The 51,785-nt window shown below is 42.5% G+C and overlaps 1 protein-coding gene and 1 pseudogene across 1 annotated transcript; one reads left to right on the forward strand and one right to left on the reverse strand.

Annotated features, from left to right (window-relative positions):
- Window positions 1-15,901: 15,901 nt before the first annotated feature.
- Window positions 15,902-41,418, forward strand: LOC124148344 (cilia- and flagella-associated protein 91-like). The gene is made up of 18 exons (XM_048380948.1): window positions 15,902-16,074; window positions 17,973-18,049; window positions 19,366-19,523; window positions 20,860-20,949; window positions 22,479-22,535; window positions 23,262-23,446; window positions 24,176-24,353; window positions 25,704-25,799; window positions 26,224-26,285; window positions 27,654-27,836; window positions 28,548-28,687; window positions 29,039-29,155; window positions 29,694-29,765; window positions 31,223-31,369; window positions 38,606-38,827; window positions 39,451-39,599; window positions 40,157-40,248; window positions 40,667-41,418. Exons 1-18 carry the CDS (start codon window positions 16,002-16,004, stop codon window positions 40,888-40,890), a joined length of 2,322 nt encoding a protein of 773 aa, XP_048236905.1. The 5' UTR covers window positions 15,902-16,001; the 3' UTR covers window positions 40,891-41,418.
- A 2,587-nt stretch (window positions 41,419-44,005) lies between these two features.
- Window positions 44,006-46,983, reverse strand: LOC124118129 (annotated as a pseudogene).
- Between the last annotated feature and the right edge of the window lie 4,802 nt (window positions 46,984-51,785).

Consider the following 51,785-nt stretch of genomic DNA (forward strand, 5'->3'; position numbering starts at 1 on the left):
AGTGTGGGTTCGCCGAAATCAAAATGTACACCAAGTTTCAAGATTCGCATTTTTTTTTATCCATACGTAACAGGCATAGTTATGTTCCATTTTAAAATGCACAACAAGCCTGCGTGCTGAAAATTTCCTTGTCAGTTTCATTTTCACGTGATCTTCACGTGCTCTTCACGTGAATCAGTACTTGGCGACAGAAAAAAATATTACACTCTTAAACGTGCAACGTATTCCGATGTTCATGCATTTCAACTTCTCTATGATGTAAGTAACTTTTCAGTGGAAAATATGTAGTTTGTTGCATAAAATTATTTAACTCTGACATTAAAATGTAAATTCTACCAATAATGTTCTATAATTAAACATGGGCGGTCGGGTAGCCCAATGGTTAAAGCGTTCGCTCGTTCGCTCATCACGCCGAAGACCCGGGTTCGATTTCCGACATGGGTACAATGTGTGAAGCCCATTTCTGGTGTCCCCCACCGTGATATTGCTGGAATATTGCTAAACACGGCGTAAAACCATACTCGAACCGGCTGCCATTTTACAAAATAACCTTAGCGCTACGACTGTCGTTGGTCCATGTTAAGGTATCACCTTAGCGCTAAGATCGCCCTGTACAACGGCACTCTGATGTGTAACCCCACCCTCAGCAATATTCCAGTTTTATGAAAGCGGTCTGTAAATAATCGAATCCTGTGATTGGCATCATGAACATTCATCCACGCACTTGTTCACGACGACTGCATCAAACAAGTTACCTGATCCATTAATCGCCCCCACCGACAAGCATACAGGTTGCTGGGCACCTCTGTTCATGACCAGCATCCCAAAGGATTACGCACACGTAGGAACACTTAGCATTTCTAAATGGATGCCAGTATTAATATTGTGATCCTTCAAATCACGCTTTTCATATAATTAGGTCTGCTCGTCCCGTCCCGTCCCGTCCCGTCCCGTCTTAACCCGCCGGTATTAATATTGTGATCCTTCAAGTCACGCTTTTCATATAAATAAGGTCTGCTTCGTAGTTATGAGAAAAACAATAGCTATGGATAGAGAAAGAATCGTGTATTATATCGTCCCCATCCCGTCCCATCCCGTCATAGCATTTCAGGAAATGAGTAAGTTTGGTTTAACCCTCATATATACTGGGGGGCACGGGTGGCCCAGTGGTCTAAGGCGCCGCGGTTCGCTGTTCCCTTGGGCACGCCAGAAACCTATGATTGTGGGTTCGAATCCCGGTTCGCCCCAATTATGTTTCTAGGTTTGTCAGCACCATACCCGTGCTCGTGGGTTTCACCGAAGTGGTAAACGTCTGAGACCTGCATCACTTCGGGCTTTCCTCCCACATTAAGCTGACACGCCGTGATATAACTGGAATAATGTTCAAAGCGGCGTTAAACCCAACTCACTCACTCACTCACTCATATATACTGAACGAACAAAGTCAGGGATAGTGAATATTTTGGAGGATATTTGTGTTGTGAAGATCCGGGGTAGAATAGGTCTTCAGCAATCCATGCTTGCCGAAAAAGGCGACTATGCTTGTCGTAAGAGGCGACTAACGGGATCGGGTGGTCATGCTCTCTGACTTGGTTGATGCATGTCATCGTATCCCAATTGCGCAGATCGATGTTCATGTTGTCAATCACTGGATTGTCTGGTTTAGACTCGATTATTTACAAACCACTGTCATATAGCTGGAATATTGCTGAGTGTTACGTTAAACAACAAACAAACAAACAAAGTGAAGACCGAGCAACCATCTAATAACCCCCCCCTCCCCCCCCCCCAAAAAAAAAACAAAACAAACAACAACAACAAAACAAACCCAAACAAAACAAACAACAACAACAAAACAACAACAACAAAAACATTCATGATCCCTCACTTCTTTTGATCGGCACATATTCCCGTGACAGGTCCTAAGTGATGCAGGCCTTTGAGTGAGTGAGTGAGTGAGTGAGTGAGTGAGTGAGTGAGTGGGTGGGTGGGTGGGTGGGTGAGTGAGTGAGTGAGTGAGTACAGGTTTTACGCCGCTTTTAGCAATATCACGGCTGGCTTCACACATTGTACTACCCATGTCGGGAATCGAACTCGGGTCTTCGGCATGACGAGCGAACGCTTTAACCACTAGGCTAACCGACGCCCGCAGGCCTTAGATGTTTACCACTTTGATGAAGCCCTCGAGCAGCGGCATGGTGCAGACGAACCTAGAAACATGATCAGAACAAATCTGAGACCAACTCGTGTTATTCCGGGACTCGTGCCCCTCTCGTGGCCATTTTTGCGACCGGGTTCCGTCTTAGCGCAAACGGGCATACCTAAAACAATTGTCAACTCGTTGCGTAATGGTTCACATATATTTCCCCATATATTATATATATTTCAGATGCAATTTAAAGCACATCAGGACGTGCGGAATTATACAGTATGATTAAACACATTTAACTGTGTCTTGGGTATAATTTTAGATGCAAGACATATGTAAAATCAAAAATTATTTCTGAGGGATTATTTGACAAAGAACTCGAAATCATACGCGTATTCTGATTGGTTTGTCGTATTTTCGCACATAACATTCATCGATAGGGGGACGAATCTTCTTGCAGGTTACGGAAAGGGGCGAGTGGTGACGAATGGGCCCCCCGTGGACAGACAAAGAGTGAGTGAGTGAGTGAGTGAATGAGTGAGTGAGAGTTTGAGTGAGAGTTTGAGTGAGTGAGTGAGTGACTGAGAGTTTGAGTGAGTGACTGAGTGAGAGTTTGAGTGAGTGACTGAGTGAGTGAGTGAGTGAGTTAACGGCGCCTTGAACAGTTTTTCCGTTACATCAATGTGGCAGCTTCATGAGGGAAAGCCCGAAGTGATAGAGAAAGAATCGTGTCCTGATGCATTGTGTGTTATTTATTCTTAACTTACACACTGTTTGTGGTCTGGAAATGCAATAATTACAATTTATTTCAGTGGGAAATATACCTTGTTATTTATCGGAATGCAGTTATACGCCTGACTATCTTTCAACTATGGGCCATAACAAATTGAACTAGTCAATGTAGTACATTGTTTGAGTATTTGGAAGTGTATTTGGTCTGTTGAGGCCGTTTGTATATTAGTGACAACCAGCTGAACGTGACAGGGGACTCAGAAATGGAAAAGAACGAGTACCGAGCAGTCATCAAGTTTTTGACAGAGAAAAGTACTCCCCAAGAAATTCATGACCGCATGTCACAAGTGTATGGGATAAGTGCTGGGAGAACAAGCCTTGATGATGACCCAAGATCTGGACGTACCTCAACTTCCATCAATGTAGATTCAATCAAGGAGATAGAAAAACTTATACTGTCAGATAGACGTGTTATCATTGCTGAATTTGAGGAATACACAGGTCTAAGCCATGGATCCACTGAGATTGTTACTCATGAACATTTACAGATGAATAAGATGTCTGCTCGTTGATGCCAAAGTTTCTAAATTCTGATCTTAAGGAAAAGAGAACTGACATTGCCAGAGAATATTTAGAGCTAATTGAGGAGGATTTCATCAAATTCCAATTTGATCCCGAGTCAAAACGTCAATCCATGGAATGGCACCATTCCACTTCTCCGGCACCAAAGAAATTCAAGTCTTCAAGATCAATGAAAAGAGTTATGGCCACTGTATTCTGGGATGCAAAGGGTGTGATCCTTGTGGATAACTTAGAAAGTCAAAAGACGGTTACCGGTGCCTACTATGCTGATTTGCTTCATCGCCTGAGAGATTCTACCAAAGAAAAAGCTGAGAAAGAATGCTGACTACTTCATGACAATGCCTCTTCTCACACCCCTCGATACTCGCCAGACCTGGCACTAAGTAATTTCCACCTGATTTCTAAACTGAAAGAACACCTTTGTCGCAAGCACTATGACGACAACGATGACCTCAAAGCTGGGGTGAATGGGTTTTTCAGGGTGGTTTCAGAAAACTTCTTCCTGAGTGGAATTGAAAAGCTTCACTATCGATATGAGAAGTGTATTGAAAAGCAGGGAGATTATGTTGAAAATAAAATAAAAAAACACTGTCACGATTTTTGGTTTTGTTTGTTAGGCTTATAACGTTTTGACCAGCCAAAGTAATTATATATATATGCTACCTGACGTCCATTGGGCGTCCAGCAACTATAATAGGGGGTCCACATAATGGACACCGGTATTTGGCTTCCGTGATATATCTGAACCGGCATGATTGCAAAATGAGAGAAAAGCAACCAAATCGAAGTTTTTCTCATAAATATCGATAAAACGTAATATATGATTTATTCATTAATCACTTCGCCGAATGCACTGACCAAGGAAGACTGCGACGATGTCTCAATACTGAATTGAATCATTGATTTATTAACGAAGGACCAAAGAAGCACTTAAATTAATTGTTGTACGTTTTTATACATAATGTTTTATTTATTTCCACATTATTAATTGGTGTGCTCTGTTTAATGGACTCGAGATGAAACAGTGCTACTTCAGACACAGGTACCTCTCACAACCTTTCATTGGTTGAAGCCCGAGACAGCAATAGTCCAGCTATATTCGGCAGCCGATGGTGCTATCATGTCTGGTCCATCCTATTAAGATAAATAACACGTCCCTATTCGGCATCATGGAGATATTATGGAGACTGAAATATAACGGGGTTTAACGTCTCTCCCTCTCTCTCTCTCTTTCTTTCTCTCTCTCTCTCTCTCTCTCTCTCTCTCTCTCTCTCTCTCTCTCTCTCTCTCTCTCTAACTCTCTCTCTCTCACGGAATACTCACGTGGCAGTATTTGATAAATACATGATTTTACCTGTTTTCCTTATTCTTGTTTGTTTGTTTGTTGTATATATGACGGCGGTCTGTAAATAATCGAGTCTGGACCAGACAATCCAGTGAATGATCTCATGAGCATCGATCCACGCCATTCACCAAATCAGCGAGCCTGACCACCCGATCCCGTTAGTCGCCTCTTACGACAAGCATAGTCGCCCTTTACGGCAAGCATGGGTTGCTGAAGACCTATTCTATCCCGGATCTTCACGGGTCTCCTGATTCTTGAGACTGATTTGGTGGGGTGGGGTGGGGTGAGGTGAGGTGAGGTGAGGTGAGGTGAGGTGAAATGGGGTTTAACGTCGCGTCCAAGATTATTGCACTTATATAGCGACGTGCATGCACGTCTGTTTGTGTGTGTGGCTGCTTGTACTAATCCGGACTGATGCCGATTTATAGTGCTAGCTCACTGAGATACCATGCCGCAGTTTAACATGAATACCCCACTCAGACACAGTATACTGACTCCGAGCCGACCAGTCCTTGTTTTAGCCCGTCAATGCCGAGCGCCAGACGGTAAAAACAATTTCCATCTTTCAACGTATTTTTGTATGACGCGGCCGGAGATCGAACTCATGACCTTCCGCTCTCCGGAAGGACGCTCTACCGTTAGACCACGGAAGCGGTCTGAGACTGATAGATCCATTGTATGACATTTGGATTTTATCAACTTTATGTGAAAGAATTGCTTTAATGCCACTGTCACCAATATTCCAGCTGTATGACGACGGCCTGTAAATAATCGAGTGAGGACCAGACAAACCAGTGATTGAAAGTATGAACAATGATGCACGCCATCGGGGCAAAATGACACTCAATCACCGAGTAACCGATCCTGACCACTCGATCCCTTTTGTCAGCAAGGGGCGTGAGGACCTTTCCCCCGAATCCCACAGCGTCCAGACGAAATTAGTTTTTGTGATCCAAAACTAGCTACCACAGGAGATGGGTGCATATAGAGTTCCAGATCAAGGGAGACAACCGCTTCACCTTCAGCAAATTACCTCCCTTTTGACAGTTGATGAAGGGAATTAATATCAAGTGAGTGAGTGAGTGAGTGGGGTTTTACGCCGCTTTTAGCAATATTCCAGCAATATCACGGCGGGGGACACCAGAAATGGGCTTCACACTTTGTACCCATGTCGGGAATCGAACCCGGGTCTTCGGCGTGACGAGTTAACGCTTTAACCACTAGGCTACCCGACCGCCCCGGTGCATAGATGAGGTTAAGATAATAACAAAGTAGTTTCGAGGAATTGGGGAGTATCTGTCCGAGTGAACGATGTGTGTTTATCCTGTTTAGTTTGCTTGTTTGTTGTTTAACGCCGCACTCAACAATATTCCAGCTATATGATTGGTTTGTTGTTTAACGCCACTCTCAGCAATATTCCAGCTATATGACGGCGGTCTGTAAATAATCGAATCTGGTCCAGACAATCCAGTGATTGACATCATGAGCATCGATCCACGCCATTGGGATCTATGACATGCATCAACCATGTCAGCGAGCCTGACCACCCGATTCCGTTAGTCGCCTTTTACGACAAGCATAGTCTCCTTTTACGACAAGCATAATCGCCTTTTACGGCTGGCATGGGTTGCTGAAGACCGATTCTACTCCGGGTTTTCACAGGTCGTATCGGTCCAGCTATATGACGGCGGTCTGGACCAGACAATCCAGTTATTGACATCATGAGCATCGATCCACGCAATTGGGAAACGATGACATGCATCAGCAAAGTCAGCGAGTCAGACCATTCTACCCTTATGGATAATAGAAAGCGATATCTCCTTAGATATATGGTCGTAATGATGTTGCATCATAATGCTTTGTAAACCATTGCGACGCAAATGGTTACCATGACGTCACAATCAAATTACTTCACTAAACTCTCGGCCAATGAAGCTGGTTAGCTGTATTTTTTTCACCCAAGACACTGGTTATTACTGTATATAAGATAGCTACGCGATAAATCACAACGAACAATGAAGAACGAAGCGTGGTTTATTTCACGATAAAACATTGTTCTATCATGACGTCATTTCTAGAGATTCGAACATACGCTCGCAACTTGATGACGTCGTAAATTATACGACGTTTTATTTGAGAGGGAAGTGTCTATTAAGTTGTTCCCCATAGATGTAGCTGGACAGCGCAGATGAACGCAATGCCGGAACGATAGCACGCAAAAGTGGGAGAGATATATTACAATCGGTATTGGGAGAAAATGTGCAGATAATTGACGTGAAAATAGTGAGAATACAAAACTTAACCCCACCCCCACCCCCACCCCCACCCCCACCCCCACCCCCCTGTACATAAATGGAGTTGCCGAGATCGGATTGAATTCCAGATTTATCATTATTTAAATACGGGTAAATATTTTTAATCTTGTACAATTTATTGACATCCTTATAAAGGCTGTATGAAATTGTGATGTCTCATATAAGAAATAAACAACTCGTAGTCGTTGTTTATCGTATAATAAAAGGCCGTAGTGTACGATAAACAACGACCACGAGTCGTTTATTTTTAATTACAAAGTGAAAAAGTAGGAAGAATGATTTTTGGTGATTGTGTCTTTTGATAGTAAATATATAAAAGTATATTTATCAACTGGTGTTGGTATATTTGATATCAGAAGACACAAGGATTGACATTTTCTTTATTCTGTCATTTTATATATTTCTATGTCATCAAATTAATGGTATTAAAAAATCAAGTTTGAATTTGCTTTGTTTATATCAAACTGAGAAAACATTCACACATCTATATTTCGCAAAACAATATCGCATCGTGACGAATATCATTACATACCTAAGTAGGTATATCCACTAAATCGTATTAAGTGTCCATGGTATATCTAATACGGAGGCCATACGTACCACTCCATTCTTCCTTGATCGTATCTCAAAGTATAAGAAATGTGTACCACAATATAACACCGTGCGATCTCTTTGTAGGACAGACCTTTCTCGTTCAATTAACCGTACGTTTTGTGAAGAAATAGCGTTAGAGGGTGATAGTTTATCAGACCAGTGGACGAATTATTGCAATAATTCATTCAAGTACCAACTCAAAATAGTTTTCTATTTTGTTTAACGCCGCACTTAACAATATCCCCAATATGACACCATAAAAAAAACCAGCCTCGGGTTGAGATAGGAGATTAGGAAGGGTAAACGTTTTCTTAAAATCTCCAAATGTTTTCTTCGAGACACACCTGCATTCGTTTCCTTAAAGTGAGTTTGTAACGCATGAAACTTGAAATCATCAAGCAGGTGGACTAGATGTTTATGGGGTTGATTGGTGCGTCCTTCATTGTATATAGCAATAAGCAAGAGCGCGTGTGTAGCCGGCTTGAAAGCGTTGAGGGTGTTTTTGGACTTGAACGTATATTGGGTGATTATTATTGCACACATGGATGACAGCGATAATAACTATTTACCGCATATTTCAGTTTCATGTTGTCTGGCGAAGTTTTTCTTGTTTGTCGGGAAGCATTTCTTAACGAAAGGAATACCTCGCGCTTGACTGACTTTTGATTCGGGAGCGTGTCTTGGCCATTGAGGCGTTCTGTGGAGTAAGGGAGACAACCCACCACAGATTTTATGACGGACGTGTTAACTGGTGTAACTAAGAATCAGAGTGAGTGAGTGAGTGATGTTTTACAACGCTTTTAGCAATATTCCAGCAATATCACGGCGGGGGACACCAGAAATGGGCGTCATACATTGTCTAAAATAGCCTTTTGACGTATATAAGCCTCAGCTTAACATTGAAGGTTGTTACATGTCTGATAATGTAACTATTGAAAAGAACAAAGTCTTATAATTATTCTCATTCTCATTCAAAGTCACTCTCCTACCCAGAGTTCCATGCGGCCGGCAGCCAGCTAGCATAGTACCTCTGCCACAGGCCAGCGCCATGTGACGATTCGTCACATCTTTCACAGTCCATTCAAGATATTGCATATGCTTTTCATCCGTTTTATGTTTGACAAGTCTACACATTTTCATAAACAAATGTCAAAGAATGGTTAACTTTCATTGAGAAAGTATGCAAATACGTCACTTTGATGCATAAATATATATTGTCATGCAACTCACTGTCGCAGTTGTAGTAGCATATCTATATAGTTATGCAAAACAATATGTAAAGCGCCCCCAAATACTTGCATTAGTCCGTTCTATACTGATTTCTGAAAAAGCGCGTTTGTTTACAAACAAGAGAAAAGTCCGGTCACGTGATATGCAAATTAGACTGTGGCAGTGGTGTTATGCTGAGTCACCACTGCGACGGAGTGTGATTCAAAGTGTCCTCACTTTTGACATCAGAGATGACGTCACAGTAGAGGGGAGCGTCACAAGGAATCACTGTTGACGTCATGTTAACTTCAAAACAAAAGCGCCCTGGCACTGTAGCTGACGCGAGATGTTCAGTGTCCTGACTGCCAATTCTTTATTTGTTTGTTGTTTAACGCCGCACTCAGCTATATTCCAGCTATATGACGGCGGTCTGTAAATAATCGAGAATGGACCAGACAATCCAGTGATTTGTATCATGAGCATCGATCATATGGGATACGATCACATGCATCAACCAAGTCAGCGAGACTGACGACCCGATCCCGTTAGTCGCCTCTTATGATAAGCATGGGTTGCAGAAGACCTTTTCTACCCCGGATCTTCACGGGGGACAAGCATGGGTTGCAGAAGACCTTTTCTATCCCGGATCTTCACGGGGGGAGACAAGCATGGGTTGCAGAAGACCTTTCCTACCCCGGATCTTCACGGGGGACAAGCAGGGGTTGCAGAAGACCTTTTCTACCCCGGATCTTCACGGGGGACAAACATGGGTACCTCTTTCAAAATAGCTGCCGTGGTGGCCATATTGAATCAGATTCAAACCTCTTAAAGGGCAAGTTCACACGGAAATGAACCAATTTTTCTTGTACTTTTTCCACATTAAAAGTGTTAACATAGAAGTGTCATAGACAAAAATATAAAAACATCATATTTAATTAACATATTTTTTGCATTAAAACGATTTATATTTTTCACATTTACTAAGTGTTCTATTTCCATAACAAAAACACCATGGCTTATGCCCCTTGCAATATGACGTCATTGGTGCCAATTGATAAACATTATGACGTCATCATGCTTTGTTAGAGCCGCTTCACGTGGTGTAGGTACAGTTTTGTGATTTTAGCGTCTCAGATGCCAGCCAGAATTGTGTTAAACTGAGTCACCACTGCGCCGGAGTGTGTCGTAGACCATGTTGTTTTACATAAAAACTGGTCCTTGATATCTTTTGCGTTGAGAATAGACAGGGACCCAGTTGAATTAGCACCAATTACGTCATAATCTAAGGGGGATAACTCAGGCCTATTTTGCTCGTAAAACGAAGGCCTCATAACGGCATATCATTTTAACACTATTGTGAGCTTCCTACTTTCACTGTGAGAAAAAATGAGTGTATATTTTCAAACACAGATACTAACTAATTCTAAAATTGCGTTTTGTTTAGAAAAAGAAAGAAAGTGATTTTTGCGTGTACACTTCCCCTTTAAACACTTCCCGATGACATCGTTGATGGGAACAAGAATGTGACGTTTCAGCTTCAGTGGTCAAGTGGCTTCTGGGGAGATGTTTACAGTGCGAGGAAATTCATTTTGAGGAAAATTGTCAGCATGATCAAAGTGCAAAGGTGAAATAACGGTACAAACTGAAAATATTTGTTTTTATATCGCAAATACAGAAACACATGTCTCGAGGACCACTAAACTAACAACACATATATCAAATATCATTACACTTTCAAATATAATGGCTGAGTAATAACATGTCATGGTCATGCGCAGTTTCGTGTTTCAGTATGGTCAAAATGCAAAGTCTAATCAAGGTTAAAATATAAAACATCGCAAACAATGGAACAGATGCCTTTGGTCCCACTTCTAACAAACTACACATCTACTTAATTTTATGACAATTTCAGCAAAAATTACAGAGATATAGCCATAATTAGGTATTTCAACATGGCTGTCGTGTAAAACAGAGCCTAGAACTCAGGTTAATATTATGAGCAACATCTCACGTCTTTGGCGTGCACAGAAACCTATGATTGTGGGTTCGAATCCAGGTTCGCCCCGATTATGTTTCTAGGTTTGTCAGCACCATACCCGTGCTCTTGTTTTTCACCGAAGTGGTAAACGTCTGAGACCTGCATCACTTCGGGCTTTCCTCCTCACATAAAGCTGACACGCCGCGATATAACTGGAATACTGTTAAAAGCGGCGGTAAACCCAACTCACTCACTCACTCACTCTTCGGCGTGCGATGAGACGCAGTCAATCAAGTCAGGGAGCCTGACCACCCGATCCGTGTGTAGCCTCGTCCGACAAACTCTGGTTGCTGAGGACCTATTCTAACCCGGAATCCCCAGGCATTGTTGACAGATAAACATTGTGACGTGTTTTGTGAGGCGCTCGTGCAGCTCGTGCAGCTCGTTGGAAGAATGAGTATCTCAGCACAGTGTCATTACCATCACCTCGAGTCCATTCATAGTGTCGCTCAGTGATGTAATGGTTGATGCAGTTTACGACAAGATAATGTTTGTTTGTTTGTTGTTTAACGCCACACTCAGCAATATTCCTGCTATATGACGGTGGTCTGTAAATAATCGAGTCTGGACCAGACAATCCGGTGATTGACATCATTAGCATCGATCCACGCAATTGGGATCGATGACATGCATCAACCAAGTCAGCGAGCCTGACCAACCGATCCCGTTAGTCGCCTCTTACGACAAGCATAGTCACCTTTTACAGCAAGCATGGGTTGCTGAAGATCTATTCTACCCCGGATCTTCACGGGTCGACAAGATAATGATTAATGCAGTTTTCGACATGGGATTCACCCAGGTCACATGGAGGCACACAATCTGAAATCCTAAATCACGGCGCACCTCCATATACCTTAGTTAACACCTTGAGGAGGTAATTGGGGACGTAGTTGATGCATGTCATCGGATCCAAATTGCATGGATCGATGCTCATGATGTCAATCACTGTATTATCTAGTCGGCACTCAATATTCACAGACCGCCCTCATGTAGCTGGAATATTGCTGAGTGCGGCGTTAAACGACAAACAAACAAACAAAAACAACAACAACAGATTCCTGACCACTCATCCGTCTCCAACCCGTTTCATGACGTGCTGATGCAAGTGTAAAAGGAGACACATTTATTGTATCCAAGTGATGCACTTTGGTGGTAATTAGCGATGTATCCAATCTTTGCTTTATACCCGGTTTTGCTGTTGACACGACCCCTGCTATATCGATGTGGTAATTAGCGATGTATCCAATCTTTGCTTTATACCCGGTTTTGCTGTTGACACGACCCCTGCTATGTCGATGTGTTAATTAGCGATGTATCCAATCTTTGCTTTATACCCGGTTTTGCTGTTGACACGACCCCTGCTATGTCGATGTGTTAATTAGCGATGTATCCAATCTTTGCTTTATATCCGGTTTTGCTGTTGACACGACCCCTGCTATGTCGATGTGTTAATTAGCGATGTATCCAATCTTTGCTTTATACCCGGTTTTGCTGTTGACACGACCCCTGCTATGTCGATGTGTTAATTAGCGATGTATCCAATCTTTGCTTTATATCCGGTTTTGCTGTTGACACGACCCCTGCTATGTCGATGTGTTAATTAGCGATGTATCCAATCTTTGCTTTATACCCGGTTTTGCTGTTGACACGACCCCTGCTATGTCGATGTGTTAATTAGCGATGTATCCAATCTTTGCTTTATACCCGGTTTTGCTGTTGATACGACCCCTGCTGTGTCGATGTGGTAATTAGCGATGTATCCAATCTCTGCTTTATACCCGGTTTTGCTGTTGATACGACCCCTGCTGTGTCCGATGTGTTTTCCACTGTTTAAACTTGACAATAAGAAACTCGAAAACTTTTCATGTTTGTTTATATGCCTTGCAGTTACTAATACAAAATGGAATTTTGTTGTTTAATGCCGCACGCAACACTATTGTAGCTATATGACGGCGGTTTGAAAATGACTCAGGCTCGACCAATGGTTGACATTGGGAGCAAAACCCAAAGTCGGCTGAGAGAGATGACACAGAATGTACCAATGCTCGCATGAACGTCAATTTGATTTGGTATCAAATATCATTAAACACACGAAGTTTGTCACTGAAGACTGCAGCAAATACAATGATAGTCATATTTTATAAAAATATCGAGAGGTTGTCTGAATAATTATAGATTGTTAACTTCTGTTTGACAGAAAATATTAAAACACTTCAAAAGTCTCGTACTTTTCTCATGTAAAATACCCATTCAAACACCCATCTTCCCAGTTCCTTCAAGTTGTAAGTAAGTTTTCTCTGCCTGATGTGGGGGGCACGGGTGGCCCAGTCGTCTAAGGCGCCGTGATTCACTGTGCAGAGTTGCGTCCCTTGGGCACGCCAGAAACCTATGATTGTGGGTTCGAATCCCGGTTCGCCTCGATTTTCTAGGTTTGTCAGCACCATACCCGTGCTCGTGGGTTTCACCGAAGTGGTAAACGTCTAAGACCTGCATCACTTGGGGCTTTCCTCCCACATTAAGCTGACACGCTGTGATAAAACTGTAATAAAGCGGCGTTAAACCCAACTCATTCACTCTGCCTGATGTAAGAAAGGTTTCTAGGGGTTGTATCCGACGTGTATAAACGATAATCATCTTCCTTCTGCATCTGCTTGTTTTACCGCTACACACCAACTGGTTTAGAAGGGCTGTAAAATATATTTCTTTAATAACTTATCGAGGTGAGTTTTCAAATTTTCTACACTGTTGAAATTTTTTATTTTCTTTACTTTTTCGACAATTTTTGTAAGATATGTTGACTTACTTTCATATTTCATATTAAACCATATGTGCATTTAACACAAAAACTAAGATTAGGACTCACAGACGCAGGCTAGGATCAAGGGACATAACTCCTCCAACCTTAAAGGGCGAACTAGTGCCGCTATGGTTCTCACTGCTTGTTTGTTTGTTGTTTAACGCCGCACTCAGCAGTATTCCAGCTATATGACGGCGGTCTGTAAGTAATCGAGTCTGGACCAGACAATCCAGTGACTGACATCATGAGCATCGATCCACGCAATTGGTATACGATGACATGCTTCAACCAAGTCAGCGAGCCTGATCCTGTTAGTCGCCTCTTACGACAAGCATAGTCGCCTTTTACGGCAAGCATGGGTTGCTGAAGACCTATTCTACCCTGGAACTTCACGGGTCGTTCTCACTGCTTTTCCTTATCGTCCACTGTTCCAAGGACAAACAACGATGTACCCGGTCAGGTCAAACGTCCTCGGTCTCAAGGGGAACCAAGAGAAGGACTCTAATAAGTAAAATAGTTCTGTGTCTGCTGATTTCAAACTGTGTCTCACAAAAAAATCGAAATAATAAATGTGTACCACTCAGAAACTTTTAAACCCGCCTGGGGTCAAGATGGAAGCAGATTTCGAAATTCTTTTTAAGACCAGTCAAGAGAACTAGCGTAAATCTTATCTCACAAGTCCTCAAAGGTTGTAGCTAGTCCTGTTCGATCCCCGGCCGCGTCATACCAAAAGACGTTAAAAGATGGTACTTGTTGTTACCCTGTCTGGCGCTCGGCATTAAGGGGCTAAAACAAGGACTGGTCGGCTCGGAGTCAATATACTGTGTCTGAGTTTGGGTATTCATGTTAAACTGCGGCATGGTATCTCAGTGTGCTAGCACTATAAATCGGCATCAGTCCGGACTAGTACAAGCAGCCACACACACACGTACATGCACGTCGCTATATAAGTGCAGTAATCTTGGACGCGACATTAAACCCAATTTCACCTCACCTCACCTATGCATTGTGAACTGGTTCAGAATTATATTCCTCCAAACTACTAGTCAATAAGTTGGCCGCGATGGCTGCAAAATTGCTGATGCGGCGTTAAGCAATATTCACTCACTCACTAGTCAATAAGGACTATTATCACTGGATTTTCACTTGTCCCCAGCACAATTTTGTTGTCTCGGGGTAGCGGTCTAGCGTAATGGCCGTGGAAGGGGAAATGGTGATCTCCAATACCGAGCAGTGATAAGGTTCTTAATACCAGGCACCCAACAGGAATTGCATGATCGGATGTTACAATGTTATGGACATTCGTCACCACTCGCCCCTTTCCGTAACCGCTATTCGACTTGTCCCTGAATAACACGAGTTGGTCACGAATGTGTTATGGAGACAACGTCCATCACCTACTATCACCTGTAGCAATCCATATCTTTCTTATCATTTGATGTCCATTTTTTGAGTAGCCAGAAAAACGAGTTGATGCATACATTATTGTTAATGATTAAAGTTACATTTTTTGTTATATTGACATGACGGTGAAAGAAGTAAAACAACTTTCACTAATAATATTAAAAACACAATCTTTAAATATATGCATATATGAGGGAAAATAAAGAGTAAGATATTATGACGTACATCTTTCCAGCCTGTCATTGAATGTATAAAAGAAGCATACTTTTATACTTTTTAGAGATGGCGATCGAAGTCCCCAATACTTTCCACATAAATAAAAAATACCATAATTAATGATACAGGACTTCTCGCTGTCAGAAAACACGTATAAATCATATAATAATCTTTCAAAAAGTGTTTTCTATTTTGACCGACGGTATAAAACATACGTCAAATAATAGTCTAAACACCGCAGTGCCTGAAAGAAAACAAATCAAGCGCATACTTTTCAGTGACATCAATGCCATGCGTTCGTTTGACTGGGCACCTGTCTACCCAAAAGAGCAAAGCTTGCTGCGCGACTTAACAGTAGAACCAGTTTAATCCTCTTTCTCACTCTTGACAACATTTCATTCAGTTTATATATTTGCGACTTTTTGTAATGTGTGTTAGAGATATATAATAATATACTACATGAGATCTGAGCATTTGAAATGTCCATCGCAAACGAGATTTCCATGTCGCCATGGTCACGGCGTAATCACCGCCATCTTGTTTGTGGATAATGGCTGGACGTACTTCGAAGCTAAGATATGCGTGAAATTTTACAGTAGCAGTCCTTCCTAAACATTAAAATGGCAACTCAAACACAAACACTACGTGGGAAAGCTAGCCTTAATCCTTCCAGGACCCACGATTACCTGTATGGTATGTATTTAGATTTTAATATGATACAATTTCGAGTTTGAGGGTCAATGTTTACACTAAGTTAGGGTTATTTATCCCTGCTTACAGACAAGTTAAATCGTTGCTGTTTTCGTTGAATCAGAATGTGGTCACAGGAAAAATATGTTGTCTTAATTCTGATTTCATCATTGCTGTGAAAATACTTGGACTAAATGAGCAGATCAATCATAGAACCGTTGGAAATGTTGCAGGTAGATTACAGTTATGTGACATGACTATGAAAAGTATAGTATAGACTCCCTTGACGTCCATTCTTGCAAAAATAGTTTCCACAGGTTTATTTGCGGATAAAAAACATTCGATTTGGAATGTAGGAAGTGAAAAGGAATGTGTATGACTCACGACTACAAGAGATGCAGGTTATTGCTTCCCACAAGTAGTGTATTAAACTTTGATTTTGTATATCTTGAAAATAACAAGAAGAAATGGGCACTATATTTTTTTAATGTATCTGCAAGTTATGGGTTTTCAAGCCCTTAAGAATTATTTCTGAAAAGAGTTCCTTTTGTCCCCTGACCTGTTTTTTATTTTTATTTTTTTGCATAGGTAATCATGGTAATATAATGGGAAAAAACAGGTTGGGGTAACAAAAGGAACTCTTATTGTATTTTTGATTAAGTGTCTAATAGCAATCCCAATACACTAAAATTAAGTCTTACCTTTCAGAACTTATTTCCATTAACACTTCGATAAATATCCCTGCTTGTTATTTTTGTAATTCCTTGCCGAGTGAGTCAAGTAGATAAGGCTCCATCTTGTTACTGCCCCTTGATTTTGAGCCCTCCATTACAGTCAAGTTAAAAGTAGTTGCACAATATGGTAACTCACATGACATTACAGACAGGAAGTTTACAAACAGCTGCCGTCGGTGCATCCAATTGTTTTGATGAAAAATTATCATCAGATCTGTATGATTAAAATGTGCATTTGTGAAAGAGTAAGTTTTGAGGTATGTTTTCATTACTTACCGAATATCTTTCCTTGTGTAGCTTAATTCGCAACACATCTTCAGCGGCAAGCGGCAAACAATTTGATGTCTTCATTGGGCTTTGAAGCATCTACTTTGATTGTATCATAAAGCATGTGGTCACGTATATGGTCTCAAAATGAGGTGAGGCTTGAAAATGTGTGATGTAATGATACTGTAACTGTCTTTTGAAATGCAGGCCAGTTGACTGGAACACTGTTCTTAATGTTTGGGGCCCCGGTGGCTCAGTTGTCTAATACCCCGTTCACATGACAACATTTACTAATGTAAGTAATTTTACACATGTTTAGCTAATACATACGTTTATATATGTAAATTTAATATGCGTTGTGAACGGGGTATAAGGCGCAGCACTTCACTGTGCAGGGTTGTGTCCCTTAGGTGTCCCAGGAACCTATGATTTGGGGTTTACAGATTTTGTTTCTGGGTTTTTCAGCAACATACCCGTGCTCATGTGATCCAACGTTTGAATCCCGGTTCACCCTGATTATGTTTCTAGGTTTGTCAGCACCATACCCATGCTCGTGGGTTTCACCGAAGTGGTAAACGTCTGAGACCTGCATCACTTTGGGCTTCCGCCCACATCAAGCTGACAAGCAGTGTTATAACTGAATTAATGCTCAAAGCGACCAAAAAGACTCTAAAAGATGTTATTAAGGGACAAAAACAAGGATTGGTGAGCTAGGGGTCAGTACACTGCGTATGGAGTATCCATGTTAAATTGCTGCATGGTATTTCAGTGGGCTGGCAATATAAAACCAGTAGAAGTCTGGACTTGTACAAGCAGCCACACACACATGCATGCTCATCGTTATAGGCCATCTCACCTCACCTGAAAGCCAGACTCACTCATTGACTGTTACTGTTTCAGACTCCCACTATGTGCTGGCCAGTGAGAGAGATCATGCCAGGGCCACGTTTAAAGCCCACACAAGTACAGACAGGGTTGTAAGTAAAATAGAAAAACTACCTGTTACAATTACCTGTTACAACTGTTATGTTGTTGGAACCGATGCTCAAGAACGCATCACATGTGACGTCATAGAGCCATGACACGAGATGCACCATTTGTCTCGTGCAGGATTAGCATGTAAAGTTTGGAAATCACGTGCAGCATATTGTGATAAGAATAAAGACATGCTGTTGTAACACTTGACTGATTGTAAGTTCTGTCATTAAGGAGTACACAATGGAAACATCTCTTCTTAATGTACATACCGTATTCGACGTAATAAGCGCCCCGTTCTAATAAGCTCCCACAGCGATATTTGCTAATATATTGGCTTGTGAACAATCCCAATTAGCACCCCTTCCGACTATCAATGAACACAAGACCTATTTATTTGTGTATAATACGCACTCGTGTGTAATATGCACCCTCAATTATGGGCAATTAAATTCTGGAAAAATATATCGGTCGTATATAAACATTTCAGGCTGTCAGCATAAACCACAAAATTTATCTTTCAACTCTGTTATTTTCACCAAAATAATATTCTAATAAGAGCCGACGGGGGGAAAGGAGATATTTCTAATGTTGAGAGCGCCTTGGGTGCTTATTATGACGAATACGGTACTTCTCTATGTTTCTATGGTACACGTTTCTTTTGCCGGTGAGTATATGTACAGCCTTTTGACTGATATTGAAGTCCATGTTATGACTGCAAGCTTGAAATATTATTCATGAGACAAGGTGCATCCTGGGATGCAATACCTTATTTAGACTGTCAGTCTGTTGTCATTCAGGGTTATCTACACACATTCGGAGTCATCGTCCTTATCAAGACTCACTGTTATTTTTTAATAAGCTTTGTAAACACAATTTTTAAAGTTACACATCAGTGGATTTCTTTGTCTTTAAAATCTTGGCGATGAAAAATAAATTAAAGCAAATATGTTTTAATATTGGCTGATGAAAATAGGTTGTGTCAGATGTGACTTTTGGAAAATGATTTTGATTATTTTGGATGAGAGTCACATCAAATGTGCATAGGGGCGGTCGGGTAGTCTAGTGGTTAGAGCGTTCGCTCGTCACGCCAAAGACCTGGGTTCGATTCCCGACATGGGTACAATTTGTGAAGCCCATTTCTGGTGTCCCCCGCCATGATATTGCTGGAATATTGCTAAAATCGGCGTAAAACCAAACTCACTCAATCACTCAAATGTGCATTATTTCTGCATCCTGGTCACTGGTGTCAAAATTGCAGCAATGCACAATCCTGCACCTCCTGGTAATGAACTTGCCAATAACATTCTCCCTCCAGAAACGTGTGCCCAACTACACGACGATGTTTAGCGAGCTTCGTCATCACCCCAGATTTGGAATGCGTCTGGATGTGACGGATCCCGTGCCCAAGTTTATCTCCCGCCAGTGGCGCGGCTATGCAGACCAGCAGAGAGAAGCTCTCATCAGATACACAACGTGAGGAAATCTAACAAACCTAGCTTCGAGTCTGAAGTTGAAATAATTTGAGATGTTATTTCTGAATAGCAAATGTTACAATGAGCCAAAACTAAGAGTGGATGTTAGGTTGCTTTCATGTTTATTACCTGTATAGAGAATGTTTGAATCTAACACTGGTCCGTTGTCCCAGTTGGGTTAATCTTCACCGGGACCAGTTGTATAACTGTACTAGTGGGACTGTGCTCAAGTCTTATGTTAATTAAGTAAGAAACGGAAATCTGGCACAAACTGTACCCATTTGCAACCTCAACAACACTGCATGGCATATTGTGTATATCGAGAATCTAACCCAAGTGTCTGTTGATATCAACTATATCAACCAGAGTTGATGAAAGTTGAAGGGCGGTCAGGTAGTCTAGTGGTTAAAGCGTTTGCTTGTTACGCCTAAAACCCAGGTTCAATTCCCAACCTGGGTACAATGTGTGAAGCCCATTTCTCCTGTTTCTGCCGTAATATTTGCTGGAATATTCTTAAATATTGCGGCATAAAACCAAACTCACTCCCTCACTGATGAAAGTTTAAAACTACTTTTGTGGAGGAGTGTTAAACTTATATCGACTGTTGTTGATATATTTAACATCCAACAACACATTGGTTTTCTTCCTGGTTGGACCTGTGAAGATCAGGACAGAGAATAGGTTTTTAACAGCTCATGCTTGTCGTAAAAGACGACTATGCTTGTCGTTAGAGGCGACTAATGGGATCGGGTGGTTGATTGATCGTATCCGAATCGCGTGGATTGATGCTCATGATGTCAATCACTGGATTGTCTGGTCCAGACACGATTATTTTTCAGACCGCCGTCATATAGCTCAAATATTGCGTTAACAAACAAACAAATCTGGTTGTTGATTGTGGCTGAGGGGGCACGTGTGGCCCAGTAGTCTAAGGTGTCGCGATTAGCTGTGCAGAGTTGTGTCCCTTGGGCACGCCAGAAACCTATGATTGTGGGTTCGAATTCCGGTTCACCCGGATTATGTTTCTAGGTTTGTCAGCACCATACCCGTGCTCGTGGGTTTCACCGAAGTGGTAAACGTCTGAGACCTGCATCACTTTGGGCTTTCCTCCCACATTCAGCTGACACGCCGTGATATGACTGGAATACTGTTAAAAGCGGCGTTAAACCAAACTCACTCACTGATTGTGACTGTGGTTGGGCAAACAAGGAAAGAAAAGAGTATATAAAGTGTTGCAATAGTTTGTATTTGATGACACTGGACTTGAAAACAGAAGAAGTGGACTTTGAGTGTGCTGATACAGTTCCTGCAAGTTTAGTGCAACTGGTTTTTTTTAGCTTCAACTATGACCCGTCTGTGCAAGTTTCATCCAAGCATTTTGCCAATGCTGAAGTTGCTGGCAGAAACAGATACAAGTTCTTCAAGAGGTAAGATTGAGATTCCTTAAAACAAGTTACACTAACATGAAAGTTGTTAACAGATTTACCATGGTTTTTGCTGGAGACAAATGGAAATATGACATTTTCATCATTTTATCAGCTTTTGATAGGATTTTTTCTATATCAATAACAAATTTGGAAAATATCTTTAGGACATTTTGGATGGTAATCAGTAAATATCTTAGAACATGTGTTAGAAAGTGGACAGGCCCCGATGATAAGTTAAAAAATGGATTTAAGTCGGAGTTTTGACTCAAATTTGAAAAAACTGAGCAAAATGCATTTCTAAAACAAAACTGAGTTCAGTTTTTGGCTTAGACTTAGTTCAAACCATGTAAAGCCTATGTATGTTAGCCTACATGGTAACTTATGTTTTAATATGGATATAAATGGCGATTGCTAATAGACATAAGGGGAGATTGAGATGGAGACAGTTTTTTTGTAGGGGCTTACCGATCATGAAACACCTCGGACAAAGATTTATTCCTTACATTTAGGCTTTGGACATAAACGACTATACATCGTGTCTCGTGTCCAACAGCTCTTTTTTTGCTGAGTTTAATTCAAGAAACGCTATTGAGTTATAAAATCAGCAGAGTTTTCTTTGCAAACTCTTTGTAAGATTTGAGTAAAAATCGGGGCCAGATCTGTAACCCTGAATAAGTGTTTAGTTGACAGGGGCTTGGTGGCCCAGTTGTCTAAGGCATCATAATGTGCAGAGTTGTGTCCCTTGGCATGTTGATCATGTGTTTTGCTCTTATTGTGATCCATGGTTTGTCTACACCATAGAGTTTCACCAAAGTGTTGAGTGTCTAAGACCTGCATCACATCAGACTTTCCCCCACATTAAGCTGACACGCCATGTTTAACTGAAATACTGTTGCAGAAAGAGGAAACAGCATCCCCTGGTGGTATCAAAGCAACATCGACATAGCATTCAAAATTCATGCCAGTCTGCTAGCCTGAGACTACTAAATTGTGCTGTGGACAAGTTATAATCCAATAATGTTAGAGGCACATTTTTCTTAACCAGCTCTCAATGCTTACAGGGGCGGTCGGGTAGCCTAGTGGTTAAAGCGTTCGCTCGTCACGCCGAAGGCCCGGGTTCGATTCCCGACATGGGTACAATGTGTGAAGCCCATTTCTGGTGTCCCCCGCCGTGATATTACTGGAATATTGCTAAAAGCGGCATAAAACCATACTCACTCACTCACTCACTCACTCACTCACTCACTCACTCACTCAATGCTTACAATTTGCTACGAATTGGAACTGTATAAAACTGACAGTACATGTAAACAGAGTAAACAGTTATGTCTCAGTCATTCAAGCAGGATTTGTTTTAGACCAAGAAACCTTGTTTCACTAGTCTTGACTAGTCTTAAATATATTTCTGAGGCTGCCGTAATGGCAGTTATTACAGTTGTATACATTTCTGCTAGAATCAGACAACTTGCCACAGAGTCAGATAGATACATGTGGCTCCGGTGCTCTGATGTTTGTCTTTTCAATTTCAGACCAATCATCCCGTTTCTGCAGCAAGTTCCTCCTGAGGTCCTGCTGGCCACATCAAGGTAGAGAACAGCCTTTTAAAATCTGCTGGGGACTCCACAGAGAAGAGGTCCCCATGCTTGTCTCCAGATGGGGATTCCATGGCAGAACCGATCCCTCGTACACCATGCTTGTCTCCCAATGGGTTTCCAGGGCAGTACAGGTCCCCAGTACCCCTTGCTTCTCTCCCAGTGGGGATTCAAGGGCAGAATAGGTCCCAAGTACCCCAATCTTGTTTCCCAGTGGGGATTTCAGGGCAGAATAGGTCCCCAGAACTCCATGCTTGTCTCCCAGGAGGGATTACAGGGCAGAATAGGTCCCCAGAACTCCATGCTTGTCTCCCAGGGGGGATTTCAGGGCAGAATAGGTCCCCAGTACCCCTGGCTTGTCTCCCAGGGGGGATTTCAGGGCAGAATAGGTCCCCAGAACTCCATGCTTGTCTCCCAGGAGGGATTACAGGGCAGAATAGGTCCCCAGAACTCCATGCTTGTCTCCCAGGGGGGATTTCAGGGCAGAATAGGTCCCCAGTACCCCATGGTTGTCTCCTAGTGGGGATTACAGGGCAGAATAGGTCCCCAGTACCCCAATCTTGTTTCCCAGTGGGAATTTCAGGGCAGAACAGGTCCCCAGTTCCTGATTTTAACAATACTAAAAACTGGCTGACCACAGTAACACATTGTTTCCATTTATTTTAAAGTTTTATTACAACATTAAAACATTTCATTAAACCTCATTGATTTCCCTGGCAGACAAGATCCCCTGGCCGGCCCTGACCAGGTCCAGATGGAGCGACCTCCGACACCCCTGGTGAAGACCGTGGAGACACAGACTGATTATCGTGACTCTGAGGCTCAGACTGACCCCTACACCCCCGAGTATGTGGTGAGACCAGGGGAGGCGCCGGAACTCCTGACTCTAGCTACATTGTCATACGGTGAGTTGTACACTGGTGGCATGACTGACCCCTACTCCCCCGAATATGTGGTGTGACCAGGGCAGGCGCCGGAACTCCTGACTCTAGCTACATTGTCATACGGTGAGTTGTACACTGGTGGCATGACTGACCCCTACTCCCCCGAGAATGAGGGGTAATGAATATCTTATATCACTAGTCCTCAGACTTTTAAGCCTGTTCTGCTCGAACAAGACAAAAGAGGTTACTATGTTTGATTCAGTTCTGATTTATAGCAAAATTGAAGCGTTGAGAACTGGTTCCAAATCATGGACCTCAGATGTTTATAGTACTCATTTAGGACTAAAGTCATGAATGTTTTACTTGTCACAGTTTAGTAGTCTAAGGCAAGCAGACAAGCGTGAATTTTGATATACTGTAAATCTTGAAATAAAATGTGAAAGATGCGAGTGGTCTTCGCTTGCATTCTTAAACATCGCATTTAATTAAGGTGAGGATTCTAAACCTGACTGAGGACATCTTTAGATAGAAATCCACTGGTGCTTGAGAGGAGCGGGTGTCGCATTCATATTGAGTCGCATTGTTGGCTAGGGTCCAGTGGTCGCATTCTTTTGGAGACGCATTAATTTCACGATTTACAGTAATTATAATACAGATATAACACTCTGGATAATAGAGGATGGAGTTCACCGTCTATGAGTAATGCTATCTCACTATGACACTGTGTGTGACGTCTTGGAATCTGTTCAGGTCGGGGTCTCCCAGCTGGGCTTGCTGAGGTTGAAATGATTGAACGTGCACGAGCCAAGCGGGCATGGGAGGCAACTCTGCCGCCCCTGAGCGACACGTCTCAGCTGGACAAGAGACGTCGCATGATGGATGAGATGGAGACGAAGGAATGGGCGCTGAGAGAACAGGAGATTGAAAAGTAAGTAGGGACATTTCTGACTTCAAGTTGTTATTTGGACCTGTCGTTTGTGTTTTGCTGTCTAGCCATGATCAACTGAAATGTGACTGCCTCCCTGGTCTAGTGGCAGAGCGTCCATCCGGAGAGAGGAAGGTCTGGGGTTTGAACCCCGGCTGCATCATACCAAAAGACGTTATGATTGTTTGTTGTTGGTTCGTTGTTTAACCCCGCACTCAGCAATATTCCAGCTATGACGGCGGTCTGTAAATAATTGAGACAATCCAGTGATTGACGTCATGAGCATCGATCCACGCAATTAGGATCGATGACATGCGTCAACCAAGTCAGTGAGCCTGACCACCCGATCCCGTTAGTCGCCTTTTACAACAAGCAAAGACGTTATAAGATGGTACTTGTTGTTACCCTGAACTTGTTGTTCCATAGCAGAGACATCCATAATGGTTTTTTACAAGAACTAGAGTTACCTGCCCTTGTTGAGAACATGGACACTGATGGAACTGTTTCTAGTAGACTGGCTATACCCATATAAGAATCAGGGCAAATCAAGTCTTTTATTGACCTAATCTCATTAAAATCAGATCATAGATCTCACTACCGCTAAACAAAGATCTCAGATCATCCCATTGGTATAATCCAATAATGTTGGAGGGTCACAGAGTCAGATATATGCATGTGTCTCCAATGCTCTGAAGTTTGTCAAATCCCATTGCGGGTCACTTGACATCCCCAATCTTATTAAGATCAGATCTTAATTTTCGCTACTGCTAACCAAAGATCTGAGGACATCCCATTATGGGTCACGTCAGAATGACCTTTCGCGAACATTGACCGACCAATGAAATGACTGACATGAAATCAACATTAGCCAATCAGAAGGCAGCTATCTCGAGCTTTACAGCACTAGTTTCAAACTGGCGACTACGCTTCCAAACATATATTGACGTATTCTCGATTAAAAAATTTAAAACTGACCAAAACAACATTCTGGAATGGCTCATAGATGGCCTAGAATGTATGGATATAATCATAAAACCCGTAACTGTCGTTCAGAATACCCCGTGTTAAATATTGCGAGGTTGCATGATTAGAAAACACATTCCGACTGTCACTTTCAGTATCTGGTAAGCGACGCTCTGATTGGTTTGATGAAAGCACGTGCTGACGTGACCCGTAATGGGATGTCCTCAGATCTTTGTTTAGCGGTAGCGACAACTAAGATCTGATTTTAATGAGATTGTTGACACCCCTTTACCAGCCGTTCAGGGATTTGGGGCCACTGACAATGACCGCGAATAAATTCACAACAGTTTCACTCCCACCAAAATGACTGACCTGTGACACGGTGTTCAGACTGCAGGAGGCCAGGCTGGAGGTGCTGAAGAAGCTGCTGAAACACAGGGAGGAGAACCACCAGGAGCTCAACATAAAGAGACTCGATAAACTCTGGTCAGTTCCACTCACAAATTAGGCAACAAACCTGTATAATTCTACCAAGGTCGCACTTCATAAATGTTTTAATGATTGAACACTGTTATAAAGCAGTTATCAGTGTCTTGATATTAATTGGGGCGGTCGGGTAGCCTAGTGGTGAAAGCGTTCGCTCGTCACGCCGAAGACCCGGGTTCGATTCCCGATATGGGTACAAGTTGTGAAGCCCATTTCTGGTGTCCCCCGCCGTGATATTGCTGGAATATTGCTAAAAGCAGCGTAAAACCCCACTCACTCCTCACTCACTCACTTGATATTAATTCCCATCATCAACTGTAATCCGTTGTAAATATAGCATGGTCAAAAGGGAGGTAATTTGCTGAGGGTGAAGCAGTTGTCTCCCTTGATCTGGAACTAATTTCTTGTCTGTATTTCCTCAAAGGTCCAAGAAACAGAGAGAGAAGGAACACCGTGTGAGGAAAATCAGGAATGAGCACATCAAGAGTAAGTATAGCGTGTGGGAAAAACAAACATAACTGAAACACAGCTTAATGGGCACGAGGACTTTGGCAGTGCAGCGTTCTTATAACTGAAACACAGCTTAGACAGGCACGAGGACTTTGGCAGTGCAGCGTTCTTATAACTGAAACACAGCTTAGACAGGCACGAGGACTTTGGCAGTGCAGCGTTCTTATAACTGAAACACAGCTTAGACAGGCACGAGGACTTTGGCAGTGCAGCGTTCTTATAACTGAAACACAGCTTAGACAGGCACGAGGACTTTGGCAGTGCAGCGTTCTTATAACTGCAACACAGCTTAGACAGACACGAGGACTTTGGCAGTGCAGCGTTCTTATAACTGAAACACAGCTTAGACAGGCACGAGGACTTTGGCAGTGCAGCGTTCTTATAACTGAAACACAGCTTAGACAGGCACGAGGACTTTGGCAGTGCAGCGTTCTTATAACTGAAACACAGCTTAGACAGGCACGAGGACTTTGGCAGTGCAGCGTTCTTATAACTGAAACACAGCTTAGACAGGCACGAGGACTTTGGCAGTGCAGCGTTCTTATAACTGAAACACAGCTTAGACAGGCACGAGGACTTTGGCAGTGCAGCGTTCTTATAACTGAAACACAGCTTAGACAGGCACGAGGACTTTGGCAGTGCAGCGTTCTTATAACTGAAACACAGCTTAGACAGGCACGAGGACTTTGGCAGTGCAGCGTTCTTATAACTGAAACACAGCTTAGACAGGCACGAGGACTTTGGCAGTGCAGCGTTCTTACTCTCGGATAGCATTTTCACTCGAAAATTAGGAAAAGTCTATCTATCCTCCTTTGCTGAAGTCAACCGATTGTTTGTTTTTTGGGGCAAGTGAGATGAGTGTTTGACCACTTTGTGGTGGTATGTGGCCATGTGTATAGCACAGGTCGCAAAACTGTTTATTTTCAGATGTGCCTGCTTTGGAAAGTTGGTAGATAAGCAATTTGGCAACATTGACTCCGGAAACATTGGCCCACACTGTCATACAGCTTATTTAACTGTTTTTTTAACTGAATTTGTGTGGAATTTGCAGTGAATGGGTACCCGGTAGGATGTGAATGCAGACTTTGCCTTACAGGCAGTTTGAGTTTTATTCTTCCCAAGTCGAAAAATCAATTTGAATACATACAGATCTGTTGACTGGGTATATAATTGTGTTATACCATGAACATGTATTATTATTATTGTTATTGCTGTTGTTGTTGTTATATTATTATTATTATTATTATTATTATTATTATTGCTGTTGTTGTTTTTATTATTATTGTTGTTGTTGTTGTTGTTGTTGTTATTATTATTATTATTATTATTATTATTATTATTCAGTGATCAGGAAACTAACGGGGAAACGTGAACACGTTGAGGGGAAACTCCAGCGCCGAGACGTGATTCAGGACTACTCCGACTTCGCCTCCCAGAGCTATGCTCCCAAGACGAGAGTGGGCATCTTCATTGACCGGGGTTCTGAGCAGTTTGTTGTCAAGAGCAGGCATCTCACCACGTACCAGGGTTGGTAACAGTTTACTTCATGTTAAAAGGGGCGGTCGGGTAGCCTTAGTGGTTAAAGCGTTCGCTCGTCACGCCGAAGATCCGGGTTCGATTCCCGACATGGGTACAATGTGTGAAGCCCATTTCTGGTGTCCCCCGCCGTGATATTGCTGGAATATTGCTAAAAGCGGCGTAAAACCATACTCACTAACTCACTCACTTTTGAGTTGAGAATACAAATATTTAAACCCGCTCACTGTATTTTATTTATTTTTAAGGTGCCTAGAGTATCATGCAATAAATATATATATATATATACATGTTTATTTATCATTTCAAATTTGAGGCTCAGGAATACAGTAAATTACCTTTGTAACAAACACACTTAAAAAAACATATTTTTCTTTGTTGTATATATGCTTATAATGAACTATGGTTATAATGAACTAATATTAGTTCGAGTTCGTTGTAACCGTAGTAATGACAATGTTTTAATTATCAATAAGTGAGATGCAGCACCTTGTGATTGCAATATTCACAGCAGTAAATAAGATCTGTGAGGAAATGTAGGTAGATAAGTTGAAAATTTAAGCACAGTGTTACCACTTGGTTTTTGAAATTGTTCATGTGTATTTGTATGGAAACAGCTCAACATTAATTGGGTAATGGTGATTTATTTTACATATTTTATGCAAGTACGGAGGTTATATGGAGCAGTGGTGTCTACTTTAGGTCTGTTGGAGTTGGAGGCGTCACTGCCCGACTTTGTGATGCAGCCCCGGGTGAAGGCCCCCAAGCCCAAGACGGTCACCAAGGCTGGCTTCATCAAGCGCAAGTACCGCCAGCAGAGGGAGCTGATGGAGATGCACGAGGTAGGATGCTGACATGTCACTCACTCCGTCCCTGGCCAACAGTTGGAATTGCAGAGTTGTATCCCTTACTTGTTCCAGGATCCTATGATTTTGGGTTTGAATTTGCCCTAGTTACGATCCTTGGTTTGTCAGCACTAACATTTAAAACCCGAATCAGTCTGGTGATCTTTCCCAAATTGATACGACACAATGAGATGCCAACAATTAGTATTTTGGCAGAATCACAAAGTGGTCGTATGTGTCGTATGACAGGATATAGTATGAAACGGTCAAGTATTGACGCTGACAAGTTATTGAGTGAATGGTGTGTACACAGTGAGTCACATGAAAGTCTTTCCTTTTGTCCCCCAGTCCATCAAGGAGGCCAAGTTCCGAGGGGAGGAGGCTGCCAAGCCTCTGCGATTCCTTCAAAAGATAGAGAAGCCAGTACCCCGCCCACCTACACCCTCAGTGGAGGTGCCATCACAGGTAGGAGCTGTCCTCCTTCTTCTCTGTATCCCTTACATGATTTGTTCGTCATCGTTAACATGTACATGTACATCTCCACATCTTCCTGTGATAATGGAGCACCAATTCACTGTGTCAAGCTCCTTCCCAGCGTGTGACACCTTTGTTGCCCTCCCATTACATCTCTGCCACCAGTGTGCAGCCGGCCATTACATCTGCAAATGTAACGACATAAATGTGAATAAAGTTGATGGTGATGATGATGATGATGATGGTGATGGTGATGGTGATGGTGATGACAACGACGGCGGCGGTGGCAGTGGTGGTGTTTAGGATGATGATGATGATGGTGGCGATGGTGGCGATGGTGGCGATGGTGGTGATGATGATGATGATGATGATGATGATGGTGATGGTGATGGTGATGACAACGACGGCGGCGGTGGCAGTGGTGGTGTTTAGGATGATGATGATGATGGTGGCGATGGTGGCGATGGTGGCGATGGTGGTGATGATGATGATGATGATGATGATAATGATGATGATGATGATGTTTCAGCTGGATGAAGAGAGAGAGCTGGCCACCATCTTCCTCCAGCAGGTGATCCGAGGCAGAGCCATCCAGAACATGGTAAGCCCTTCTGTAACCATGGTTACAGCACATTTAGATGGAGCATGAGGACATCAGCATCAGTCAGCACTGTGATACACCTGTAATTAGTGCTGCTGGTGCAGGTGCAGCTGTGATACACCTGTAATTAGTGCTGCTGGTGCAGGTGCAGCTGTGATGGCTCAGATGAAGTAAATGCCTGGTGCCTGAAGGTCAGGTTAAGAAGCAATAGGTTTTTTTAACAATTCAATGTTTTAATGATGTAACCAAACATGGATGTGACATACACATGGACAGTGAAGATCAGGGGAACCTGCTTATGCACAGTAGGAGTCACAAAATTAATTTGGGTATTCTGTAATGATAGAGGATAATGTCAAGTCTTATGTCAAAGAAGGGTGCCCTGGGACACCCTTGAAAAGACATAAAGTTTGTAGCTTTTTTGCAAAAAAGGACAAAATATTTGCATTGGGTAATACCCTGCCTTAAGTAAAATAATTATATTGCTACTGCTTCCATGGCATTTGATTCACTTACCATGCAATCTTGACTTGCATTTGTTCCATAAACCTAAAAACAATTAGGCGACACACTCCATCGGACTACTGTTTCCTGATTGGCTGATAATAGAGTGGGTGGAGCTTGATGTTACATTATTACGCTGACTGATGTCACTGGTTTTGTGGCCCGTGAAGATTCCAGGGTAGAATAGGTCTTCAGCAACCCACGCTTGCGGTAAAATGCCACTATGCTTGTCGTAAGAGGCGACTAACGGGATCGGGTGGTCAGGCTTGCTGACTTGGTTGAAGCATGTCATCGATCCCAATTGCATGAATCGATGCTCATGTTGGATTGTCTGGTCCAGACTCGATTATTAACAGACCGCCACCATATACCAGGAATATTGCTGAGTGCGACATTAAACAACAAACAAACAAACAAACAAACAAAAGCTGGTTTTGTATCAGGTCTACATGTTCTTATGCTTATGATTAATTAAGCCGTCTTGTTGAGCTGAAGTTGTTATTGTTGACTTAATTATATATAAAAACTGACTTCAATATTATTTTGCGTTTATGGATGTATATCTCACAAACCTGATATGCGTCCATAAATGCAAACAATATTGAAGTCAGTTAAAATATATTGGGATATAACTATTAAGTGAAATGTATAAGTCTGGTGGACAAAATTCATACATTGTGTCAGGTCCATGTGTCAGTGGGGCGGTCGGGTAGCCTGGTGGTTAATGCGTTCGTCCGTCACGCCGAAGACCCAGGTTCGAATCCCGACATGGGTACAATGTGTGAAGCCCATTACTGGTGTCCCCCGCCGTGATATTGCTGGAATATTGCTAAAAGCGGCGTAAAACCATACTCACTCACTCACTCACCATGTGTCAGTGTTTGATGTACAATGGTGACTGGGTCAGCCATGGATGAGGTGAGAGAGGTGATGGAGTGTGGATGTGTTGTCAGATGTTCGAGGGCAAGGAGAAGAGGATGGAGCTGATCCACGAGCTGCGGTCCACACACGCCCTGCAGGAGGCGGAGCAGACGGTCAAGAAGCAGGAGATGCAGGCCACCATCGCCCTCCAGCGACAGAGACGGCTTCACGAACACAAGGTGGGTTGTCTCCCCTTGGGGTTACGTAACCACGGCGATAGCAATTTGCACTGGGCTGATTGGGTGGTTTCATTTGTGTGCCATTGTACCCTAGATTGTTACTCAAGCAGTGACTGAATAAACTTTAGAATACAAGGTGGGTTGTCTCCCCTTGGGGTTACGTAACCACGGGGATAGCAATTTGCACTGGGCTGATTGGGTGGTTTCATTTGTGTGCCATTGTACCCTAGATTGTTACTCAAGCAGTGACTGAATAAACTATGAATACAAAGTGGGTTGTCTCCCCTTGGGGTTACGTAACCACGGGGATAGCAATTTGCACTTGGCTGATTGGGTGGTTTCATTTGTGTGCCATTGTACCCTAGATTGTTAATCAAGCAGTGACTGAATAAACTATGAATACAAAGTGGGTTGTCTCCCCTTAGGGTTACGTAACCACGGGGATAGCAATTTGCACTTGGCTGATTGGGTGGTTTCATTTGTGTGTCATTGTACCCTAGATTGTTACTCAAGCAGTGACTGAATAAACTTTAGAATACAAAGTGGGTTGTCTCCCCTTGGGGTTACGTAACCACGGGGATAGCAATTTGCACTGGGCTGATTGGGTGGTTTCATTTGTGTGTCATTGTACCCTAGATTGTTACTCAAGCAGTGACTGAATAAACTTTAGAATACAAAGTGGGTTGTCTCCCCTTGGGGTTACGTAACCACGGGGATAGCAATTTGCACTGGGCTGATTGGGTGGTTTCATTTGTGTGTCATTGTACCCTAGATTGTTACTCAAGCAGTGACTGAATAAACTATGAATACAAGGTGGGTTGTCTCCCCTTAGGGTTACAGGGAAGCACAGGTGTTGGATAAAAATGCCTCTTTTTTTACTAACAGGGTTAGCTTTTATGTTGCAGTAATATCCCCATGCGACATTCTTGGTCTCAATAGACCCCTTACACCCTATACTTGACGAAACTAGACTAGGGGGTGGTGGGGTAGCCTGGTGGTTAAAGTGTTCGCTCATCATGCTGAAGACCTGGGTTCGATTCCCCACATGGGTACAATGTGTGAAGCCCATTTCTGTGAATACTTCTCAAAAAGCAGTGTAAGACCATACTCACACACTCACTCACTAAACTCATCTAAAATGAGGATTGGATGTCACAACTGTATGTCAACTGGATCCTGCTCTGGATTGTTGCTCCAGCTGTCTAGAGTTTATTGGTTCGAAAGAAATCTTACTCTGGCTGTGGACTTGTGACCTAAGTTGCAAACACGGAGCCTCTGACCCATGCAGACCTCTGTGCTCACAGGTGCTTTTCATTATTACTACCGTAGGCCATTGTGTGCAGATTGATTTCTTATTCTCAGCTCCCTTGGGAGTACCGGTATATTATTCAGCGGTAGACACTAACATTTGTAGTCCACTAGTCCTTATCATGATAACATATAGCAAAACCCATATAAAGGGGACATGTCTTCTAGTCCTTATGATTGGGCAGTTTGGCAAAAACTACAGCACTAGTGCCAATTTCTGTTGCTTTATTATTATTCCCCGCCCAACAAAGTTGGCAGGGGATATAGAAACGTCCGTACGTCACATTTCGTTTCCGGAGCATAACTCAGAAACCGTTCAATATTTTTTCATGAAACTTTGCAGGTCTGTCAAGTACATGCTGAACTGGTGCCTTTTGCTATTTTGAAATTTTAGAAATTTTTATTTTTTACGTTTCCATGGCAACAAGATGGACTTAGGTTCTGTGAGGGTAGGGTTCGTTTCTGGAGCATAACTCATAAACCGTTCAATAATTTTTTAATCAAACTTTGCAGGCCTGTCAGGTACATGCTGAACTGGTGCATTTTGCTAATTAGAAATTTTAGAATTTTTTATTTTTTACGTTTCTATGCAACTAGATGGACTTAGGTTCCAAACTCTTCTTTTTTTTACAATTTCCATGACAAGTTCCACCTCGGTTAAAAAAGGTCAGGGTTTGTTTAGATTTAATTATTTTATAAATTCTGCAACAGGGGCGGGGGATATAGCCACGTTAGTGGCAAACTCTTGTTATTATTAGAGCATATTTCTGTGCTCTTAGCTAGTTGGAACCCCTGTTTAGTTTTATAAAGGTTTGCATGCCCTGATGCTAGTCAAACAAGAACATCTTGATACATAAAAAATATGTTACCAAGCAGACTGAAAAGAATTAAAAACTAGAATGAACATTTGTTATTTCTTTAAGAAAAAGACAATATTTCAAACTCTGTATCATGATTCAGTTGTCTCCCCTTGTTTTGGTGCTTCATTGGCAACACACTTGATTACTACACAGTCAGGATGAGAATTAGGCATAGTTCTGTTTAACAGACAACAGCAGCAGGCCAGTAGGAGATGAAGTCATCAATTATGCAGTAAACATCGATCAAGACGTCAAATGGGGGAAATACAGTGAATTAATTATGAGCCCAAGTGATTGAGTTCTATTGTGTCTGTAGAGAGGCAGATGGCTGAGAGTGTAGAGAGACATGGTGGCTGTAGGTTGCTCCTGGTAAAACTGCTAGTGTTCATGTAGTTGGCTTGACTTCTGGATGGGGCACTGATTCAGGTGAGACATGGTGGCTGTAGGTTGCTCCTGGTAAAACTGCTGGTGTTCATGTAGTTGGTCTCACTTCTGGATGGGGCACTGATTCAGGTGAGACATGGTGGCTGTAGGTTGCTCCTGGTAAAACTGCTAGTGTTCATGTAGTTGGACTTCTGGATGGGGCACTGATTCAGGTGAGACATGGTGGCTGTAGGTTGCTCCTGGTAAAACTGCTAGTGTTCATGTAGTTGGTCTCACTTCTGGATGGGGCACTGATTCAGGTGAGACATGGTGGCTGTAGGTTGCTCCTGGTAAAACTGCTGGTGTTCATGTAGTTGGACTTCTGGATGGGGCACTGATTCAGGTGAGACATGGTGGCTGTAGGTTGCTCCTGGTAAAACTGCTGGTGTTCATGTAGTTGGACTTCTGGATGGGGCACTGATTCAGGTGAGACATGGTGGCTGTAGGTTGCTCCTGGTAAAACTGCTGGTGTTCATGTAGTTGGACTTCTGGATGGGGCACTGATTCAGGTGAGACATGGTGGCTGTAGGTTGCTCCTGGTAAAACTGCTAGTGTTCATGTAGTTGGTCTCACTTCTGGATGGGGCACTGATTCAGGTGAGACATGGTGGCTGTAGGTTGCTCCTGGTAAAACTGCTAGTGTTCATGTAGTTGGACTTCTGGATGGGGCACTGATTCAGGTAAGACATGGTGGCTGTAGGTTGCTCCTGGTAAAACTGCTAGTGTTCATGTAGTTGGTCTCACTTCTGGATGGGGCACTGATTCAGGTGAGACATGGTGGCTGTAGGTTGCTCATGGTAAAACTGCTAGTGTTCATGTAGTTGGCCTCACTTCTGGATGGGGCACTGATTCAGGTGAGACATGGTGGCTGTATGTTGCTCATGGTAAAACTGCTGGTGTTCATGTAGTTGGCTTCACTTCTGGATGGGGCACTGATTCAGGTGAGACATGGTGGCTGTAGGTTGCTCATGGTAAAACTGCTGGTGTTCATGTAGTTGGTCTCACTTCTGGATGGGGCACTGATTCAGGTGAGACATGGTGGCTGTAGGTTGCTCATGGTAAAACTGCTAGTGTTCATGTAGTTGGCCTCACTTCTGGATGGGGCACTGATTCAGGTGAGACATGGTGGCTGTAGGTTGCTCATGGTAAAACTGCTGGTGTTCAAGTAGTTGGCTTGACTTCTGGATGGGGCACTGATTCAGGTGAGACATGGTGGCTGTAGGTTGCTCCTGGTAAAACTGCTAGTGTTCATGTAGTTGGCCTCACTTCTGGATGGGGCACTGATTCAGGTGAGACATGGTGGCTGTAGGTTGCTCCTGGTAAAACTGCTGGTGTTCATGTAGTTGGTCTCACTTCTGGATGGGGCACTGATTCAGGTGAGACATGGTGACTGTAGGTTGCTCCTGGTAAAACTGCTGGTGTTCATGTAGTTGGTCTCACTTCTGGATGGGGCACTGATTCAGGTGAGACATGGTGGCTGTAGGTTGCTCATGGTAAAACTGCTAGTGTTGATGTAGTTGGCTTCACTTCTGGATGGGGCACTGATTCAGGTGAGACATGGTGACTGTAGGTTGCTCATGGTAAAACTGCTGGTGTTCATGTAGTTGGTCTCACTTCTGGATGGGGCACTGATTCAGGTGAGACATGGTGGCTGTAGGTTGCTCCTGGTAAAACTGCTGGTGTTCATGTAGTTGGTCTCACTTCTGGATGGGGCACTGATTCAGGTGAGACATGGTGACTGTAGGTTGCTCATGGTAAAACTGCTAGTGTTCATGTAGTTGGTCTCACTTCTGGATGGGGCACTGATTCAGGTGAGACATGGTGGCTGTAGGTTGCTCATGGTAAAACTGCTAGTGTTGATGTAGTTGGCTTCACTTCTGGATGGGGCACTGATTCAGGTGAGACATGGTGGCTGTAGGTTGCTCATGGTAAAACTGCTGGTGTTCATGTAGTTGGACTTCTGGATGGGGCACTGATTCAGGTGAGACATGGTGGCTGTAGGTTGCTCATGGTAAAACTGCTGGTGTTCATGTAGTTGGCTTCACTTCTGGATGGGGCACTGATTCAGGTGAGACATGGTGGCTGTAGGTTGCTCATGGTAAAACTGCCGGTGTTCATGTAGTTGGCCTCACTTCTGGATGGGGCACTGATTTAGGTGAGACATGGTGGCTGTAGGTTGCTCATGGTAAAACTGCTAGTGTTGATGTAGTTGGCCTCACTTCTGGATGGGGCACTGATTCAGGTGAGACATGGTGGCTGTAGGTTGCTCATGGTAAAACTGCCAGTGTTCATGTAGTTGGCTTCACTTCTGGATGGGGCACTGATTCAGGTGAGACATGGTGGCTGTAGGTTGCTCATGGTAAAACTGCTAGTGTTGATGTAGTTGGCCTCACTTCTGGATGGGGCACTGATTCAGGTGAGTCATGGTGGCTTTAGGTTGCTCATGGTAAAACTGCTAGTGTTCATGTAGTTGGCCTCACTTCTGGATGGGGTCGTGTCGATGACTGTATGGTATCAGTCTGAGCCACAGACTGAAGATCTGAGTGGTATTAATGGGTATGTTTCTCATGGACAGGTTAGAGGCTTGACTCCATCATGTTAATTACTATCACTGCAGCAGACATGTTTGACTGACCACTGTGTATGATGACATGTTTGACTGACCACTGTGTATGATACAGCAGACATGTTTGACTGACCACTGTGTATGATGCAGGAGACATGTTTGACTGACCTCTGTGTATGATGCAGGAGACATGTTTGACTGACTACTGTGTATGATGACATGTTTGAGTGACAACTGTGTATGATCCAGGAGACATGTTTGACTGACCACTGTGTATGATGACATGTTTGACTGACTACTGTGTATGATGACATGTTTGAGTGACCACTGTGTATGATCCAGGAGACATGTTTGACCGACCACTGTGTATGACATGTTTGACTGACCATTGTGTATGATGACATGTTTGACTGACCACTGTGTATGATGCAGGAGACATGTTTGACTGACCACTGTGTATGATGACATGTTTGACTGACCACTGTGTATGATGCAGGAGACATGTTTGACTGACCACTGTGTATGATGCAGGAGACATGTTTGACTAACCACTGTGTATGATGACATGTTTGACTGACCACTGTGTCTGACGCAGGAGACATGTTTGACCGACCACTGTGTATGATGACATGTTTGACTGACCACTGTGTCTGATGCAGGAGACATGTTTGACCGACCACTGTGTATGATGACATGTTTGAGTGACCACTGTGTATGACGACATGTTTGACTGACCACTGTGTATGATGACATGTTTGACTGACCACTGTGTATGATGACATGTTTGACTGACCACTGTGTCTGACGCAGGAGACATGTTTGACCGACCACTGTGTATGATGACATGTTTGACTGACCACTGTGTATGATCCAGGAGACATGTTTGACTGACCATTGTGTATGATGACATGTTTGACTGACCACTGTGTATGATGCAGGAAACATGTTTGACTGACCACTGTGTATGATGACATGTTTGACTGACCACTGTGTATAATGCAGGAGACATGTTTGACTGACCACTGTGTATGATGCAGGAGACATGTTTGACTGACCACTGTGTATGATGCAGGAGACATGTTTGACTGACCACTGTGTATGATGCAGGAGACTGACTACTGTGTATGATGACATGTTTGACCGACCACTGTGTATGATGCAGGAGACATGTTTGACTGACCACTGTGTATGATGCAGGAGACATGTTTGACTGACCACTGTGTCTGACGCAGGAGACATGTTTGACCGACCACTGTGTATGATGACATGTTTGAGTGACCACTGTGTATGACGACATGTTTGACTGACCACTGTGTATGATGACATGTTTGACTGACCACTGTGTATGATGACATGTTTGACTGACCACTGTGTATGATGACATGTTTGACTGACCACTGTGTCTGACGCAGGAGACATGTTTGACCGACCACTGTGTATGATGACATGTTTGAGTGACCACTGTGTATGACGACATGTTTGACTGACCACTGTGTATGATGACATGTTTGACTGACCACTGTGTATGATGACATGTTTGACTGACCACTGTGTCTGACGCAGGAGACATGTTTGACCGACCACTGTGTATGATGACATGTTTGAGTGACCACTGTGTATGACGACATGTTTGACTGACCACTGTGTATGATGACATGTTTGACTGACCACTGTGTATGATGACATGTTTGACTGACCACTGTGTCTGACGCAGGAGACATGTTTGACCGACCACTGTGTATGATGACATGTTTGACTGACCACTGTGTATGATGACATGTTTGAGTGACCACTGTGTATGACGACATGTTTGACTGACCACTGTGTATGATGACATGTTTGACTGACCACTGTGTATGATGACATGTTTGAGTGACCACTGTGTCTGACGCAGGAGACATGTTTGACCGACCACTGTGTATGATGACATGTTTGACTGACCACTGTGTATGACGACATGTTTGACTGACCACTGTGTATGATGACATGTTTTACTGACCACTGTGTATGATGCAGGAAACATGTTTGACTGACCACTGTGTATGATGACATGTTTGACTGACCACTGTGTATGATGCAGGAGTCCCTGGTGGATGAGGCACTTAGCCAGGTGGAGGGCTCCAGCCTGGGAGACATGTTTGACTTCCTCAGCAAGGAGCTGATACGCCTGCAGGAGGAGCGGCGGATCCATGCCTTCTCCATGCTGGCAGAGAGACAGCGCCGTATCCGGGAGGCGGAGGAGAGCGGGAGGAGACAGGTGGAGGAGAGGAGAAGGAGGGAAGAAGATGAGATCTTTAAACAGGTGAGAAGAAAGTGCCACCAAAGGCATGAAACAACGAAAGCATTGACGCTTGTTCTAACACAAAACAGGAAATTCTTAGACAAGGGTACTGAAGTTCCAATAATGGCTGAAACGTAATTGAAAATATTAGAATTTGAACAGAATAGCCTCAGTTGATATCTATGTGAAAACTGTTGAACTGAGAACTAAAATCATCAAACAGAATTTGAATGGAATATCCACAATATATTTGTGAAAACAGTGGAAAAAATAACTGAAGCATCAAATCCCCCTTAGGGAGATACTAGGGCAGAATAGGTCCAATGCTTGTCACAGGAGCTGACCAATAAGGATTGGGTGGTTGTGTGATTTGGTTTATATGTCATTGCGACCCTGTTGGATTATTTGCTCATGCTGTCAACCCAGATTAACCTGCCCCAGATCATTAACAGCCTTCTGTGATTTAGCTGGAATATCGCTGACTGTGGCATAAAACAATATTCACTCCCTCATCAGACTGATGCTCACTGCTTTGTCCAGGGTAGAACAGGTTTAGTCCAGGGAATTGCCAAGTGCAGGGGACGCTCATTAGTTAGGGGTACCAGGCATGATGGCATGTGTAGCTGTGTTTTTCCTGCCCCCAGGCGGTGAAGGTCCATCAGAACTCCGTGGACACCTTCCTGGAAGACATCATCCTCGGCTCCATCAACAACACCGCCGACCAGCAGGCCCGGCAAGAGATCCAGGAGATAGCCGTGACCATCAACGATGTGGCATATGACATCGAGGAGAAGTAAGTTAACATGTTCCCCTGACACACATGATAGTGTTTCCCTGACACATCTGAATTGTGTTTCCCTGACACACCTGATTGTGTTTCCCTGACACACATTATTGTGTTTCCCTGACACACCTGATTGTGTTTCCCTGACACACCTGATTGTGTTTCCCTACCACACCTGATTGTGTTTCCCTACCACACCTGATTGTATTTCCCTGACACACATGATTGTGTTTCCCTGACACACATGATTGTGTTTCCCTGACACACCTGATTGTGTTTCCCTGACACACATGATTGTGTTCCCCTGACACACCTGATTGTGTTTCCCTGACACACATGATTGTGTTTCCCTGACACACCTGATTGTGTTTCCCTGACACACCTGATTGTGTTTCCCTGACACACATGATTGTGTTTCCCTGACACACATGCTTGTGTTTCCCTACCACACCTGATTGTGTTTCCCTGACACACCTGATTGTGTTCCCCTGACACACATGCTTGTGGTATCCCTGACAGTCACATTATTCTGTTTCCCTGACAGTGTCACATTATTGTGTTTTCAGACGGTCCCAGCTGGAGTCGGAGGAGATTGTGGCTGACCTTGTCCACTGCTTCCTGCTTCCAGAGGTGCAGAAGACAACCGTCCGAGAGAAAGGTAAGGGTTACCTCCCCTGTTCTACCTGCCATCAGAAGGTTTATCCTGTGATTCAAAGGTGTTCAGATAATTGCAAACCTAAACAAAATAATTTAATAATTCTATTGTTACCAGAGTCCATTGTTTCCTTTTGAAACCTTTTGGGGGATCCGAAATATTCCTTGTATCATGTTTTGAATTGAAATCACAGTGTATGAATATTATGTTTAAGTATTGATATGGATCCTGAAATATGTACTTTTTGTCAATCAAAATGTATGAACATTTTTCTGAAATAATATGATTTCTCCAAAATAACTGACTTGAAAATCTCAATGTGTGAATGTATTTTATGATTTATAATTTTGATTTTTCAAAATATTTATATTACAAAATGATTATGATTCAAACTTATTAATTTGGGTCGTTCCTGATTCAGTGAGGAGACAACAGAGGAAGTATTTGCTCGCTGCCCACAAACAAATTCACAAGGAAGGAGAGGAGATCATTGACATGAACGCCAAGGCTGTTCCTTCCTCCGCCCCACGACTTCTGACCGCCGGGCAGGAGGAGGAAGAGTTGATTGAAGCACCCGTCAGGGACTCGGATAGTCGTCATAGCGACACAAGCGTCATTCTCCCAGAAAAACCAAGAACAGTTTAAAGACATTATTACAAGAACAATTGAATGTTTTGTACAGTTGTCAAGAAGATAGGATTCCTTGTTTTGCAAACACATGTCCTGAATATATATATCAACGTTTGTTTGTTTTGTGTTCTCTGATCTTACAACAGACTGATTAGAATCAGTATTAAATGATTTAAAGAAGTTGAAACAAATGCAAGATTATTACATCTGAAGTCATCTAAAACCATTCATTTCAAGGATATGTTGTCAATGTTAACACATCATAATCCTTTATTTATTCATAATGATTTAGTTCTGTTTTTTTATTTTTTGGATATTAATTGAACCACTTTTTTTAATCAAATGACAATATCAAGTTTTGTTGTGGACATTTTTTATCTGACTATGTGAATGTATAGCATCATGATATGGTATATTGGAAATTGAATATTGAAGCATGATGTGACTTTTGTACAGACCTTTCTTATGTGTACATACCATTGTCTGTGATAGTGTTCTCACATTCCGTCCGTGATGGCCAGTGTAAATACATATTTATCAACACTCAGTTGGTTGTGTCGTTGTTTTCCTTAAGCACCAGACTGAGGGAGTTTTGCGTTGCTCTGAACGGTATTTCAGTTATATCATGGCGTGTCAGCTTGATGTGGGAGGAGTGAGTGAGTTGGATTTAACACTGCTCTGAACGGTATTTCAGTTATAACATGGTGTGTCAGCTTCACGGGGGAGGAGTGAGTGAGTTGGGTTTATCGCTGCTTTTAACAGTAATCCAGATATATCACGCTGTGTCAGCTGGACGGGGGAGGAGTGAGTGAGTGAGATGGGTTTAGCGCTGCTTTGAACAGTATTTCAGTTATATCACAGCGTGTCAGCCTGATGTGGGAGGAGTGAGTGAGTGAGTTGGGTTTATCACTGCTTTGAACAGTATTTCAGTTATATCACAGCGTGTCAGCCTGATGTGGGAGGAGTGATGAGTGAGTTGGGTTTATCACTGCTTTGAACAGTATTTCAGTTATATCATGGCGTGTCAGCTTGATGTGGGAGGAGTGAGTTGGGTTTATCACTGCTTTGAACAGTATTTCAGTTATATCACGGCGTGTCAGCTCAATGTGGGAGGAGTGAGTGAGTTAGGTTTAACTCTGCTTTGAACAGTATTTCAGTTATATCACGGTGTGCCAGCCGGATGTGGGAGGAGTGAGTGAGTGAGTTGGGTTTAACGCTGCTTTGAACAGTATTTCAGTTATATCACGCTGTGCCAGCCGGATGTGGGAGGAGTGAGTGAGTTGGGTTTAACTCTGCTTTGAACAGTATTTCAGTTATATCACGGCGTGTCAGCTCGATGTGGGAGGAGTGAGTGAGTTGGGTTTAACTCTGCTTTGAACAGTATTTCATTTATATCACGCTGTGTCAGCTTGATGTGGGAGGAGTGAGTGAGTTGGGTTTAACTCTGCTTTGAACAGTATTTCAGTTATATCACGGCGAGTCAGCTTGATGTGGGAGGAGTGAGTGAGTTGGGTTTAACTCTGCTTTGAACAGTATTTCAGTTATATCACGGTGTGTCAGCTCGATGTTGGAGGAGTGAGTGAGTTGGGTTTAACGCTGCTTTGAACAGTATTTCAGTTATATCACGGCGTGTCAGCTTGATGTGGGAGGAGTGAGTGAGTTGGGTTTAACTCTGCTTTGAACAGTATTTCAGTTTTATCACGGTGTGTCAACTTGATATGGGAGGAGTGAGTGAGTGAGTTGGGTGTAACGCCACTTTGAACCGTATTTCATTTTATCACAGAGCGACAGCTTGATCTGGGAGGAGTGAGTGATTGAGTTGGGTTTATTGCTGCTCTGAACAGTATTTCAGATATATCACGGCGTGTGAGCTTGATGTGGGAGAAGTGAGTGAGTGAGTTTAGTGTTACAATACTTATAAAAGCTTGATGTGGGAAGGAAGAGAGGGATGCAGGTCTGGTGCAGACAAACCAAGAATCAAACTCGGGGAAATTCTGCAACCATCAGGTTTTGGCATGCCTAAGGGACATAGATCTACATCATGAATTGTGGTGTCTTACATGACTGGGACACTCCAACTGTAGACATTTACCACGTTCGTGAAGACAATCCTGACACAACTAAGGAAGGCAACTCTTCACCGCCTACTATGGCACCATAGACTACTTTGCCACCTGTGTCGCTTAATTCATAACCCCAGATTTATAGTTAAGAGATAAATATTATGTGTTTTTAGATTTGAGGTATATTTTCAGTATTTGATAACCGAAAGTTTGAGATGTTAAAATTGCAGGGCACTGATTACTCAATAAAACCCACAAATCTGAAAATACCTGATGTTTATCTCGATTAGGGGCATGGGTGCTTTGTCGTATACGAAAGTCATCAGTCATTTACTGAAGCTCTTCTTACATGAACTCTCACAGTTAGAGGGGCGGTCGGGTAGCCTAGTGGTTAAAGCGTTCGCTCGTCACGCCGAAGACCCGGGTTCGATTCCTGACATTGGTACAATGTGTGAAGCCCATTTCTGGTGTCCCCCGCCGTGATATTGCTGGAATATTGCTAAAAGCGGCGTAAAACCATACTCACTCACTCACTCACTCTCACAGTTAGAGACAGACATGATGGCAGTCTGGAAGATATCTGTGATAACAACTGGCCTGGTTATCAGAATGTACTGTTAACATGATGCTACTGATGAAGGAGTGAGTGAGTTTGGTTTTACGCAGCCTTGAGCAATATTCCAGCAATATCACAGTGGGGGACACCGGAAATAGGCTTCACACATTGTACCCATTTCGGAAATCGAACCCGGGTCTTCGGCGTGATGAGCTAACACTTTAAACACCAGGCTACCTGACAACCCCTACCAATGAAGGAAGTACATGTTCTGAATGCAGATCATTTCAAGGGACCATATGATGCAACAGGCTTCCTAACCTTGCTCCAAGGCTGTACTGAATGAAATGTCCATTGATGTGTAGTAATTCTATCCTCCTAATAGGCAAGTCTAGATATGTGGATAGTACAAGCCTTCAGTCTCTTATAGGGACAACTTGTTCTTATTATTTACATTATCTAGAAATTATGATTTACACTAATAATTATTGCCTTAGAGACTTGTGCAAGTCTACAGGCTTCCCACAGACAACAGTAATGGCAACTTGGAACAAATATGAAACTTGTAACACAAAATAACATGTTCAGAAAAATTACTAGCATGTAACTTCTTTCCAATTCTTACAGTATATTGTGAAGAATTTTCTATTCACGTTTTGAAATAGATTTTGTGCTTCTCAAGAACAAAATCTATTTATTTTTCACTGATATTTAACACAATAATCTGGGATCTGCTCATTTCTTCTTTTCTGAGACGGTTCAAACAATTACAGAAACCTCGCTGCCTCTCCAGTATTTGTGGCTGGAGTTTGCATACAAAGGGAGGCCACTCATGTAAACTCGAGACCTGGGTACCGTTTCACAAAGCAGTCGTAAGTCTTACGTGCGTGTAAAACTGGCGTAACTCGGAAATACTGAACTAGGGGCGTTTCACAAAGCTAGTGTAATATTACGTCCGTGTAAAATTGGCGTAAACTCTACGTGTGGTCTTGGGGTGGTGTAAATATTTACGCAAGCGATAAAGATGGCGTTCAATCCAAACACGGACGAGATTGTCAAAAAAGTATGTAAGCGAGAACGTGTTTTCCGCGACAGGTCGAACCCCCTCGACGATTTGGATGATCATGACATCATCGAGAGGTACCGCCTATCACGACACATGATATTTTCTATCATTGGTAAAGTGAGTGACAGACTTGAACATCAAACCCAGCGTTCCCATGCAATACCACCTTACCTTAATGTTATAATTGCTCTGAGATACTTCTCCAAGGGTGGGTTTTACAGTGAGATTGCCGATATCCACGGTGTGAGTAAATCCTCCGCCTGCAGAGCAATCCACGCAACAACAGACGCATTATGTGCAACCATGGGTGATTTTGTAATTCCCACAATGCCTTCCACTCAGAAGAGTACCAAAGAATCATTCTTCGACATAGCTGGATTCCCTAAAGTACTCGGTGCAATTGACTGCACACTCGTACCCATAATGGCGCCGAAACGTGACGAAGTAGCCTACGTTTGTCGGAAGGGTTACCATGCACTAAACATACAGGCAGTATGTGATGCCAACATGAGGTGACTATGAATATCTGTGTTGAGTATCTGTTTTGATAGGACCAAATAACTAAAACATCAACTAGTCTAATAATGATTTTTTTTTTATGTTTGCAATAGTTATTATAATGCTTTATCTCAACTTATTTAATACATAAGGTCACAAACATTCGAAAAATTTATATTTGTGTATTATTTTTAATTAATGCCTACCATTAAAGTCACAGGTTAATGAAGATGTAGCAATTGCTGCTGTGCTCATATCAGGATCAGCCTCCAAAGCATAGTCCAGAAAAGACCCATCAACTTGAAATATAAATGGTTCAACACATGAATGATGACTTATGTAAATTTGCTTATCTGGGAGCATATCAATGAGTTGACTATGCCATGAAGATAATGAAAAAAAACATTTATATGGTTTGTGAACCACAGTCACTATTCTTAAATCAGTACTGTCAAGAGGAATGGCATGGAAATATTTACCTCCCGAATCAAATCCTCCAGCAATTCCTTCAATCTGGCAAGGAGGAATCAAACTCACAATCTATAATTAAAGAAATGAAGAACACAGTTACTTCATGAAATATGAGACAAGTAAATAACTAAATGGTATAAGTAGTTTGCATAAATATTTCCCCTATGCCAGTAGAAATAAAGTCAATTTAAGCTTTTTATAAGTCTGTTATATTATTATATATATAACACAAATAACTAAGACAGGTAACATTTGTTTTTCTAGGTATCATATCACAATTTCTGGCCCAATCCATATGTTCATGCATAATCCATAGGTCATGCATTTGGGCAATTAGACTATTACATATGATCTGACATATTCTTCCTGTTGTGTTCCATACCTTCTGTTCAACAGTAGTGAGTTGTGTAGGAGGGCCACCTCCACCAGTTCTTACACTCTCCTTCCTCCTTGTCACCTCCTTCTTCTTGGCTGCAGCCCTGAGGTCCTGCCATTTCTTTTTTCAGCTGAGGCACAGTCCTTACCTCCGTGTTATTGGCGTTGATCCTGTAAACAAAAATTATTTCAAAATTATAACATGTTTTGCTCGATGTCACCCATGTTTGACAATTGCCTTGTTGTTGTCTACCATTAAATATGAAGATGTTTAAAAATAAGTGATTCTTGCGTTTTTTGTTCCTAATCACTGAGCGGACATTTAGGAAATTTACGTTTAGTCTATATGCAATTTGTTTTATAATGTGAAAATAGTGATACTTCCGCGACCTCTTATATGTGTGCATACATGTATATGCACTTATGCATATTTCAGATCTGTATCCCGAGCAATAACAATAATTCCCACCTTTTCAAATTTTGCACTATCAAAGAAATATAGGCCTCTTGCAAGTTCAAGTAGATCTACAGTCACCCTTTATCGCTATTTGTTTACTTCCGCATAACAACAAGCGCGATAACTCTAAATGGCATAGGTCTATCACTTCCAAATAAAACACATCTTTCATATGACAGATGTGAGTTCAATGCCGTGAAATGCACTCACTTTGTCAGAATATCCTCCCATATCTTCTTCTTACGATTGTTTGTGATGCAAGAAGAAAAAGATGAAAACAACACATCTGAATTGCTGCCAACTTCTTCTGTAAGAATTTCGACTTCTGTGGCCGTAAAGTTTCTCTTCCTCGATTTCTTGTCGCAAATGTCCTCCATTTTATTGCGCTTCGTCGTCTGCTCAGAGCACCTGCCACGGTAGACAACTCTAGTGCGGATTTTCCTACCTCACAAAGGGAAAGAGCTCCAATCGTATCTTACGTGCGTGTAAGTTGGCCGAGGTTACGCCAGTTTTAGTGTAGCTTTGTGAAACAGTCTTAGACTATGGCGTAAACATTGCGCAAATATGGCGTAAAATCTACGAGCGTGTAAATTTACGACTGCTTTGTGAAACGGTACCCTGGTTTATTTACCACTTGTTTCTTATACTTTATAATACAAGGTCCACTGGGCTTGATAAGGCTTTGAAAAGAACAACATAGCTGGCACATACATTTCAATTTTGTTAATGCCTCATGACGTGTAGCAAAAGATTAGCCAGTAAATATACTGATAAATGATAATGAAACACTTGTATGTGAATTTGAAGTTCAATGGAGAAGCCTTCTGCCCATGAAAAAAGTGAGCATGGTTTTACGCCCTTTTAGAAATGTTCCTGCAATATCACAGATGGGGACACCAGATATGGGCTTCACACATTGTAGCCATGTTGGGAATCAAACCCGGGTCTTCAGCGTGACGAGCGAAAGCTTTAACCACTAAAGTACTGTCGGAAATGCTAGAAAACTGCTTTTCTGTCTTCATGTAAGAAATATGAGTCATAGGACTATAAAAAGAACATATATCAAAATAATGCGAATTGACCTAATCTAGCCTGTCCTAACTGATGTTGTGGTTACCCTTAAAATTTACAGGTAAAATGATGATAAACTTAGTAAATATTCGTGTGTTGTCATGCATGTATGAAATGGCCTATAACCTGAGGTAATTACCTAACACCTGTCCCGAGGTGATGACCTCACACCGTCCCGTGCATTCTCCAAGGTGTAAATGTCATCGAGTTGGGGTGGTCTCAAATATTGCTGTTATTGTACTTTATTGACATGTGCGTTGATGGGGTAGCAATTTAGGATATGTACTGCATTATATTGCTTGGAAACATGATGGAATAGTTAAGAGCTATGAAACGGGATGAGTATTGGAAGGTTGCGGTTTTGGAATCCAGAAGTATTTGATGTTCTACAGATGGTTTCTTGAGGTAGCATTTATCTCCGCTGATGACGTGTATGAATCTGTACTTTTGAATGTTGTGTTATGTCTTGCCTAGACCTCATTACACTTAGCCAAGATGGACACAACAGGGTTGAGCTCGCAATGTCTGACTGGCGTACGTAAGACAACGTGACCGTGTTGTGCCGCCAGCACATATGTCTTGTACTTTACAGGGTTCTTATTCAGCCGAAACTTTCGTTTCAGATGGCCTGAAGTCGACAATGTCATATTCCTGTATAGTCGCCTTCAGACTAATCATGGTTTGGGCGACAGTATCTGATTCCCGGACGTTATATTAACTGGCGTTATTCATGACAATCACACTGGCGTTGTTTAAAATGGGCAATAGCTGAAGTTCCAACCACTATACGCCTAATCACCCTGTATGAAAGCTGTCTAAAATCCTTTTACTTCCCAGTTTTGTTTTTGAGACCACCCCTATACCTGTTTTGTGTTATTATCATACCGTAGACTTGATGGTATGAATTGAAAACCCAATAGCTAGGGCAGTTCGGTAATTCACCCTATCTCAATTAATAAATGGTTTCCCCCTATCTCTCTAAAGTGTAAAGAACTTGTAAACATTACAAGCAGCACAGACTCCATATCGTGTACCATGGTTATGGCTGTGCAATGTAATGTAACATGCATCATGGGAGCAATGTTAACAAAAAAACAACGCTGCACCATTTTGTCCTTTTAGAAGATGCACATCTACAATTTTCTCAAAATGATTTTTGTGTGTGGATTAGATGTTTTATGAAGACTAGATTATTATCATTATAACGGAGTCACGTGCGCATATTTCTATAGTCCGAATGAATTTGTCTTCTGTAAACTTGTCGATAGGATTCCTTGTGACTGAAACACTTCAAACCACAGGTAGATCGATATTTCAATAACAACAGTCTGTGAAAAATTATATCCTTTTTTAACAGGCAAAAAGCAGTTTTCTACCATTTCCGACAGTACTTCAGCCTACGCCATCACCCCCAAATGAAATAAAGTAACTTTGGAAAGCACACTTGGACTGTGACCCTTGCCCGCGGTCTGGTGGTTCAAGTTTAGTTAACCGCCTCCGTGGTCTAGAGGTAGAGCGTCATACCAAACGACGTTAAAAAATGGTACTTGTTGTTACCCTGTCTGGCGCTCGGCATTCAGGGGCTAAAACAAGGACTGGTCGGCTCGGTATCAGTATACTGTGTCTGAGTGGGGTATTCATGTTAAACTGCGGCATGGTATCTCAGTGGGCTAGCACTTCAAATCGGCATCAGTCCGGACTAGTACAAGCAGCCACCCCCCCCCCCCCCCCCCCGCCAACCCCCCCCCCCCCCACACACACACACACACAAACGTGCATACACGTTGCTATGTACGTGCAATAATCTTGGACGAGACGTTAAACCCAATTTCACCTCACCTCACCTAAAGTTTAGTTTGATCCTTGCAATGTGTTTGTTGTTGTTTAACACCGCACTCAACAGTATTCCATCAATATGACAGCGGTCTGTAAACAATAAAATCTGGACCATACAATTCAGGCATTGACAACATGAACATCAATCCACGCAGTTGGGATGACATGCATCAACCAAGTCAGCTGGTCTGCCCACTTAATTCCTCTAGTCGCCTCACGACAAGCGTAGGTTGCTTGAGACCAGTGAGCATGAATGAATGAGTTGGGTTTAACGCAGCTTTTAACATTATTCCAGTTATATCACAGCGTGTCAGCTTAATGTGGGAGGAAAGCCCTAAGTGATGCAGGTCTCAGACGTTTACCACTTCAGTGAAACCCACGAGCAGGGTATGGTGCTGACAAACCTAGAAACATAATCGGGGCAAACCGGGATTCGAACCAACAATCATAGGTTTCTGGCGTGCCCAAGGGACGCAACTCTGCACAGCGAATCGCGGCGCCTTAGACGACTGGGCCACCCATGCCCCCTCTTGAGACCAGAGACCATAAAATAGATCTATTAATATGGTCTCAGTTCAGACACCTTTTTTTATCTTGCTTATCCGGAATCCCTCTTTGTTGAATCCATAGGGATACTGCATTCTGTGACTGCAATGTCTGGGGAAGAAGGCAGTTACTAGTAAAACTTCTTGGTTGACCTGGGGGCACGGGTGGCCCAGTCGTCTAAGGCGCTGCGATTCGCTGTGCAGAGTTGCGTCCCTTTGGCGAGCCAGAAACCTTTGATAGTGGGTTCGAATCCCGGTTCGCCCCGATTATGTTTCTAGGTTTGTCAGCACCATACCCGTGCTTGTGGGTTTCACCGAAGTGGTAAACGTCTGAGACCTGCATCACTTCGGGCTTTCCTCCCACATTAAGCTGACACGCCGTGATATAACTGGAATAATGTTAAAAGCGGCCTTAAACCAAACTCACTCACTCACTCTTGGTTGACCTAAAGGGAACGTGAGATATTGGTTTCAGGAGACAAGGAAAACAACAAACAAATGGTTATATATTTAGTTTTTATTCTTTTAAAAAAATTGCAGTGTATTTTTTCAATATACAATAATATACAACAGTAATTGTGAATGAATCTAACAAGCCGATTGCATAGTAATAACAAACCAATGGAAGACATTGCATGCCCTCGTAAAGCATCGTAATACAGTCCACAGAATTAAGTACACCATAAACAACCTGGGCCCACTTGCACAAAGCAATCTTAGCGCTAAGACTGTTTTAAGCGTATGCTGAAGTATGGGAGTTATGATCATCTTAGCGCTAAGACTGTTGTAAGCCTATGCTGAAGTATGGGAGTTACGATCATCTTAGCGCTAAGACTGTTGTAAGCCGATGCTGAAGTATGGGAGTTACGATCATCTTAGCGCTAAGACTGTTGTAAGCCTATGCTGAAGTATGGGAGTTACGATCATCTTAGCGCTAAGATCGCTTTGAGCAAGTGGACCCTGGTCTGATCAACAACCAGTTTTACTTAAGTCAATACTTGTACAGGAGATTGCACCACAAAATTCCTTTGTTTTCTTAAGTCCGGGATAAAAAACCTTGTTGGTGAGTCAGCGAACAGGATGAGAGTTTTGTCCACTGCTTGTCATGTGGGAGGTAAGCCTAACATTATACAGGCCTCAGACGTTTACCACTTTGGCCAGTAGGAATCTGGGATTTGAGCCTACAATCATCAGATTCTGACACAACCAAGGGACGCAACTCTTTCAAGTTAAATACTCAATTGTGCCTTTTTTCTTTATCTGGTATCAAATATCGATGTACATTGACAGTCTGATTGTGTCTGTGTTTTGTTCTTGTTCAACGCCGCACTCAGCAAACTAGTGACTGATAGTATGAGCATCGACTAGTGACTGATATTATGAGCAATCTGTCTAGTCACCTCTTGCAACCAGCACAGGTTGTGCTTTGGATTTTCATAAGTTTAAAAAAACCAAACCTATTTCACATTTGGTTTCATTATGTTATTGACTTTCAGATAGACTCGTAAGGAAAAAGATGACAATCCTTCATCATAAATTGAAATAAATAATCATAAGATACAGTAACATACTTCCCTAATTAGTGATGCAAATCCTTCCATTCGAGATACGTCAACATGTTTGATACTCATACTGACCAATCAGATTGACCGAAGTAGAACAAAACAAAGCTGACTATTGTAGGTAACAATAACTGTTTCAAAACTTTGGCAACTCTTTTTATATATAGCAGTTAAAGAATATTGTAAGTCTGTGCTTATCGCTGCTTACTGAGATCTCAATCAGGGCTAAAGCTAAAGACTGCACAGCCCTTACTCTGTATACTTAAAAGCATGAGCAACACCAATGTACTCCTGGCACCATAACTGAGATTTCAATCAGGGCTAAAGCTAAAGACTGCACAGCCCTTACTCTGTATACTCAAAAGCCTGAGCAACACCAATGTACTCCTGGCACCATTTCTGAGATCTCA

The sequence above is a fragment of the Haliotis rufescens genome, unplaced genomic scaffold (assembly GCF_023055435.1).
Source record: "Haliotis rufescens isolate VD_foot unplaced genomic scaffold, xgHalRufe1.0.p SCAF_34, whole genome shotgun sequence".
NCBI classification, from domain to species: domain Eukaryota; kingdom Metazoa; phylum Mollusca; class Gastropoda; order Lepetellida; family Haliotidae; genus Haliotis; species Haliotis rufescens.

What these genes read in the sequence shown, in the direction of transcription:
- LOC124148344 (XM_048380948.1), top strand. Translation starts at nt 16,002, where the DNA reads ATGGCAACTCAAACACAAACACTACGTGGGAAAGCTAGCCTTAATCCT. An exon ending in AAGAGACTCGATAAACTCTG is followed by an intron (nt 25,800 to 26,223) that starts GTCAGTTCCACT and finishes ATTTCCTCAAAG; the next exon opens with GTCCAAGAAACAGAGAGAGA. An exon ending in GCATATGACATCGAGGAGAA is followed by an intron (nt 39,600 to 40,156) that starts GTAAGTTAACAT and finishes TTGTGTTTTCAG; the next exon opens with ACGGTCCCAGCTGGAGTCGG.